General features: G+C 44.1%; 1 protein-coding gene across 3 annotated transcripts; it reads right to left on the reverse strand.

Moving 5' to 3' along the window:
* Positions 1 to 30,842: 30,842 nt before the first annotated feature.
* PIGM (phosphatidylinositol glycan anchor biosynthesis class M) lies at positions 30,843 to 54,802 on the reverse strand. 3 transcript variants are annotated; one of them, XR_010787744.1, is made up of 7 exons: positions 54,760 to 54,802; positions 48,930 to 49,298; positions 45,111 to 45,670; positions 43,286 to 43,544; positions 37,046 to 37,147; positions 34,980 to 35,360; positions 30,843 to 31,955 (listed from the first exon to the last, which is right to left on the reverse strand). XR_010787744.1 is itself a non-coding variant. In XM_066588280.1 (7 exons), the coding sequence occupies exons 2-7, from the start codon at positions 49,116 to 49,118 to the stop codon at positions 31,887 to 31,889; spliced, it is 1,311 nt and encodes a 436-aa protein (XP_066444377.1). In that variant the 5' UTR covers positions 49,119 to 49,298; positions 54,760 to 54,802; the 3' UTR covers positions 30,843 to 31,886. The 3 variants fall into 3 exon arrangements, 2 of the variants coding, with proteins under 2 accessions (XP_066444377.1, XP_066444378.1); XM_066588280.1 differs by having other exon boundaries at positions 35,229 to 35,360; XM_066588281.1 differs by lacking the exon at positions 54,760 to 54,802 and adding an exon at positions 53,538 to 53,942 and having other exon boundaries at positions 35,229 to 35,360.
* Between the last annotated feature and the right edge of the window lie 11,136 nt (positions 54,803 to 65,938).

Raw genomic sequence — 65,938 nt, forward strand, 5'->3', positions numbered from 1 at the left:
ATGTAAAACAATAAAAGGCATGTTACCACTCACTGACAGCAAGAAGAGATCTTGATAATGGAAGGGATTAAAGGGATTTTCTGGATCTCCAAGATCATCAATTTCTGATTGGTGGAGGTCTGCCACTTACGACCTCTGATGATCAGCTGTTTGTAGAGGCTGTGGCGTTGAGGTGCGTGCCGTGTGCTCTTCAGTGCTGACTGAGCACAGAGCTGTACATTTCATAGTGGCGGTGCCTGGTATAGCAGGTCAATCCCATTCACTTGAATGGAGCACAGCTGTTCATAGGCCATGTGATGAATGAACGTGACGTCACAGGCCTGCGAAGAGGCTGCAAGGTTTACCTCTTCAATCAACTGATCAGCAGGTTCTAGAGCGGCACATCCCACTGATCATCAGTCTTGAGGATGTGGGAGAATGGGGATAAGCACTTGGGATGGGAGTATTCTGGTGGAGATCCCAGTGTAAGCCATATTTGGGGACAACAAAAGAGAGGTTGGTGCAAAGTACCTCAAGGCCGACCCTGGATCCATGAGCTGGACAATCCACCCATCAGCTGATAAAAGTGACAGCAGCCTCCACACAGGCCCGGTCTCCCTGATTGTAGTTGGAGTTTCCCTTTAAGCCATAACATTAGATAATGGAGTAACTCTTTAATAAACCGCAATGTTTACTAATGGGAAAGAAAATCCTGATTAGACTTAGTAATTTTCCTTCTTCAGTCTCCCACGGGTGCAGCGTGCTGCCAACCTTAACAAGCTGCCAACTGGGCACAAACCAAGAATTCCACACAGAGAACTGGGCAAAATATGTATACTCTTAAGTAAAAAGTGGAAGATTGATATAACGTCCCTTAGTCTTCATTCACACCACAGTGTTAGGATCAGTACATGAGCCATATACACTACTTGGCCAAAAGTATGTGCCCCCCTCCTAATTATAGAGTTCAGGTACATGCAGTGCAAAGAGATGCACAAAACCCCAGCACACAGCTATGCGACCTCCACGGACAGATGTGGGTAGTATACGGGCCGTACTGAAGAGCTCTGTGACTTTATATGTGTCGCTGTCACAGGATGCCACCTTTACCATAAGTCAGGTTGTGAAATTGCTGACCTGCCCCTGTAATGGGTGCCGGCCATCAGCTTGTGGGGGGCACAAATGGGGGGAGGTTGGCTGGGGGGGCAGTCATTCACCTTAGGTCCATAGCTTAGTTATGCTATTGTATTTATGTACAGAGCTTGGTTCTGGTGTTGTATACATGTTATGAGCTTGGCTCTGTTGCTGTATTTATTGACTGAGATTGGTACTGCTGCTGTATGTATGTGCAGAGCTTGGTTCTGGGGCTGTATTTGTGTTATGAGTTTGTTTCTTGGGCTGTATTTATGCTTTGAGCTTGGCTCTGGTGTTGTATTTATGTACTAAACTTGGTTTCGGGGGAGTATTTATGTTATAAGATTGGTTTTTATGCTAGATTTGTGTATTGTCCTTGGTTCTGGTGATGCACTTCTACTATGAGGTGTATTTATGCTATGAGTTTGGTTTTGGTGCTGTACTTATGACTGGGCTTTGTTCTGTTGCTGTATTTATGTTATCAGCTTGGTTCTGATGCTGTATTTATTTTATGAACTTGGTTCTCGTACAGTATTTAGTCACTGAGGCATTCTGGTGTGGGTATGCTACTATTGCTACTTGCTACGGCCTATCAGTGCAATAGATATTGTTTACTTTTCTTATGATTGCAGGGCTGAGGGGCATCAAAAAGAATTCTGCAGCGGGTGCCATCTAATCCAAGGCAGGCACTGGGCCTGGAAACTTGAATTTGTGGGACCGAAGTGAAGATATTAACAGCCCTGGTATATTATGTGCTTGAAATTTGCTGGGAGTTTTACTTTAAGCTAGAATGTTCTCTAGCACTAGACTTTTCCTTTAAGTTTTTTTTTTTATATCTCTCTTACTTCTATTAGTTTTTGAGAAGATAAACTTTTGCAGAAACTTCAAAAGGTCCAACAAGTCTTTAATCTCCTGTCCTCGATTGATAATCCTCTCCAAACCAGCGGACCCGTTCCTGGAAACTGAAATCAAACCTTCTCTTATCTGTTACATCTGCAGCCGATTCACCAGGAGATTTTATGAAACACCATCCAGGAAGACCGGCGGCTCGGAGGTGGCGGCACTTTGATGTCCAGGCGTGCTGTTTTCTACAGAACCTCCTTCCAAAGTAGGATTGAAGAGCTGGGTCACTCATGTGGCATTCAAGGGGTTTTACGGGACTTCAGATACATTTTAGTGGCTCAGAAATGTATAAAGCAGAACATACACATACTCACCTGCTGCAGCAGTGCCCTATCCAACGCTGGAGCCCCGGCGCCGTCCGTTAAGACCCAGTGGGAAGTCATGCGATGCTCACTGTGCACGTGACCGCTCAGTCGATTGCAGGCTTCAGTGGCGATTCTTCCATGGCCACTGAAGCCTATGATTGGCCAAGCGGTCACATGACCACCCGCCGGCTTCCTCCAGTTCCTGAGCAGCGGAGTTGGGTGCCGCTGGAGCAAATGAGTACACATGTTTTCTTTATTGTACATATTTTTGAGCCACGGAAAATATGTTTTATGTCTTGGGAAAAAAAAAACGTTCACACAGGATTGGGCTGAAAATTTTTGTCTAAAATCTATCTTTTGTATATGTCTCGGCCCAGGTTGTGAAATTTATCATTTCTAGTCCCTTCCTATTAATTTAGTTAAGCAACAATGATGGCGTTATCGGACTGGACTCTCACAAATCTGGTCAATGGTACAGTATCATATGACAATAGTGGTGTGGTTTGGGTCCCACCAGCAGCACCCTAGCATTGGAGGACAGAGCATTATCCATAGGAGTCCAATGACCCAGTGGTGATGCCAATGGAAGGCCAAACCAGTGAGTGACCGCAGCAGCAAATGTATCTTCTAAGTCCAAAACCAGCCAGAGATTGTAGCAGCCAGTGTTCTTTTGAAGACCAGCAGGGACTGTTCAGTTAAAGGGGTTCTGGCACGAATAATGTTTTTTTATGCTTTAATGGCAGATTAAAGCAGATGTTGTCTCTGATAACAGGAACGGCATGCCGTGTTCTCCTCGAGTGGCGCTGATAGCATTGTATGCAGCCAGTAGCCCGTGGCAGAATAAAGCAGATGTATTTAGAGAACAGACCATCCACTGTTCTCTAAATACATGCAAATGAAGATAGTTAGCTACTAATGGGCTGATAAGCCCATTAGTAGCTAATGCAAAATGATTGCTTAAAACTGTCAGCTTCTGATGAACTTTGAGCGATCATCTTTGCGTGTAAAATGGGGCTTTACGTTCGCTCTATTGAAAGACTATTCGGATGATAGTTGTCCTGTGTAAAGCTACCTTACCTTCTGCCTGTGCTATCTCTCGAAGATCTATATCTTAGGATGAAGTCACACGAACGTATATCGGCTCGGTTTTCACGCCGAGCCGATATACGTTGTCCTCGTGTGCAGGGGGGGGGGAGGATGGAAGAGCCAAGTGCAGGAACTAAGCTCCCGCCCCCCTCTCTGCCTCCTCTCCGCCCCTCTGCACTATTTGCAATGGGGAGAGACGGGGCGGGGGCGGGGCTAATTCTCGGAACTTGTACTTGGTTCAAGCAATCAACACATTGGCAGATAATATGAGGCCCAAGACTTGCATGGCTTGGCAGAAGGAAGCCCCGACACTGTCTGTTGGGTCGAACTGAACATCACCTTCTCAGAATCCACCAAGGATTCCAGGACCTAGCAACTCTAGGCAGAGAATGACTGAATTTCTCAATTTTCAGAACTCAATGTAAAGAAGAAGTAATTGTGATTACCCAATTTATCTGAGTACAACTGAGGTGGAAATTGCCTTGATCAACCAAATGTCTACATACAAAACTATTTTTAGTCCCTCAAGGTCATCTAAGCTAGTCATGACTAGCTTAGTAAATATCCTGTAGGCTGTGGATATTATGTAGTGAAGAACATAAACCAGACTTTGGTGGTTCCAAGCCCTTAGCTTGATCGCAATTCTCTAGAACATCCTGAGGACTTGGAGGTACAGTAGATGGCCTTGAGGTCGAGGGTCACCACATCGTCTTCTGTATCTATAGCAGAAACCTTATATACTGTATGTTACATGAGGTTGATTATCCCCTTGAACCTACCATCTGGTTTGAATAGCAATGTGCCAGGAAATTCCCAGAAGCCATTGATTCATAGGTACTTCTTCTATGATGTTCTTGAGTAGCTATCTATTGCCTGTACCATGTCAATTCTTCATGTTGGTATGATAAGTAAGATGGCGGAGACAAACCTGTATCTTGGGGGGTATCTATAGTGCTACCATGTTCCAAATTACCTGTGGCCCATGGATGCTGAACAAATTCGCATTAAGGATCAAGAAAGGTCAACCTGCCACTGACTAGGATGTCTGTGATGACAGAAGTCAGGACACCTCCATCCTTATAAGGGGGATAGTTTTCTGGTGATTCTGATGCATGTAAACCCATTCTTCAAGAAAGCAGCTCCGGAGTACAGAAGAGAGGCAGCAGATAGCAGTGAACATTATAACATCTGGACCTCTAGGACAAACCAGTAGTGACTCCCCTTCCTAGATTGTTGGATACTCTATGGAGTAGAATTAATTATTCAAGGTACTGTCTTCTACATATCTACCCTGGGGCAAATGAGCCTTGAATACATCAATGGATGCTATCCAAAAAAACCCTGGCCTGGACTTCACAATCCACCTTGTGTTCCATATGGTCCCCTAACTGGTGCTGCATTTTGAGGGAACCTACATACCATTTGGCAATGTGCCCTCTCAGCCAGTTGGTCTTCATTCTCTAATCACTGTTTGAGTGAGCCTGTGTGATAGTCGTTTGCCTCTCCAGAGCCTTCCATTCTATAACCATGGCCTTCTTTAAGACATCCCCTAGCTTGAACCCTTTAGGCACTCTCTCCCTACCCTGTGTGACAAGCCTGGAGGCATGATGATAGAGGCAAGATATGTTTTCCCTCACTGCCTATCCTACATGGAGTAAAAGGGAAAGTATCACCTGCTGGCTTAAAGGGGTTGTCCCGCGCCAAAACGGGTTTTTTTTTTTCAATAGCCCCCCCGTTCGGTGCGAGACAAACCGGATGCAGGGGTTAAAAAAGAAAACGGGATAGTGCTTACCTGAATCCCCGCACTCCGGTGACTTCTTACTTACCTGGTGAAGATGGCCACCGGGATCTTCTCCCTCGGTGGACCGCAGGTCTTCTGTGCGGTCTATTGCCGATTCCAGCCTCCTGATTGGCTGGAATCGGCACGTGACGGGGCGGAGCTACAAGGAGCCGCTCTCCGGCACGAGCGGCCCCATTCAGAAAAGAAGACAGGACTGCGCAAGCGCGTCTAATCCGGCGATTAGACGCTGAAAATTAGACGGCACCATGGAGACGAGGACGCTAGCAACGGAACAGGTAAGTGAATAACTTCTGATAACTTCTGTATGGCTCATAATTAAAGGGGTTGTCCCGCGCCGAAACGGGTTTTTGTTTTTTTTAAACCCCCCCCCCCGTTCGGCGCGAGACAACCCCGATGCAGGGGTTAAAAAAACCACCCGCACAGCGCTTACCTGAATCCCGGCGGTCCGGCGTCTTCATACTCACCTGCTGAAGATGGCCGCCGGGATCCTCTGTCTTCATGGACCGCAGGGCTTCTGTGCGGTCCATTGCCGATTCCAGCCTCCTGATTGGCTGGAATCGGCACGTGACGGGGCGGAGCTACACGGAGCCGGCATCCTGCACGAGCGATCCCATTCATAAAAGAAGAAGACCCGGACTGCGCAAGCGCGGCTAATTTGACCATCGGAGGGCGAAAATTAGTCGGCACCATGGAGACGAGGACGCCAGCAACGGAGCAGGTAAGTATAAAACTTTTTATAACTTCTGTATGGCTCATAATTAATGCACATTGTACATTACAAAGTGCATTATTATGGCCATGCAGAAGTGCATAGACCCACTTGCTGCCTCGGGACAACCCCTTTAATGCACGATGTACATTACAAAGTGCATTAATATGGCCATACAGAAGTGTATAGACCCACTTGCTTTCGCGGGACAACCCCTTTAATAAGTAAGTAAGCCAGTGGGTGGAGATAAAAGGCACAGCCAGCTGATCAGTGTGCTGCTCTAGCTGAGGAACACAGTAAGCTGGTCTGTGTGAGCTAAAAATGTGATCTGTGAGGACAGTTGCTCAAATCTTTTGTTTTATAAGCTTGCAGGGAGAAGCTCTCCAGCTATAAGAAAGGGTTCCTCTGTGTATTAGTGAGGCAAGGGATTTCTTTTTTGCTCCTGCTATATTTTGTTTAATTTTATTTGCAACTGTGCAGAATAAAGCTGCTCTTGTATCAGTTTACTGACTTCTGGCTGCTGACTTTGTGTTTTAGAAAACAGTGGTGTCCTTTGACCCCAGCAAAGGTGATCCCAAGCTAATCACCTCACACCGACTTAATGCTTTTTGATGCCTTGTGCTAAGATGTTGCCCTGAGATGGTGGGAAGCCGAAGTTCACACAGAACAATGGCCAAAAATATTCAATAATAATCTGCAAATTCTGTTATTTTCCTCTTCTTTTAAGTTTTCCTCATTTATATTACTAGCAGAGTCTCTTTCCAGTCTGCTTAAAGGGCCGGCGCATTGGATTTCACATAGTGTCTTAATAGAGTTTGTCAATAAGGACATTCAAGGCCTTCCTCCTACAATATTACACATGGCAGAAGACAGGGGCACAGATTCTGGGCACTGTGCCCACCTTACCGTAGGAAAATAATGAATTACAAATCTATAAAGTCCTCAAGTAATCAGTGAAGTGTCTAAAGAATTAACCTCTAATAAATCAGCCGAATCTCATTGCAGAATCTGTATGACCGGCGGCAGAGTAAGGTGTGTAGATCAGCTGCTAAAAGGGTTTCCTGGCTGTGGGCTATATGACGGGTGCCTAATAGGCAATGAGGGATTAAAGGGACACTCCGGAATAAAATGATATACTGTGTTAAACCGAGTGCAGGGACTGAGAGGACGGGGAATTACACAGGGGTCATCTCTTACTGGCCACCCATGTAATATAAGGATGGCTCAAGTCCACCAGAGGGGGAGCTGTTCATATAAAGCAACTACCTGTCCTGAGCTGGTGACGCCCGCTATGATGACTATATGCACCAATGGATTATATGGACAGGGGTGGTCTTCATGAAACAACCCTTAGGGCTTATTCACACATCCTTATTTTTTGTCCGTGTTTTCAATGGGCTGCAAATGGGAAGATGGAACAATACCTCTGCAGCGCCACCTATTGGAAGGCAGATTTACTGCAAGTCAATGTTAGACTCTTTAAACAAGTCTTGTAACAATTAGCGGGAATTGTAAGCCAAACCATCCACAGACAGCTGTTTCGGGGTGATTGCCCCTCATCAGTGTGCAGTAAATATCTGGCTTGGCTACGGAGAGGCCTATAGACATGAGTTTGGAAAGGTATCGTTTCTACTTAGGGAGAGACCTATACAGCCAACCATACTCCTCTGGGAAATATGCAAATGGGAAGATGGAACAATGCCTCTACAGGTATCGCTCGCTGTTAAAATCTCTATATACTTCAAGAGAAAACTGATTGCATGTGTGCTTGGCCCCGCATCAACTGAAGGCAGCAATGGGTAGACTCCCATTCACCTAATATGTGCAGATCTTGTGCTCGAGGTCTGAGGCTGTGGACCACCCTGACTCAGGACCCCGTACAAAGCAGCATGTGTGCCGTAAACGAATAAGGCCGGCTTCACATCTGCGTTGGCCCTTACGGACGGAGCTTCTGTCACAGATGTGGCTGAAAATACCGGAAAAAAAGGTGCTGCATGCAGAGCTTTTACTACTGTACAAAGGCCGTCCAGCTGGAAGGAAAGCGGACGGACCCCATTATAGTCAATGGGGTCTGCCCTGCGCTGTTCGGTCCCATCCAGAGACTCAACAGTTTGGTCGCGGGGATTCCCCGTACCCTGAACAGAGCAGGAAAGCAGAATCCCCAACGCCGGTGTGAAACCAATCAGTGTCTATAAAAGATATACAAAAACTAAAGACAACACTTTAAATAATGAATAACTATCCAAAGGATGAAGTGCGAATACCAACAGAACATGAAGACCACAGCAAATAATAATAAAACATGACACCCAATATCAGGAAAAGTAGCATTATAAACCTCAGCCAAACCCCATAATAAGGGCCAGGGAGAGAATACAGAAGAAAATAGACAGATAGCACAGGGAAAAAATCCCCACAGGTATCGCTATACTCAGATAGCTTCTACATAGTATACATACACTGCAATATATACTGCGTCTAATGAGGTTAAGGCCCCCTGCATACGGGCGGAAACTACATGAAAAACTAAAAAGGAGTCTTGGAAAATAAATATCACGGAAGATTTCCGGTCAGAGGTTTAATAACATAAACAAGCGCAAAAACGATAGAAAGTGCAAATGAGCACATGCGCAAATGTTAGTATAGTATAACTGACCTCAAGAGCACACCTTCTGTCCAAAGACAAATCTAATCAATTGATTGCATAAAACAAAGAAAATGTTAAATATAAAGGTAAAATATTGTGACATAAATCCTAGAATGGTAGAGTTGGGAGGGACCTCCAGGGTCATCAGGTCCAACAGGGTCATCAGGTCCAACAGGGTCATCTGGGTTATCAGGTCCTCCAGGGTCATCAGGTCCAACAGGGTCATCCGGGTTATCGGGTCCTCCAGGGTCATCAGGTCCAATACCCTGCTCAGTGCAGGATTCACTAAATCATCCCAGACAGATGTCTGTCCAGCCTTTGTTTGAACACTTCCATTGAAGGAGAACTCACCACCTCCTGTGGTAACCTGTTCCACTCATTGATCCCCCTCACTGTCTAATATCTAATCTGTGTCTCCTCCCTTTCAGTTTCATCCCATTGCTTCTAGTCTTTCCTTGTACAGATGAGAATAGGGCTGATCCCTCTGCACTGTGACAGTCCTTCAGATATTTGTAGACAACTATTAAGTCTCCTCTCAGCCTTCTCTTCTACAAGCTAAACATTCCCAGATCCTTTAACTATTCCTCATAGGACATGATTTGCAGACTGCTCACCATCTTGGTAACTCTTCTCTGAACTTGCTCTTGTCTGTCTATGTCTTTTTTAAAGTGGGGTGCCCAGAACTGGACCCAGTATTCCAGATGAGGTCTGACTAAGGAAGAGTAGAGGGGGATAATGACCTCACGTGATCTAGACTCTATGCTTCTCTTAATACATCCCAGAATTGTGTTTGCCTTTTTGGCTGCTGCATCACATTGTTGATTCATGTTCAGTCTATGATCTATTAGTATACCCAAGTCTTTGTCACATGTACTGCTGCTTAGCCCAATTCCTCCCATTCTGTATGTGCTTTCTTCATTTTTCTTGCCCAGATGTCGGACTTTGCATCCCTCCTTGTTAAATACCATTCTGTTAGTCGCCGCCCACTGTGCAAGTTTTTCGAGATCTTTTTGAATCCTCTCTCTCTCTTCCCTAGTGTTAGCTATCCCTCCTAGCTTTGTGTCGTTGGCAAATTTGATCAGTTTCCCATCAATTCCCTCCTCCAGATCATTTATAAGGCTGTTGACCAACACTGGGCCTAGGACAGAGCCTTGTGGTCCCCACTTGATACATTCTTCCACTTGGATGTGCAGCCATTTATGACCACTCTTTGATCACTCAGCCAGTTGTGAATCCACCTAACAGTTGCCTTGTCAATCCCACATCTGTGGCACTTAGACTGGGGCAAACTTTACTTAAGGCACATTTACGTGCAAAGATAATATGTCAAATGACTGAAAGATTGAAAGATTTTGCAATCTACTTGCATAAAGTATAAATGGACACTAATTTCCATTAACACTTTATCATCTTCATTTGCATGGAAAAGGACCTCCAGGAGCTGTTTGCAGATCCCAGCTTGTGATTAATCACACACCCAGCTGTGCACACAGCTGCATTGTTCTGCTGGAGGCTGTCAGCAGATTACAATGTTATCTGCTGACTCCAGTGGAGATAACAGCATATGGTCTACTGAGAGATAAAGGTGTTCTCTTCCTGAAGGATGGATTTTAAGTTCCCCTTAAAATAATTGCTCAAACAAAAATTGCCCGATGCCCGCGTTTACATGTAACGATTGTCGCTCATTTTCAGTAGTTTGAATGAATTGAGAGTGATAATCCTTACGTGTAAATGGGCCTTTAAGTGGCATATAAACGCTGGACAAGTATATATGCTCCAGTAATGTCACAGTACACAGGCAATATAGTTACGTTGCAAAAAAGTAAGTGAACCCCTTGAAATTCCCTGCATATCTGCACTGATATTAATACAATGTTTCTAATAGATTGTATCAATCAGAAGTAAGTCACAATTATAAACAAACAATGTAACTAGTAACACAATGCGGCCCCCTGCACCCGGGAGGAAATATCCCGCAGAATTTCCGCCCGTGGAAGCTGCCATAGGATTGCGCAATCCTAGGCAGACGGCCGCGATTTGTCCGTGCGAAATCACACGAGGAAAACAAATCGCGGCATGCTCTATTACTGCGAGCCCCGCACAGAAATGTCACTCCCCGGCACATCAAAGAGCCAGAGCCGCGGGAGAGGTGAGTGCCGCGATGGTCCCTGCAGGGGCTTGGGTCGGATCCCGCCGCGAGAATTCTCGCAGCGGGATCCGACCCGGCCGTCTGCAGGGACCAGACTGTTGTACCGTTCATGTCTTTTATTGCGTAACATCCAAAGGGCAGGGAGATAAAGTAAGTGAACCTGTGAATTTAATGACCTGTAGTTCCCCCATTAGCAGCAATCACCTCCACCATCGGGGAGGAACAACTATATAATTTGTTGTAATCACTCTGACGCAGCACAGAATAAAGTAGGCGTTATTTCTACCACACCGCGAGCAATGTAAAGACAAAGCTCAAAAAACAATGGCGCAAGTACGTTTTTTTTCCCACTTAAAAGTATTTAACAGTTTTTTAATACATTCTAAGGTACATTAAAATATAGAACTTGCCGCACCAATAAACGAGCCTCATGTTGTTAAGTGGACAGAGAAATGTGAAATAAAGTTATAACTCTTTAAGAACGGGGACAAAAATATTGAAAACACGAAAAATGGCTTGTAGTTTACTGGTTAATCTCTCCAGCATGGGAGGACTTAGATACCTGTAAGGGTGCGTTCACACATTGCGGAAACGCAGCCAACCCGCAGGTTAGCGTTACCGTACGGTCACAGCAGAGCGTCTGCAGCGGCTTTATCTCTACGTGTGAACGGGATTCGCTTTATTCCCAGCAGCGTTCCTGCATTGTGTGAGCGGGCGCGAAAGAAGGAATCCCTTCACAGGAGAACCCAACAAACCGTAAAGATCCAATAATCCGCTATCCAATCTACTAAAAATGGCGCTGGATCTCTGCGCACCCGCAGACAACAATGGGAGAGGTGGACATAGGAGTCATTGACTCTTATCCTCAAAGGAGACCCCCGCAGAGACATCATATCCCCCCAGGATCCTGCAGCTCTGGAGCCGCCTGCAGCTCATATACCTTCAGCATGCGGATACGCTGGTTGTTGTATAGCTGTGCTGCCCTCTAGTGGTACCAGCAGCACTCTACCTCAGGCCAGTGTTATACAGCTGGATTCTCGGGCCGCGTGCTGTCCATGTAATTCCACAGTCACACAGGTGTAAGCGGGTATTTGCTGTCGAAATGTGTTGACACCCGCGAATTTCGCTTGGACGTATTTTTGCATGACTACTAAGTATTTGTGGCGCGTTTGTGCAAGCCGATGGATTTCGGTGGGCTCATACACCGCGCATGAGAAGAAAATAGAGCATGTTGCGTATTTTATGGCGTGACCGAAAAACACGCACAAAATATCGTGTTGTGAAGGAACCCATTGAAATCAATGCGCTGCGCGAATAAGGCTGTGTGAATCCTGCCTGAGTCTGTGCGGATTGTCAGCTTTTCGATGCAAGCAAAAACGTCACATTCATTGTTCCCATCTGCAGACAGCAAGCAGAGGTGTTGAAATGGTGAGGAGCTGACACACAGCACATTAATATAATGATTATGGTTTAGTTACAAAGACACAGACATCTTTCAGGTGGTCGAAATACTGAAGAAGGAGGTTATAAACCGTTAGTGCATCCCCATGTATCTGATAATGAGCCCCGCCGCAGGTGGATGCTTGTGAAGAGGCAGAAGTAGCAGCGATCCCCACCTTAGACCTAGAAGTGTAGGATGGAGGAAACGTTCTCTGTGATTGTAAGGATGATATAAGTGAGTGATTACAATATCAGAGCAAAAGCATCATTTATTGTGGAGAACCGACCCCTTGTAGGGAGGCTCTAGTACCCTGTTGTACCGCCACTAGCTTGGATACAAGATGTGATACGGGCAGGCATGGAGGCTCTAGTACCCTGTTGTACCGCCTCTAGCTTGGATACAAGATGTGATACGGGCAGGCATGTAGGCTCTAGTACCCTGTTGTACCGCCTCTAGCTTGGATACAAGATGTGATACGGGGGGCATGGAGGCTCTATTACCCTGTTGTACCGCCTCTAGCTTAGATACAAGATGTGATACGGGCAGGCATGGAGGCTCTAGTACCCTGTTGTACCGCCACTAGCTTGGATACAAGATGTGATACGGGCAGGCATGGAGGCTCTAGTACCCTGTTGTACCGCCTCTAGCTTGGATACAAGATGTGATACGGGCAGGCATGTAGGCTCTAGTACCCTGTTGTACCGCCTCTAGCTTGGATACAAGATGTGATACGGGGGGCATGGAGGCTCTATTACCCTGTTGTACCGCCTCTAGCTTAGATACAAGATGTGATACGGGCAGGCATGGAGGCTCTAGTACCCTGTTGTACCGCCACTAGCTTGGATACAAGATGTGATACGGGCAGGCATGGAGGCTCTAGTACCCTGTTGTACCGCCTCTAGCTTGGATACAAGATGTGATACGGGCAGGCATGTAGGCTCTAGTACCCTGTTGTACCGCCTCTAGCTTGGATACAAGATGTGATACGGGGGGCATGGAGGCTCTATTACCCTGTTGTACCGCCTCTAGCTTAGATACAAGATGTGATACGGGCAGGCATGGAGGCTCTAGTACCCTGTTGTACCGCCACTAGCTTGGATACAAGATGTGATACGGGCAGGCATGGAGGCTCTAGTACCCTGTTGTACCGCCTCTAGCTTGGATACAAGATGTGATACGGGCAGGCATGTAGGCTCTAGTACCCTGTTGTACCGCCTCTAGCTTGGATACAAGATGTGATACGGGGGGCATGGAGGCTCTATTACCCTGTTGTACCGCCTCTAGCTTAGATACAAGATGTGATACGGGCAGGCATGGAGGCTCTAGTACCCTGTTGTACCGCCACTAGCTTGGATACAAGATGTGATACGGGCAGGCATGGAGGCTCTAGTACCCTGTTGTACCGCCTCTAGCTTGGATACAAGATGTGATACAGGCAGGCATGTAGGCTCTAGTACCCTGTTGTACCGCCTCTAGCTTGGATACAAGATGTGATACGGGGGGCATGGAGGCTCTATTACCCTGTTGTACCGCCTCTAGCTTAGATACAAGATGTGATACGGGCGGGCATGGAGGCTCTAGTACCCTGTTGTACCACCTCTAGCTTGGATACAAGATGTGATACGGGGGGCATGGAGGCTCTATTACCCTGTTGTACTGCCTCTAGCTTAGATACAAGATGCGATACGGGCGGGCATGGAGGCTCTAGTACCCTGTTGTACCACCTCTAGCTTAGATACAAGATGTGATACGGGCAGGCATGGAGGCTCTAGTACCCTGTTGTACTGACTCTAGCTTGGATACAAGATGTGATACGGGCAGTCATGGAGGCTCTAGTACCCTGTTGTACTGACTCTAGCTTGGATACAAGATGTGATACGGGCGGACATGGAGGCTCTAGTACCCTGTTGTACTGACTCTAGCTTGGATACAAGATGTGATACGGGCGGGCATGGAGGCTCTAGTAGCCTGTTGTACCACCTCTAGCTTGGATACAAGATGTGATACGGATGGGCATGGAGGCTCTAGTACCCTGCTGTACCGCCTCTAGCTTGGATACAAGATGTGATACAGGCAGGTATGGAGGCTCTAGTACCCTGTTGTACCACCTCTAGCTTGGATACAAGATGTGATACGGATGGGCATGGAGGCTCTAGTACCCTGTTGTACCGCCTCTAGCTTGGATACAAGATGTGATACGGGGGGCATGGAGGCTCTATTACCCTGTTGTACCGCCTCTAGCTTAGATACAAGATGTGATACGGGCGGGCATGGAGGCTCTAGTACCCTGTTGTACCAACTCTAGCTTGGATACAAGATGTGATACGGGGGGCATGGAGGCTCTATTACCCTGTTGTACTGCCTCTAGCTTAGATACAAGATGCGATACGGGCGGGCATGGAGGCTCTAGTACCCTGTTGTACCACCTCTAGCTTAGATACAAGATGTGATACGGGCAGGCATGGAGGCTCTAGTACCCTGTTGTACCACCTCTAGCTTAGATACAAGATGTGATACGGGCGGGCATGGAGGCTCTAGTACCCTGTTGTACTGACTCTAGCTTGGATACAAGATGTGACACGGGCGGGCATGGAGGCTCTAGTACCCTGTTGTACTGCCTCTAGCTTGGATACAAGATGTGATACGGGCAGTCATGGAGGCTCTAGTACCCTGTTGTACTGACTCTAGCTTGGATACAAGATGTGATACGGGCGGACATGGAGGCTCTAGTACCCTGTTGTACTGACTCTAGCTTGGATACAAGATGTGATACGGGCGGGCATGGAGGCTCTAGTACCCTGTTGTACTGCCTCTAGCTTGGATGCAAGTTGGGATACGGGTGGGCATGGAGGCTCTAGTAGCCTGTTGTACCACCTCTAACTTGGATACAAGATGTGATACGGATGGGCATGGAGGCTCTAGTACCCTGCTGTACCGCCTCTAGCTTGGATACAAGATGTGATACAGGCAGGTATGGAGGCTCTAGTACCCTGTTGTACCACCTCTAGCTTGGATACAAGATGTGATACGGATGGGCATGGAGGCTCTAGTACCCTGTTGTACCGCCTCTAGCTTGGATACAAGATGTGATACGGGGGGCATGGAGGCTCTATTACCCTGTTGTACCGCCTCTAGCTTAGATACAAGATGTGATACGGGCGGGCATGGAGGCTCTAGTACCCTGTTGTACCAACTCTAGCTTGGATACAAGATGTGATACGGGGGGCATGGAGGCTCTATTACCCTGTTGTACTGCCTCTAGCTTAGATACAAGATGTGATACGGGCGGGCATGGAGGCTCTAGTACCCTGTTGTACCACCTCTAGCTTAGATACAAGATGTGATACGGGCAGGCATGGAGGCTCTAGTACCCTGTTGTACCACCTCTAGCTTAGATACAAGATGTGATACGGGCGGGCATGGAGGCTCTAGTACCCTGTTGTACTGACTCTAGCTTGGATACAAGATGTGACACGGGCAGTCATGGAGGCTCTAGTACCCTGTTGTACTGACTCTAGCTTGGATACAAGATGTGATACGGGCGGACATGGAGGCTCTAGTACCCTGTTGTACTGACTCTAGCTTGGATACAAGATGTGATACGGGGGGCATGGAGGCTCTAGTACCCTGTTGTACTGACTCTAGCTTGGATACAAGATGTGATACGGGCGGGCATGGAGGCTCTAGTACCCTGTTGTACTGCCTCTAGCTTGGATGCAAGTTGGGATACGGGTGGGCATGGAGGCTCTAGTAGCCTGCTGTACCGCCTCTAGCTTGGATACAAGATGTGATACAGGCAGGTATGGAGGCTCTAGTACCCTGTTGTACCACCTCTAGCTTGGATACAAGATGTGATACGGATGGGCATGGAGGCTCTAGTACCCTGTTGTACCGCCTCTAGCTTTGATACAAGATGTGATACGGGGGGCATGGAGGCTCTATTACCCTGTTGTACCGCCTCTAGCTTAGATACAAGATGTGATACGGGCGGGCATGGAGGCTCTAGTACCCTGTTGTACCGCCTCTAGCTTGGATACAAGATGTGATACGGGGGGCATGGAGGCTCTATTACCCTGTTGTACCGCCTCTAGCTTAGATACAAGATGTGATACGGGCGGGCATGGAGGCTCTAGTACCCTGTTGTACCACCTCTAGCTTAGATACAAGATGTGATACGGGCGGGCATGGAGGCTCTAGTACCCTGTTGTACTGACTCTAGCTTGGATACAAGATGTGATACGGGCGGACATGGAGGCTCTAGTACCCTGTTGTACTGACTCTAGCTTGGATACAAGATGTGATACGGGGGGCATGGAGGCTCTAGTACCCTGTTGTACTGACTCTAGCTTGGATACAAGATGTGATACGGGCGGGCATGGAGGCTCTAGTACCCTGTTGTACTGCCTCTAGCTTGGATGCAAGTTGGGATACGGGTGGGCATGGAGGCTCTAGTAGCCTGCTGTACCGCCTCTAGCTTGGATACAAGATGTGATACAGGCAGGTATGGAGGCTCTAGTACCCTGTTGTACCACCTCTAGCTTGGATACAAGATGTGATACGGATGGGCATGGAGGCTCTAGTACCCTGTTGTACCGCCTCTAGCTTGGATACAAGATGTGATACGGGGGGCATGGAGGCTCTATTACCCTGTTGTACCGCCTCTAGCTTAGATACAAGATGTGATACGGGCGGGCATGGAGGCTCTAGTACCCTGTTGTACCGCCTCTAGCTTGGATACAAGATGTGATACGGGGGGCATGGAGGCTCTATTACCCTGTTGTACCGCCTCTAGCTTAGATACAAGATGTGATACGGGCGGGCATGGAGGCTCTAGTACCCTGTTGTACCACCTCTAGCTTAGATACAAGATGTGATACGGGCGGGCATGGAGGCTCTAGTACCCTGTTGTACTGCCTCTAGCTTGGATACAAGATGTGATACAGGGGGCATGGAGGCTCTAGTACCCTGTTGTACTGACTCTAGCTTGGATACAAGATGTGATACAGGTGGGCATGGAGGCTCTAGTACCCTGTTGTACTGCCTCTAGCTTGGATACAAGTTGGGATACGGGTGGGCATGGAGGCTCTAGTAGCCTGCTGTACCGCCTCTAGCTTGGATACAAGATGTGATACAGCCAGGTATGGAGGCTCTAGTACCCTGTTGTACCACCTCTAGCTTGGATACAAGATGTGATACAGGCGGGCATGGAGGCTCTAGTACCCTGTTGTACCACCTCTAGCTTGGATACAAGATGTGATACAGGCAGGCATGGAGGCTCTAGTACCCTGTTGTACTGACTCTAGCTTGGATACAAGATGTGATATGAGCGGGCATGGAGGCTCTAGTACCCTGTTGTACTGCCTCTAGCTTGGATACAAGATGTGATACGGGCAGGCATGGAGGCTCTAGTAGCCTGCTGTACCGCCTCTAGCTTAGATATATGGTGCGATACAAGTGTGCATGGAGGCTCCAGAGTTTGTTTCAGGGAGCTCTGGAACTGGTATGAAGCTAGTATTACTGGGTAACACTGGGATATTTATGGAAGCATTTTTGAACTGTTATAAGGGGTCACTATGGAGGGGGCATTCTGACAAGGGGGTGTGGTCAATAACTGGGACTAATTACTCTATAATTTCCTAGCACGTAAGCAATAATGCCTTTAATGTTAAACATCATTCATTGTACGGGCAAGTCCTTCAGATGCCAGTCTTCACGTCCGCCCATTTATCCAACCATTTACTCTGCTCTGCCCCCTACTGTAGGTGGACAAAAAGGTCACAGTGATATAAACAGCTACAATACATATAAAAGGGCAAGTAGAGTTCAGTGTAGAAGACATGATGGGAGTGATTACTTTATTAGTCACGTAGTAGCGGGATCATAGGTCCCCGGAGGGTTTGGGTGCAGATCTGGTCCTGGTTATATGATGTGTTTATAGTCACTCCCATCAACAAGGATCAGAAAATGAAGAAAACACAAAACCACGAGGCTGAAAATGGGAACCAGATCTGGCCAAATCCAAGAGCGATGATCTCACCGGACGGAACATCTGCTGCTCGGGTCACAGGACTACGCCCGGATCACCGCGTATTATGAGCTGACTGCTGCCCTGAAGACTTGTTACCAAGTACTGCAGAGGAAATCATGTGCATGACCACGAACCGCTATATATGTGCAACATCTGATAATAGAACGAAGATCTTATAGTGTTGTAGGAACACTGCAAAGTAACCTGATTATATAGAACATTCACACATCACAATACAACCATGTTCTATAGGGGCGGTATTATAGTAGTTATATTCTTGTACATAGGGGGCAGTATTATAGTAGTTATATTCTTGTACATAGGGGGCAGTATTATAGTAGCTATATTCTTGTACATAGTAGGCATTATTATAGTAGTTATATTCTTGTACATAGGGGGCAGTATTATAGTAGCTATATTCTTGTACATAGTAGGCATTATTATAGTAGTTATATTCTTGTACATAGGGGGCAGTATTATAGTAGTTATATTCTTGTACATAGGGGGCAGTATTATAGTAGCTATATTCTTGTACATAGGGGAGCAGTATTATAGTAGTTATATTCTTGTACATAGGAGGCAGTATTATAGTAGTTATATTCTTGTACATAGGAGGCAGTATTATAGTAGTTATATTCTTGTACATAGGGGGCAGTATTATAGTAGTTATACTCTTGTACATAGGGGGCAGTATTATAGTAGTTATATTCTTGTACATAGGGGGCAGTATTATAGTAGTTATATTCTTATACATAGGGGGCAGTATTATAGTAGTTACATTCTTGTACATAGGAGCAGTATTATAGTAGTTATATTCTTGTACATAGGGGGCAGTATTATAGTAGTTATATTCTTGTACATAGGGGTCAGTATTATAGTAGTTATATTCTTGTACATAGGAGGCAGTATTATAGTAGTTATATTCTTGTACATAGGGGGCAGTATTATAGTAGTTATACTCTTGTACATAGGGGGCAGTATTATAGTAGTTATATTCTTGTACATAGGGGGCAGTATTATAGTAGTTATATTCTTATACATAGGGGGCAGTATTATAGTAGTTACATTCTTGTACATAGGGGGCAGTATTATAGTAGTTATATTCTTGTACATAGGAGCAGTATTATAGTAGTTATATTCTTGTACATAGGGGGCAGTATTATAATAGTTATATTCTTGTACATAGGGGTCAGTATTATAGTAGTTATATTCTTGTACATAGGAGGCAGTATTATAGTAGTTATATTCTTGTACATAGGAGGTAGTATTATAGTAGTTATATTCTTGTACATAGGGGGCAGTATTATAGTAGTTATATTCTTGTACATAGGAGGCAGTATTATAGTAGTTATATTCTTGTACATAGGGGGCAGTATTACAGTAGTTATATTCTTGTACATAGGGGGCAGTATTACAGTAGTTATATTCTTGTACATAGGGGGCAGTATTATAGTAGTTATATTCTTGTACATAGGGGGCAGTATTATAGTAGTTATATTCTTGTACATAGGAGGCAGTATTATAGTAGTTATATTCTTGTACATAGGGGGCAGTATTATAGTAGTTATATTCTTGTACATAGGGGGCAGTATTATAGTAGTTATATTCTTGTACATAGGGGGCAGTATTATAGTAGTTATATTCTTGTACATAGGGGGCAGTATTATAGTAGTTATATTCTTGTACATAGGGGGCAGTATTATAGTAGTTATATTCTTATACATAGGGGGCAGTATTATAGTAGTTATATTCTTGTACATACGAGGCAGTATTATAGTAGTTATATTCTTGTACATAGGGGCAGTATTATAGTAGTTATATTCTTGTACAGAGGAGGCAGTATTATAGTAGTTATATTCTTGTACATAGGAGGCCGTATTATAGTAGTTATATTCTTGTACATAGGGGGCAGTATTATAGTAGTTATATTCTTGTACATAGGGGGCAGTATTATAGTAGTTATATTCTTGTACATAGTAGGCAGTATTATAGTATATTCTTGTACATAGGAGCAGTATTATAGTAGTTATATTCTTGTATATAGGGGGCAGTATTATAGCAGTTATATTCTTGTACATAGGGGCAGTATTATAGTAGTTATAGTCTTGTACATAGGAGCTGTATTATAGTAGTTATATCCTTGTACATAGGGGGCAGTATTATAGTAGTTATATTCTTGTACATAGGGGGCAGTATTATAGTAGTTATATTCTTGTACATAGGAGCAGTATTATAGTAGTTATATTCTTGTACATAGGGGGCAGTATTATAATAGTTATATTCTTGTACATAGGGGTCAGTATTATAGTAGTTATATTCTTGTACATAGGAGGCAGTATTATAGTAGTTATATTCTTGTACATAGGGGGCAGTATTATAGTAGTTATATTCTTGTACACAGGGGGCAGTATTATAGTAGTTATATTCTTGTACATAGGAGGCAGTATTATAGTAGTTATATTCTTGTACATAGGGGGCAGTATTACAGTAGTTATATTCTTGTACATAGGGGGCAGTATTACAGTAGTTATATTCTTGTACATAGGGGGCAGTATTACAGTAGTTATATTCTTGTACATAGGAGGCAGTATTATAGTAGTTATATTCTTGTACATAGGGGGCAGTATTATAGTAGTTATATTCTTGTACATAGGGGCAGTATTATAGGAGTTATATTCTTGTACATAGGGGGCAGTATTATAGTAGTTATATTCTTGTACATAGGAGCAGAATTATAGTAGTTATATTCTTGTACATAGGGAGCAGTATTATAGTAGTTATATTCTTGTACATAGGGGCAGTATTATAGTAGTTATATTCTTGTACATAGGGGCAGTATTATAGTAGTTATATTCTTGTACATAGGGGGCAGTATTATAGTAGTTATATTCTTGTACATAGGAGGCAGTATTATAGTAGTTATATTCTTGTACATAGGGTGCAGTATTATAGTAGTTATATTCTTGTACATAGGGGGCAGTATTATAGTAGTTATATTCTTGTACATAGGGGGCAGTATTATAGTAGTTATATTCTTGTACATAGGGGGCAGTATTATAGTAGTTATATTCTTGTACATAGGGAGCAGTATTATAGTAGTTATATTCTTGTACATAGGAGGCAGTATTATAGTAGTTATATTCTTGTACATAGGGGGCAGTATTATAGTAGTTATATTCTTGTACATAGGGGGCAGTATTATAGTAGCTATATTCTTGTACATAGGAGGCAGTATTATAGTAGTTATATTCTTGTACATAGGGGGCAGTATTATAGTAGTTATATTCTTGTACATAGGGGGCAGTATTATAGTAGTTATATTCTTGTACATAGGGGGCAGTATTATAGTAGTTATATTCTTGTACATAGGGGGCAGTATTATAGTAGTTATATTCTTGTACATAGGGGGCAGTATTATAGTAGTTATATTCTTATACATAGGGGGCAGTATTATAGTAGTTATATTCTTGTACATAGGAGGCCGTATTATAGTAGTTATATTCTTGTACATAGGGGGCAGTATTATAGTAGTTATATTCTTGTACATAGGGGGCAGTATTATAGTAGTTATATTCTTGTACATAGTAGGCAGTATTATAGTATATTCTTGTACATAGGAGCAGTATTATAGTAGTTATATTCTTGTATATAGGGGGCAGTATTATAGCAGTTATATTCTTGTACATAGGGGCAGTATTATAGTAGTTATAGTCTTGTACATAGGAGCTGTATTATAGTAGTTATATCCTTGTACATAGGGGGCAGTATTATAGTAGTTATATTCTTGTACATAGGGGGCAGTATTATACTAGTTATATTCTTGTACATACGAGGCAGTATTATAGTAGTTATATTCTTGTACATACAGGGCAGTATTATAGTCGTTTGGGCAAGGAATGTTGTGAAGTAAAAAAAATAAGCCATACGCACTTCCATAAATATCTCTCTATTTGCACCCAGGAGCCCCAGTCCCTGTCACTTCAATCCCAGGTAAAGCCGTTGTATACTGTCCATATGACCGGTTTCTTTTTCTTCAGGGATGATTTAGTTATGAATGGCATCTGGCCACTGAAGCCAGTAATTTGCTGACCACTCACTTGTACAATGAATGTAACGTGACTTCTGTAGCTGCTTCCAGGTTCGAATTGGTGTGGACCGGGGCTGCTGCGAAGGATTGGGGGCCATTAAAAGAAGAGATTATGTTTTCCTTTTTTCATTTTACAACATGTCCTGAAAAGCGTCTATAAGTATTTTTTGTACTGTAGCAGTTAAACTTAAAGTAAATAATGTTGGCATCCCTGCAGTGATATCGACTAGTAAAACACACTGACAGGTCATTTATATCGCAAACCGTAAAAAATAAACAACATTCTGGTTGCAAGAAAATGAAACAACGGCTGTTATAACGGCCAGAGCTGACTTCACCGCTCAGGGTTAGAGCATATCTTTTCGTCTCCTGAATGTTTTCTCCTGTTCTCTCCCCTGCACATCCCTGCCTACCACCCCAGTTTACACCGACCAAGTAAACACATCTTATTTCATTTTCTACAAATGAAGTAAAATATTCTTGATTGAACCTAAAAACAATTGCGCTATTTTATTGATCCATTTTTATGAGTAATTATCTTTGAAGTCATTTTTTCAGTTTTCACCCACTAGTAGTTGGGTGAAAACTGACTGATCGGTGGGGGTCCAACCGCTAGGATGCCTACAGATCCCAAGAATGGGGCATCCGTGTCCCCCCTATGTTATACTTCAATATGCAGGCTCCCTTTATTGGAGGGTTGGGGAGCCGCTGGTCACGCATGCATCGCCCCATTCATTTCCATGGGGCAGACAGAGATAGCCAAGGGCAGCACTCCACTATGTGTCTGTGCCATTGCATGCAATGGAGCTGCTGTTGCGCATGCGATGACCAGCAGCTCCGTTCCAACTACTCTATGGAAATGGGAGTCTGCATCTACAACTGTAAAATAAAAGTAGGACACAGATCTCCCATTCTTGGGATCGATGGGGGTCCCAGCAGACGGACCCCCACCAATCTATCAGTTTTCCCCCATCCAGTGCATGGGTGAAAACTTGAAAAAACCGACCTACAGCCAGAATACCCCTTTAATGACTGTTTTATGCTTTTTTATGCACAGCCTCCTACTAAGAACACAGACATCTACTTCAATCTGTGAATCCCTGAAACACAAGAGACAGCGGCTCCTCGGGGAGTTCAATGAAATTCGAATTGTCTTGGCTTTCCTATATTAGTGCTTGGTTTGGGGTTGATGAATGCCATTAATTAACCACAAGATCGTACTGGGTTTTTACATATGGCCAAAAATAAACGTAAAAGCAAGTCCTACCTTAATAAGGAGGAAGCAGAGAACCCGCTGTGATCTGGTGATGGGATTCGGTCTCACTCATTGGATGGCTTCTTCACCTATAAACTATACTGATCAATTTGGGGCAAAAGTTTGTTTCTTCAGGTGAAGCCGGGGCGAGCGGCTCCGGGGGGCACCGCCTGTTGTCTCGCCGCATGAAGCAGAAGATAAGCAATATACTATAGGCAGAAAAAGCTTTGGACATAAACGGGCTAGAATTATTACATGTTCTGAATGTGGGAAAGTTTTTAGGGCGGCTTCACAGTATTTGCACACACAATATGCAGAAAACAGGATCCATGGATTTCATTGGGTTTGTTCTCATTTCCTTTTTTTGGGCACAAAGGATGTGCTCTATTTTTGTACACCAAAGATTATCATAGAATTCTATGGGAAGTGCGTAAATGGGCAATATGCAGCGCAATTCCATGAAGAAAATAACACATCTGGACCTCATTAGGCTAAGTAGCCTCTGAAATCGGGGGGGGGGGGGGGGGGTTGTGGCGTGCACATATGAACAGACCCTGTGTGTGCAAGAAGTAAGGTACACACGCAAATCAACTGCGTTCTTTCCTAGCGCAAATATGTTGCACTGTAACTTGAGCATATGGCAATCAGAGAATTCACACAGGAGATAAGTGATTTCCATGCTTGGACTGTGGGGAATATTTTACCTATAAATCAAATTTTAGGTCGGTGTCATCTTTGCACTGTGTAATTGCATAATGAGCATTGTGTTTTTGCGCACATCAGTGCGTGCTTTGTTCTATTTTTGCGCTCGGAAACTGTGCACATCTGTGAGTACAAATAAGCATGCAAATAACATCCCCTTGATTGCAATGGGAAATTAGTGTAATTAGTTCAAATATGCAGGAAAATGGTGTACAGCGTATTTTTTTGCACACTTGAAATGCGTATGAAAAATACACACATGTGAACAAACCCATTGCAATGAATGGGTCCTATTCACTGCGTATTGCGCATGCAAAGTTTGTGTGCGCAAATACGCATGTGTGACAATGGCCGTACGCAACGTTAGAAAATTCACACAGGGTAGAAGCCATTTTCTTGCTCAGAATGTGAGAAAGGTTTTACCCAGAAATCAATTCTTCTTATACATCAGAGAATTCACACAGGGAAGAAGCCATGTTCATGCCCGGAATGTGGGAAATGTTTCAATTTTAAACAAGGGCTTGAGATAAATCAGAGAATTCACACAGGAGAGAAGATCTTTTTTATGCCTAGAATATGTGGAATTCTTTTAGGGTGACTACCCACTAGCGTTTTTTTACTGCAAAATTCGCAGCGTTTTTTTTTTTCTGCAGGGGTCAGTGGGCTATGGGACTTGTAAAGCTAAAATCGCGATCGCGATTTTAACATTACAAGTGCCATAGACCCCTGCAGAAAAAAAACGCTGCGAATTTCGCAGTGAAACAAAATGCTAGTGGGTAGTCACCCTTACATGTAAACAATCTCTAGACACATCAGTTAAGTCACATGGTGCTGAAGCCTTTTTAATGCCCTGAATGTGAGAAGTGTTTTACCCCAAAATCATATCTTTTCTCCCATCAGAGAATTCACACGGGAGAGAAGCCAATTTAATGGTCAGACTGCAGGAAATGTGGTGAGTGTGGAGCTCCTTTGTAGACCTGTTGTCTTCAGATGGTGTCAGACTACAATACAGAAAACCATCATGGCTTAACACAGAGAGATGTGTGGTCTTATCTCAGTGAAGGGTAACGTGAGTTGATCCATCATCAGTAGCTGTCACTGGAACAGAAAACTCTAGAATAGGAAATATCAGGGGTTTATATGAAACAATATGTACTGTAAAGTTCAGATCACATTTGGAGTCCTCTATCAGGATATAGGTCCACGAGACTCTTGACATATACCTCCAACAGAAGGCTGCAATGTGTTGCACTGCATAGGCACATAGTGGGTTATGTTGCCCATGCAGCCCTCACCTACCAGACTGGTATTGTAGTGATCCAGCACGGTCCCAACATAATATTAATGTAGTTTTGTGAAAGGAGGATCTGTGTTTTGAGAATGTGCATTTATTTATGCCTTATATTATAATGGTTGTATTTTAACATTGCTTAGTGCCTGTAGGTGAGGCTGGTGGTTGGAAGATCATAGATTTTGGTTTAGAGGGAGACAGAGCAGCCCCAGTGACTCAGAATATCTCTTAACTTACTCTCAGTCAATCAGCTCTGTGTGGTTAGGCAAACCCAAAGTTATAAAAGTAGTTGCAAAGTTCTAGAAAGCTCAGAAGAGAATAGAACAGGTGTAGTAACAAGTGAGCAGCAGTCATTTTCCTGGTTCCATCGATTGGAGGATAAAGGGTGCCAAGTACAGGTTGCGAAATTTGTCCCAAGCATTATTGGATTTTAGGCAGCAGTACTTCCAGCCACCACCTCTAGATCAGGATATTGCAAAGTGAGCAGCATTAGATGTTACCTCGCTACCATCTGAATGACTTTTTGGAATCTTCTCCTTGTGGTGAGGGGCCTCTGCACCTCTATATCACACCAGGGGGCAGGAACCAGCTTTTAACATCGATGCCCCAAGATTTTACTGTAGTGTAGTTGGGCAGGAGAGAGACATTTGCCAGCGTGATACTAACCTCTCAGTCTGGTATACTGGAGTATCATCATCTTCACTGTAGCAATCCCTGACAGCCAAAGCGGTATTCACAGCCATCCTGGCCGACTGCAATGCATGCTTGTCTTAAAGGGGTTGTCCCGCGCCGAAACGTTTTTTGTTTTTTTTTAACCCCCCCCCGTTCGGCGCGAGACAACCCCGATGCAGGGGTTAAAAAAGAACACCGGACAGCGCTTACCTGAATCCCCGCGCTCCGGTGACTTCTTACTTACCCGGTGAAGATGGCTGCCGACATCTTCTCCCTCGGTGGACCGCAGGGCTTCTGTGCGGTCCATTGCCGATTCCAGCCTCCTGATTGGCTGGAATCAGCACGTGACGGGGCGGAGCTACACGGAGCCCCATTGAGAAGAGCAGAAGACCCGGACTGCGCAAGCGCGTCTAATTTGGCCACTAGACGGCGAAAATTAGTCGGCTCCATGGAAACGAGGACGCTAGCAACGGAGCAGGTAAGTGAAAAACTTTTGATAACTTCTGTATGGCTCATAATTAATGCACGATGTATATTACAAAGTGCATTAATATGGCCATACAGAAGTGTATAGACCCACTTGCTGCCGCGGGACAACCCCTTTAAGGAGCGGTCCCAAAGTCCACCGCCTCAGGCAGGTAAAACAGATCATAGGAGAGCCTGAAACATGTGGCGATGCACAGAACCTCCTGTGTCTTAACTGTCCACATATGTCTAGTTATACCAATGTAGATCCCAAGGGAAGCACAAGTAGGGCCCACAGGAGCCGCCAGGGCCGAGATGAGGAAAGGAGCCACTGGGGAGGAAAAGATATGAAAAGAACAGTTAGGGAAGATTGATAAAGGAGCCACTAGGGGAAGATATGGCATGAAAGAAACCACCATAGGATATGTAAAAAGAGCCATCGGTGAAGAAAGTTATGAAAGGAGCCGTTAGAGAAAGATGAAAGAAGTTGCTAGGGGGAGACAAAGAAAGGAGCCATCGATGGGAGTATATAATAAAATGAGCCATCGGGGAGACGAGGAAAGAAGCTGCTGTGAAAGATAAGGAAGGAAGCCGCAGAAGGGAAAATAAGGTAAAGAGCCGCCAGGGAAGGTGGAGGGGGGTTGAAGATATGAAAGAGCTGCTAAGGAGAAATGAGAAGAACGTCAGGGGGAGATTATGTCTGAATGGAGCCGATGGAGGAGAGATGAGGAAAGAAGTGCGAGAGGGAAGATGATGAAAGCAGCTATGGAGGGCGATACAAGTGCCACTCCTTGCGCTATCTCTATAATGGAGGCCATCGGCAGGTGCTATACAGTGACATCTATCATCTATATACTATTATTGCCTCCACCTAACGGATGATTGTTTATTACAGAACATAAGGGAATCAAACAGAATAGATTAGCCTCCTATGGTGTTCCATCCTCTTTTGTGGCATACTGACATACACCAGCCAGACCAAGGCCATAAGGACACTCTTTGGTCTGTCTCTGACTAATGCAGCCCTATGGGCACATTTAGTGTGTGGTGGAGAGTATCTTGTGAGCATTCACAAAGTACACCCTAAACATGGGGCAAAACCATGATCCGAGCAGGATGTAAACCGTTCCCAGTGACAGATCCCTGCCGTTATTAGGGAAACTTACTGCTCTTGTACCTTCACACAGAAGCAATAGTCGTTCACTGAATGGAGTGGAGCGTGCCAGAGATCTCTTCCCGCTGCCACCTCCATTCACTGTGAAGAGGCAATTGTTCAACCATATAAATGGCCCGACTGGACGACGAACGAGAATTCATTCGCTTCTTGTTCGTTGATCAGTTTCTGCATGCAAAAATCTGAACGACTGATCGTTCCGTGAAAACAGGCATGCGCTCCCTTATGAACGACGACCTACTTACTGTGAAAGGAAGCGGGTGGGTGGGTACGATCCCCGGCCCGATCCACATTCATTCAGCCAGCGAAGCTCATTCCTGTGTAAAAGCCCAGGACTGATTATCGCTGGGATGAGCTGTCCAACAGATCGTCTCATGTAAAAGTATTCTTAGACTATATAGTGGTCAGCGCCTCACCACATAGGATTACACGGTAGTGAAGTAGTCTGGTGCCTGTATGACACGCCGGGTGTCAGGAGGGCGGAGCCGGACTCAGAGCCCCATCACCGAGCCTCCACCTCATTCACCGATACATGAGCAGAAGGTCCTAGAACTTACCAACAGGATGGCCGAGCTGCTGACCGCAGAGGTGAGCGCTGCTGGAAATGTGGACCATTATACAATAACGAAGCAGGTGGGGGGCAGCAGTAAGCGCCTGTAATTCACTTAGGCCTTCCGAAGTTACGCCTAAGACTGGCCTCTCTTCCAGTTACTGGACCTCTTCTGCAACGTGGGGGCCACGTCCTTCACACCAGGAGGCAACCTTTGTCATGCATCATTAATTAACAATTCCTATACTCTATCCATACATTACTGGCTATAAAGACTTATAGATCACTCTCAAATAATACTGGCTCTTACCTCAGTTCAAATCATTCATTAGTTCCATATGACAAAAGGTCTCTAAGTATCACAGGTCCATTCCTCCGGTAATGATCCCTATCCTAGGCCTGTGAACAGCTATCATAGTCCCATTTGGTGTGCACACCTAAGACTGGGGCCCAGTTTACATACTGTTTTGGCGGAAGATATAATCTCAACCACTTGTGATGTTCTAGCTTACAGCCCCAGTCCATCTGGCTGCATACTGTCATTCTTCTGACTCCAGTCATCATAGTCCTTTTGATCCTTCATTTTTGGCCCATGGTCATCAGGGCCCTTTTTGGTCCTACTGTCTAGCCCTCTGTTTTCATCCCAAATTCTCAGGTTCCTTTGGATCCAGGCAGAGAAATCCACCAATGAGATGGCCCAGTTCTCCATATGCCAAAGATTGTCCAGAGGAAAACCAAAAATGTCCCACCGGATCATCAGGTAGATGAAGCTGAGATTTCTGGAGATCCTCAATAGTTGGATGTAAAGAAGCTTTCTACTAAAGGTGCTAATAAGCTATCAATAATTGTTGCCTGAATGTTTATGTGTTTTGGGAGGTAAGCCGCAGCCAGTGAACTCTGGTTTCTCTCCTGTAGAAAGGATTGGCCTTTCCCCCCAAAAAGCATTTGTCAGGGAAAAGTTGAACTGCCACCATACACATTAGACAGTTGCCCAGCCTCGCCATTATTGACAGGTTTGGGCAACTAGTCTAGTGTGTAGGGCCCTTAAACCTCTCAGCAGCTGTGGAGTATGCACTCTATATGATATGGTTAGCTGTGGTAGGTGGCAGCAACAAATGGTTTTTGGTTTAATAAATGTATCAGGATCAGCAGATATGGATCGGCTGTACCACACACTAGCTTGGACCAAACCCAGAGGCGATACGTGAGGCATGCTGGTCTTCACCCGTTAACCCCACCAAATCGGGATGTGGGCTTAGCTGCCGGGTCTCCGGGCCATTACTCTGGGAGTGATCCCAGTAGTGTGGTAGCTGACGCTATGGTAGACCAAGACACGGTACCTGAGGGTTTGAACAGGTGGGACAGACAGTCCGGTGTGGAGCGGGCAGCACAGCTTCAGTACAAGGAACACGCCCGGGGTTAGATCATGGAGAGCAGGTTCAAAACAGTAAAGCAGTTCAGAGGTCAGAGCAGGCAAAAGCATAGTCCATATACGGTGAAAATGTAATATGCTATTTGACCATACAATTGATAGTGTTAGCTTTGATTCAGCCCTGAGGCCACCTGCACACGAACGAGTCGGATTCCGCATGCGGAAGGCCGCAGCAAAATCTGACCCTGTGCCCGGCCAGCGTCTGCACGTAGCGGTCATTTGTCTTCATAACCTGTACTGCTGATGATTCGCCCGGCTTGCTGTCGGACTTTCGCAGTACAGATTTTTTTTACTTTTAAACTCCTGATTTTCCCGCGTCAATTGTGGTAGGGCCTCGGGTCAGATGGCTTCCACTGACATCAATCCGCGTGTAATCTGCCCAAAAATGGAGCATGCTGTAATTTTGTTTCCACGCGCAGGAGACGATCGCAGATTTCGCAATTCATTCCTGGTCGTGTGCAGGGGGCCTGAATGTTGTAAAACCAACCGACAGCTGAGGACCTGTCAAAGCAGGGCTACACATAAAAGCTCCTCCCTGAAGACCTTAAGCAATAAAGGGCAACTCGAACAGAGGAATTTGTAAAGAACAAAGGGGCTCCACAGTCAGCCATGGGTACCTGCACACCCATGGGCATGGAGAATGGAGGAGATAAGAAGACTGACGCCATTGTAAAGGTTGGAAGTTGCTAAACATTCATTAGTAGAACTTGAAAATCAAACCATAAGATGTCAAAAGGTATATTCAAACATCCGAACTTGGATGTTGATTTTATATATCCTGATCACATTATGGAATTCTTGTATAATTCTTTTGAGTTGATGGCTACAAATAGCCAAGGGTGGATTGTGGTAAAATGTAATTGGCTATTTGTAAAGGCTCATTTACATGCAAAGACAATCTTTCAAACGATTGACAGTTTTAGCAATGATTTTGCATAAAGCACTAGTGGGTAGTAATGCCCATTAGCACTTTATCAGCTTCATTTACATGAAAATGAGCCTCCTGGAGCTGTGTGCTGAACTCAGCAGGTGGTCTAAGTTTTGTTCTTTCAGGGGCTGTCATGGGCTGACAGCATGAATACAATGTAATCAGCTGCTCCCGTGGAGAACACAGCATGCGGTCTGTGTTATCTACTCTCTGGCTGAACTATGGCTTTTAAGCTCAGTTTATGGGAACATTTACACGCAACAACTACACTGGTAAACACAATTTTTGTCACAAGAAACATTCATGGTGCTTCTAATGTAACTTTTCATGCTGAATTCAAAAATGTAATCAGACATTTTCTATCACCCATGGTTTTTGCTTGACAGCATTTTGGTTAAATTATATTTTTTGTGTATACATATTGGGATATACAGTAATCTCTATCGGGTCGTGGGCACAAGACGGTGTCACTATGCCAAGGTGTTGGGTAAGTATTCCAGATTCCTTCTGTTACATCTGTGGGGAATTAACTCTAAAATGTTGTTGTTTTCTGTGTGAGTGGGATAGCAGAGACAAGGAAAGGCATCAAGAAGAACTGGCCAAACCATGAAACCCTTACTCCAGGACTTACAAATATTGCACATCCTCTACTGGTCGAGTCTGCAAATATTTACTTAGCACCATTACATATTAAACTGGGATTAATGAAGAACTTTTCCAAGGCAGTGGATGGAAATGCTGCTGGATTTGCCTATTTAGAGCAAAACTTTCCTAGCACAAGTGATGCGAAAATTAAAGAAGCCATTTTCGTTGGACCCCAGATTCGAGAATTGCTGCAGGGTGGAAATTATGAAGATCCCTTAAATGAAGTTAAAGCAGCAGCATGGAATTCCTTTAGAAACGTTTGTAAGAACTTCTTGGGAAATGTCAAGGCCGAAAACCACAGTGACTTAGTTAGTGAACTCTTGCTTTCCTACAAAACACTGGGATGTAACGTCTCTCAAGATCCATTTCCTCCATTCACATCTGGATTTGTTTCCGGACAATCTTGGTGCAGTTAGCGATGAGCATGGTGAGAGGTTTCATCAAGATATCTCAAGCATGGAGAAGCGGTACCAAGGCAAATGGAGTCCCAGAATGCTTGCTGATTACTGCTGGACACTCAAGAGGGACGGACCACAAGCAAAATATAGCAGAAAATCCTCTGTCACTACATTCTGAGAAAAGAAATATATTTGTTTCATGTTGGCCTATGCATTAAAATAAACCTTTTCCTAAAATTTCAGGTGGGTGTAAAAAGTTACATTTAGACAATATATTGCTTCATTTGTGACAAAGAAATCATATTATTTCGTCGACCAGTGTTATCGCTCATATGCCATCGTTTTAATGAATTTTGAGCGATAATCATGGCGTGTAAATGGGCCTTAACCCTTCCTCTTGTATCCGAACAGCCAAGAATGTTCAGTGTATTAATTATGAGGATTGTATAACTGAGTCTTATAGACCTGCTGGAACGACGTTCATTTCTGGACATAGTGTCACCATCGTCTATAGAATTAGTCTTGTGATTCTATTGTCTAATTGGTCTTCATATCTATCCTCATTGTCTTCAGACTGAACGGGGGGCGGGGGGGGGGGCCTTACAGTCAGAGCTTAGTTGTCATTGTTTTAGGAATCAGTTTGGTTTGTCTAATCTAGCCCCTTTGAGGAATGGCCACCTGGGATTGTGACCTTTTCAGACAAACAATGCTATGCATTGTTAATTGCAATGCTAATATTCAAGCAATAGATCATACTAAGTATAAAAGACAGGGGAGGGGTTTGGAGAGTTAAGCCCCATTTACACGCAAAGATGATCGTTCAAAATTCGTTAAAAAGATAGGGAGAATGATAGTTTGAGCGATCAGTTTGCATAAGTTGCTATTGGGCACGAATGCTTATTAGCAGCTTATTAGCTTTATTTGCATGTAAATGAGCCTCCCTGAGCTGTATGCAGAGAACAGCAAGTCGTCTGTAATCTGCATATAGATCCTCTTCTTCTGCCGCAGGGCTGCAGCAGAATACAATGTAATCAGCGCTCCCATGGAGAACACAGCGTGTGGTTCCTACTATCAGCTCTCCGTCCGAATGATGGATTTTAAACTCAACTAAAAATCATAGTTCGGACGAAAAGCAAACTATGGTAGTTTTTACACGCAACAATTATGGCTCAAAAGACATTGTTTGAGTGGATTTTGGGCTATAATCTTTGCGTGTAAATGGGGCTTTAGAAGCATTTTGTACCTGTGATGGGGAATGCCCTCTCACAGTGTGATTCCTAAGAGGTTACTTGTTCTCTGACTTTTCACCGCTGCTTCTCCGGTTGATGTGCAAAGCAGATGAAGTATACATACGGCTCTTGGTGATGTGACTATTGATGTAACCCTTGTTCAAGAATTAAAAAGTATAGACAACATCACCTATTTTATGTAACTGTGTTTTATCTTTATCATTTACTCATTTGTATTGATAAATTGTGTTGCATCAACCCCCTTGTCCTTCTTTAAAGCCGTATCCAAACTTTTTGTGGCAAAACCCCACATAACAAGCCAAAGTCAGGAGAGGAGACCGGACTCAGTCAGAAACCAGGCCAGCAAGAGCACCGTGAGAGAGACGAAATGATCACAATACACAGGCACCTCCACAGGGAGAGGATGCATAATACAGCGAGGGCCCCCACAATTGCCAGGGGAACATTTAGGCCCTTTTAGAACACAGCCTGGAGTGCGCTCACCCTCTGGGTCGCTGACTGAGCCAGAGCAGATGCTGGAGCCGGGAACTGGAGGAGGAGAAGAGAAGGGTGCGTGGCACAGCCGCCAGGAGAGGTGGGTACGTAACCACATTGTGTCACAAAAAGTTTGTGGTTTTATGAAGGGTTTTTTTGGAAGTTTTTCATAGTTTTTCCAGATTGCAAACATATGGGAAGTCTAACAAAGATTTCCCACTTCTTGCTGGAGCTGCTTTTGGCTTCGAAAGCTTGTGAAACCACTCTTAGCGACTTGAAATTACAGCAAGTTTTGGCCTTCTGGACAGAGCCCGCTTTTTCATTTAAGATGTGTCACTTTATGAGGCAACTTTGTAAGGATGCAAGTAATTCCGAGATTATTTTTCAGGTAAATTTTGGTCAATATGTTTTGTGTTCATTTATTAAAAATAAAATCCAAATTTACAAAAACATTAAAAAAAATAGCAATTTTAAACTAAGATTTGTTCAGTTTTTAAGACAAAATACCCTAACCACACAAAATAGTAAATAACATTAACATCTGTTCAATTTATGTTGTCATCATTTGTCAAAGGAACAGAACTACATATTTATTACCCCAAATCTGCTGGCCTTAGTCCGCACCACGACCCAAACACAGACCTCAGCAATGAAGGAGCGCCTCGTGGATTTTGGTGCCAATCGTTTCATGGGACAATTTCCAGGCACCCATTCAGGTTTGTAGAGACCTTGAGGTGCCAAGACATAAGAAACACCCCGCAAAACCCCCATTTTGACCCAACAGGCGTTTCAAAATTGATTTTGAAATCTGAATAATTACAATTTTTCCCAAAACACATTAGTTTGGCCCCAAAATTTTCCAATGAAGGGCAAGAGAAAAAAAAACACACCAGAATTTGCTAGCCTATTTCTTTCAAGTATTCTCATACCCCACATGTGGGTTTAATCTTTTTGGGGGGTACATGGGAGGGCTCGGAAAACAAATTGGCTTTTGGAATGCAGATATTGCTGAAATCAGTTTTTGGAGGCCATATTGAATTTGCAAATCCATAAAGTACCCAAAACAGTGGACCATCCCAAAAGCAACTGCTATTTTGGAAACTAAGGCCCTCAAAAAAATCAACAAGGAGTGTAGTGAATGTTTTTACCCTTCCGGTATTTGGTAGCAGTTGTTAACACTGGACCATGAAAATGAAAAATTTCAACTTTTTGGGGAAAACACAGATTTAGCCCCAAACTTTTTATTTTCATGAGGGGTCATATGAAAAAAAACCTTGCAAAATTTGCAACCCAATTTCTCCTGAGTACAAAAATGTCTGATATGTTGAAGTAAAGTGCTGTTCGGATGCCCGATGCGGCTCAGAAGGAATAATTTTACCCGCTGTGACAGGCAGTGCGATAATTTCATCTAAGGCTGATGAAGTTGCGAAGCAGAACATGAACAAGAACCTCCATCGAGGAAGCTTCTACTGACCTTGACCCATCCATTCCCCCAACATACGGCACCAGGTTTTTAGTCCCCACCGCATCTGGAATCCATGAAGTGAGGCTGTTTGAAGGCCCGTCCTGGTTTTCTTCCTAGTGAGAGGTCAGCCATATTGTCGGTACGGTCAAAGTGCATGCCCCAATGAAGGAGCGTCAACAGCAGGAGGAGGATGTGCGGCCTCGACGGGAGGCACAATGGTTACCGCTGTTTAAGTTTTGTAACTTTTCTTCTACGGACCTTGTAGCTGACGATGATTTGGGCGAGAACATAACTGTTCACAATGAAGAACGCCAGCCCAGCCAGCCAAACAAGCAGGAAGGTGTTCATCCCTTCAAACTCCAGAAAGTAGGCTGGGGCGAGCCATAGTGCCTGCAACACAACGAAGGTCAGTACGTTAGGCATCACTGGACACATTGTATGTTATAAGCCAACTGAGCTTCAAAGGTGTGACTGCAAGAAGTTAGTAAAATGTGACAAAACGCATCTGGCTGTAGTTGTATGTACAAGAGTTTGGGGGGGACGGCGTGTTTAAAGGGATATTCCCGTAATTTAGTGTTCTATCAGTAGTATATATAAGACCACTGACCAGCGGTGTCCGACCTCATGGACCACCACCGACTGGGAGAACAGAGGCACCTCCGGCGTTTCTTCTGCAGGGACAATGAGCATTTAGGCCTCATTCACACGGGCGTATTTACGCAGCCTACTATGAAGTCAATAAAAGGCACTGACTTCTATGGGTTTATTCATCTGTATTTATGTCGCGTATTTCTGTTGCATAAAACCCCCACAAAAAGCAGCATGGCCTAGTATAGTGCATATTATACACCAAAATAGCCCATATTAAAGTCAATTGTCCATTGAAATCAATGGGGGCACTACGCAGGAAATAGTCAGTCCTCTATGGCAGCAGCCCGCAGCAGTGACAGGCAGGCTGATCACAGCGATACGTCTGCTATATGTATTGTTGTAATTTGGGAGCAACTTGTATTTTATAGTAATAGCCAGACACAGAGGACTACAGGAAGTAGTCCTTGATATTCATGAGCTGCAGGTTTGCCCCGCACTTGACTGCTGCCTGCCTATAACTGTGCATAGTCAGAGAGAGAGATGTCAGTCAGTGACTGGAGAGCAGGGCTGGGGGGGGGCTAGCTGCAGCTCCTGATTATCGAGGACTACTTCCTGTAGTCCTTTGTGTCTGGCTGCTGCTAAGAAATAAGAAAGTCTCTCCCAAACTACTGCACAGACAAATACAGCAGATATATCACTAATCAGCATGTCTGTCACTACCTCGTTCTAAGAGTCAGTGGTGACAGATACCCTTTAAAGGGGTTGCCCGGTCAAGTAAATATATTTAGCAATATTTTGGTGATCACTTTGACTACAATTCTGACCTCAGTTGTCCCCAGCATCACATGACCCGAAGAGTGTGGCAGCGATTCTTGTGGCAGGACGAGTCATTCTCATCTGGCCCCACCCCTTTGGCGGAACATGACAGCTGCCAGGTACACCGTATGCGTCTGTTGTAGACAGCCATCATGTTTCCTTTAAGGCGCACAGAGACAAGTGGAGATCACAGGATCGGTAAACAGGATAGCCGCCACACGTTTTGGGTCATGTGACCCCAAAAACCAGAACTTTAAAGTATAAGGTTTTAACGGTTCGGCCAGACAAGCGTGGTTTACACACTGCTGTCATCCTGAAAAAGATCGCGTGACCGGGCTGCTTCAAGCTCCGTAGAGCAGCCTGGTCACACATCCGTGGTGCGGCCTGCGTGCTTCCACGGCTCCCATAGGAGCCCATGGAAAGCACCCTGCACCGCTGCACACCACGGAGCTGACCGGCGAGTCAGCACTCGCCGCCCATTATTTTTTAGAAGCACAAATTCTGCGCTTTTAAAAAGGGTCCATGTGAGCGCTTCCATAGCAAACTATTGGTTCCTATAGCAGCGTGGTTTACATGCTGCTGCAGCAGCGTGCAAACCACGATCGTTTGACCGAGCCCTAATGGTGGAAAACTCACTCACTCATGCACACTTATGTTAAAGTTGTTACCTGTCCACCAAACCATAAAAGAAGAAGAAATGTCCCCCGACGCCACGATATCTTCAGGCCGGGCATAACCAGCGGCAAAAGGCAAAGGAACCACAAGAAATACTAAAGAGAAAAAACCAAGAACATTAATAATGACGTCGTCCGTCTCCTGAAGCTTTCTACACAATCTGCTGTCTTCATGCAGGTTTATGAACAGCGCAAAACTTGTCTGGGACGGTGGGGACACAATATCATCCGACAGATCAGATGCAGTCGATGTCATTCAAAGCTGGAGAACACCGGCACTGTAAGAGGGCATCGCATACATTCTTAACCCCTTAATGACGGCCTATTTGGGTCCTAAGGACACAACGGTTTTTAAGGGATTTTCATTTCCACTTTTCAAAAACGTAATAACTTTTTGGTTTTCCATGAATACGGCCGAATGAGGGATGTTTTTTGCGTGGCGAGTTGTAGTTTCTATTGGTGCCATTTTTTGGGTACATATAATGTATTGCAGGACTTTTGTTAAAGGGGTTCTGACATGAAAAAAAAAAATTAAAATTTTACTCACCTTGCCTGGCCAGGACCAATCATCAGGCATGTCCCCTCCATCCGGTATCTTCTTCTGTGGCTTCTAGAAGCAGAGCAGGAGCGGTCAAAATGACTGCGGGTCGGGACAATTATGATGATAGCAAATATAGTATTTTTTTTTCACTTTTTAAGTATAAATCCCCCCTTTTTTTTCTTGCATCGCTGCATTCAAAGTCCCGTAACTTTCTTATTTTCCCGTAGACTGAGCTCGGTGAGGGTTTTTTTTGTTTTTGTGTGTGAAGAACTGTAATTTTATTGGTACCATATTGGGGTAGACTCGGATTTGTTGATCACTTCTTGCTTTTTTGTTTGGGAGATGAAATTAACAAAATAAGCTTTTGGGTTCAGTTTTTTAGGTTTAATATATATTTTTTTAACAAGTTTCACCGTGTGGGATAAATAGTGTGTTCAGTTTATTGAACAGGTCATTATGGATGCGATGATACCAAATTTTTATTTATTTACTTTTTGTATGTCTTTGTAAGGAACTCACACCAGAAAAGCTATGATCGCTCTAATAATGCACTGCAGTACTTATACACTGCAACACATTATCGGTCACAATAACAATCAGACGCCATGGCAACCCATCAGCCCTCCACGATTACACAATGGAGGGCCGATGACATCACAGAGGTAGCGTGCTCTCCCTTTGTGAACCCTGATCTCTGCTGTTGCAGTAGGAAGTCGGCTGTCGGTCACAGCCAGCTCCTGCTGCGGGAAAGTGCAGGCTCAGCTTCTAAGCCCATGCCATCAATAGGACGTAAGTCTATGTCCTGTAGCATTAAGTAACAGCCAACCAGGATGTAAACTTATGTCCTGTGGCATTAAGGGCTTGAAATAGCTGCTGCCTATTAACCCCTTAACGTCACAGGGCATAAGTGTACGTCCTGGCTGTGGGGTACTTAATGCAACAGGGAGAACACTTACGTCCTGTGGATAGCGCGAGATCAGAAGAGATCCCTCACTATCCAGCAGTGGGAGCCGGCTGTCACCGATAGCCGACCTCCACCTGCAACAGCAGGGGTGCATCGGGACAGAGACCCCGCTGTTAACCCCTTCCCTGACGCGATCTATGTAGATCGCAGTATGCAAAGGATTCACAAAAGGAAGCGCACTTCCTCTGTGTCATCATCGGACTCTCACGATGCAATCGTAGAGAGCTGACAGGTTGCCATGGCAACAGGACGCCACATACAGACATCCTGCTTTGCCATTGCCTATGATCGCTATTAGAAGCGATAAAGCATTGCAGGACTTCTGTCCTGCAATGCTTTATCATAGCGATCATAGATGTTATGCTACAAGTGCCCTACAGGGACAAAAACATTAATAAAAAGGTTTACAATATAGTTTATGTACTCAAAAATGGCACCAATAAAAACTACAGCTCGACACACAAAAAACAAGCCCTTATACGGCCGTGTCGACGGAAAAATAAAAAAGTTATGGCTTTTGAAATGTGGAGATGAAAATCCCCCAAAAATCGTTGCCTGCTTAAGCCCAATAAAGGCCGTGTCCTTGAGGGGTTAAAGGGGTTTTCTGAGTTGATTTACTTTACTTTAACCCCTTGAGTGGCATGCCCGGAAATTTTCCGGGACGAGCTCCACTGCTCATAGCAACATAGCCCGGAAGATTTCCGGGCTATGTATCACTATGGGAGCTGCAGAGCACAATGCCACAAGCTGTGACAGTGTGCTCTGCCTGCACAGACCCACAAAGAACAAAGCAAGGGCTTTGAAAAACCAGCAGAAAATATTACCGATATGCCAGCAATCTCCTGCTTCTAAGTCTCCTGCACTGGTTTGTTTACAGGTTGCCATAGAGACCATCGGCTTGTAAGAAGCAAGCCGATGGTCTCTGTGGCAGGGAGAGCTTGGTGCTTGGCTGTCAGAGGACAGCTAGGTACCAGCTCTTACAGCAGAGATCAGAGAAAACCTCCGATCTCTGCTGTGTTAACCCTTTACATGCTGCAGTCTATGTGACTGCAGCATGTAAAGGGCTGTCACTGCAGCATGTAAAGGGCTGTCACCATCGGACCCCCGGAATGTGATCAGGGGTCCTGATGGGTCCCTGTGGAAGTCCCCTAAAGGGACAAAAAAAAAAAAGTTAAAAAGTTCTAAAAAAAATAATAAAAACACTTGTCTCTCTTTACTTTGTAAAAAAATCTAAAATATAATCACACATGTGGTATCCATGCGTCGTAATGACCCAGAGAAGGAAGTTAATACATAATAATAATAATCTTTATTTGTATAGCGCCAACATATTCCGCAGCGCTTACATAGACAGGGGGATACAGAAAGACAAAAGTACAAACATTACAGAACCGCGGTTACATAGTAATCAGTTGATGGAAACAGTAGGGGTGCGGGTCCTGCTCCAACGAGCTTACATACTACAAGTAATGGGGGGATACAAAAGGTAAAGGGCTGGAGATGTGTACGGTATGGCGGGGTGGAGAGTGAGGGGTTCTATACACAAACAATGGTCAGACATTTAGCCATGTGACGGCAGAATCGGTATGACTGCAGGAGCGGTTTATGATGGCTAGCAGGGATTGCAGTCAGTAGGTCAGGGAGCATGTTATCAGGTGGCATACAGAGGAGTCGGTTTAGGGAATTCGGTATGCCTCCCTGAAGAGGTGCGTTTTTAGAGCACGCCTGAAGTTCTGCGAGTCCTGGATTGCTCGGGTAGCCTTTGGTAGTGTGTTCCAGAGGGCTGGTGCTGCTCTGGAGAAATCTTGGAGGCGGGAATGAGAAGTTCGAATTAGAGGGGTGTGCAGTCTAGTTTCGTTTGCCGAGTGGAGAGCCCGGGCTGGGTGATGGATTGAGATGAGGGAGGCAATATAGGGGGGCGCTGTGCTGTGGAGGGCTTTGTGGATTAGGGTAGTAAGTTTAAATTGAATTCTGTATTTAACGGGCAGCCAGTGCAGTGACCGGCACAGGGCAGAGGCGTCCGAGTAGCGGCTGGACAGGAAGATGAGCCTGGCTGCCGCATTCAGGATGGATTGGAGAGGGTAGAGTCTGGTGCAGGGGAGGCCGATCAGCAACGAGTTGTAATAATCGAGCCGGGAGTGGATGAGGGCAACAGTAAGCGTTTTTAACGTGTCCACGGTGAGAAAAGAGCGGATTCTTGCGATGTTCTTGAGGTGCAGCTGACATGTTCGGGCCAGAGATTGGATGTATGGGGTAAATGAGAGATCGGAGTCGAATATGACCCCAAGGCAGCGGGCATGTTGTCTAGGAGTTATGGTGGTGCCACACACTGAGATGGAGATGTCCGGAGGAGGGCGGTTAGTGGAGGGTGGAGATACCAGTAAGTCAGTTTTAGAGAGGTTTAGTTTTAGGTAGAGAGGACATGGTGTTAGAGACAGCAGACAGACAGTTGGTGATGTTTTGGAGTAACGGTGCAGAGATGTCACGGGCAGAGGTGTATAACTGGGTGTCATCAGCATAGAGGTGGTATTGGAGGCCAAAGCTCCTGATGGTTTGTCTAACAGGGGCTGTGTAAATAGAGAAAAGGAGGGGGCCGAGGACTGAGCCCTGGGGGACCCCAACAGCAAGGGGAAGAGGAGGGGAGGTAGAGCCAGCAAAGGAGACACTGAAAGAGCAGTCAGATAAGTAGGAGGAGAACCAGGAGAGAGCAGTGTACTTTAGGCCGATGGAGCGTAGCATACTGAGGAGGAGTTTGTGGTCAACAGTGTCAAATGCTGCGGAGAGTTCGAGGAGGATCAGTAGGGAATAGTCGCCCCTCGATTTGGCTGTCAGTAGGTCGTTTGATACCCTTGTAAGGGCAGTTTCTGTCGAGTGTTGGGGTCGGAAGCCAGACTGTAGGGGGTCGAGGAGAGAGTTCTCTGATAGATAGCTTACAAGGCGGGAGTAAACCAGCCGTTCAAGTACAAATACATTATTTAACTCCTTAATGACATGGCCCCTTTTTTTCTTTTTTCCCCATTTCTTTTTTTCCTCCCCCCTGTTTAAAAAATCACAACTTGTCCCGCAAAAAGCAAGCCCTTATATGGCCATGTCAATGGAAAAATGAAAAAGTTATGGCTCTTGAGACGCAACTGCAAAATTAGTTGAAATGCAATGATTAGACCATTTTAAAAAACCTGCCCTGGTGGGCACGATAGGGTGGTAGGAAACCCGCCACTCAAGGGGTTAAACAGGCCATCGTGAAAAACAATAAAAGACCATAAACTGGTCGACTCCAGACCTCCACCGCTCTCCTGCAGTTGGTGACCTTCTACATACACATTGACCGCCGCAGCCAATCACAGGCCTCAGTTGTGCACTGATTGTTGTAAGGAGCCACATCCAATAATGATCACTTGCCATCAGAATTATGTAGAACAGAACAAAGGAAAATCCCCTCCCCGCCCCCCTTCCCCAACTTGTGGGAGTCATAGCCCCCGAAAACAAGAATCACAGGGCAAAGCTCCAGGACAGGAGTATCAATCCCTGAGAGGTAGAGAAGGAGAAGGTAACAATAATCCTATCTACAATACAAAGTAACAAAATGTATCCGTATTCCGGGGCGGTCCCGGAGTATAACGGGTAAGAGAGAAAACTATACAAGAGTCATGCATCAATCTACATTGTTACAGTTTAAGTCATTCCCTCTCCGGATATAGGGGGCGCGTTCCTCCTCCCCTTCCCCCCCACCCGCCTTCCAGCAAATCTCCATGTAACAAGTGTACTCCACAATAGTCCAGTCAAGAAGCAGGAATAGGGAGGATCAATTCCTCATATGAAAGTTACTAATGTCTGAGGATAACGCATTTCGGAGAGAACTGCTTCCAATCACAGACATGTCTATCGCACTCCCCTTGCCATTGGGGAGCACATTTGTTACCGTGTTTTCCTGAAAATAGGACCCCGACTTATATTTATTTTTGCCGCAAAAGAGGGGTCTTATTTTTAGGGGGTGTCTTATACTCCCCTAGCAGGCACCGTTCGGATCCCTCCCGCTGGGCTGTGGCGCTCCAGCAGGCTTCTGTGTAGTCCCCAAAGCTGACGGAGCATCTCTTACTCGTAATGGGGCTTGAATATCCCGCCTCCAGCAAGTGATTGCTCTGATTGGTTCATGAGTGCTGCCTCAGCCAATGAACCAATCACAGCCATTCATAGAATGACATCATTGAACTTTAACCCTGCGCTGTATATTTACTATCGGACAGGATTAAAGCCCGGGACCAAGCTTCATATATTTACGATGCTTGGCTCTTAATAGGTTAATAGTCTCTTTATGACGGAGGGCAAAGCCCAGACAGCTACGTGGTGCTCCCAGTATATTGCAATCTCTAGGTGGAGACTGTCAGCTCACCTCTGGCTTGGGATAACCCAACAGGAGCCCAAAGTCGCTGCCAGCCCTCCCCACACAGTGAGGTACGAGGGGTCCGGAATGTTTGCTCCCTGGATTCCCGGCTCGGTGGTCCAGCGCCAACCAGCCGCTACAACTCAGCATAAATGAAGGACCGCCTGCTCACTCGGCCGATCTGTCACTCAGTTTTATGCATGCAGAAACTGAACGGACAAATTCTCGTTTGCGGTTTACACTAAACGATAATCGTTTGGATTCTTGCAGGATGTGGGAATCTCAATGCTTTATCTGCCCGCGTAAAAGGACCCCCAACCTCTGCAATCATGATGTTCCTCGGCTCACCTGGGATGTGCAGACTTTATTAAAGCTCACAAAGATGGCGGTGTGCAGGAAGCAGCAGAAGGCCAGGTCTTCATAATAGGTTGCGGATACAACAGCCAGCAGCAGTACTTGAGGTAGGAAGGCAACAAGACCGAAGACGCCGCTCCAGCCGCTCTCTGCCGTTAGGTAAAGCATGTAGAAGTACGGCGAGAAGTTGTGGCGGATATCCCTCCTGGTCAGGTGATACAGGTAGGTGTGCTCCAGGAAATCCCAGCCGTAGCTGCAGAGAGAAAGCAGGAAGAGAAAGGTAAGTATAACAATGGAATAGATACAGTGCCTTGCGATAGTATTCACCCCCCTGTGGGGTATTTTTTTTACTGTTTTGTTGCATTGCAGCGATTTTCTTGGAGGGTTCTGAAATTTAATTTCACAGTATGTTACCACCTTGAAGATGCTAAATGTTTCTTCGTGTGACGTGCATGCACCAGAATTAAGGCAAATGGAGTTTTTGGCAAATATATAAATAGTTTGCGCCAAAATGATTCAACAAGCTCATCTCTCCACCCCCAGCTGGGCGTGGCCAACTTTTATACCTTTTCGGCACATTTATGAAGCATTACTGCAAAAAAGGCTTGTCAAAAAGTGGCTAATAAAGCCAAATTAACAGTTGGTGTAACGCTTACTACATAGAGAATTGTTTTTTCCCCATTTTTTGTTTTATCATCATAATTCTGACTGTCAGCTAAGTATTTTATATACGTAGCTGATGCAGAATAAAAGTTTTGGAGCAAAACATATTTCTGAATGTAAACTGGCGCAATTCTGGAGCATGTAGTAGTGTTATGTTATGTGGAAATTGGTGCATTTTGTGACACAAAAACTACATGGATAGGATAGGTTTTCCATGATTGGGGATCCACTGGACCAACCAACCAAACCTAGACAGGTCCTGGGGTGGTTGGCAGCTGAATCCTCAGATAGAGGGACTGTTGCCAGGAAAGGAGTGACTGACCCTTGGCTACAGAGGGAATGGAAACCCCCTACCTACCAGCAAGGTGATCGTCCTGATAAGGGTGGCCCTGCGCTGGAACCACGGGTGTGACTATCCGATGGGGTAGCAAGCATAGGAACTGGCAGCAGACAGAGGAGTCCACACATGCAGGACCGAGCAAAGGCAAACCATAAACAGGAATGGGAACTGACAGAAAACAAATGTACAGACAGATGCAGAACTCAGACAGCATAAACAGAAGTCAGAGAGCGGGGCAGAACTGCGACAGCACAGACCGTACTAAAACAGAAGGAGGTGACCAAAGAAAAGCAGAGTGTCAGAACCTAACGCACACCAATTTTAAGGGCAAGGGGAAGTGCCACAGCTCAGCTTAAATATTGGAGTAAGACGTGCCGGGGCATAATAACATGACTTCATCTGCCGGTGCTTCCATCACACAAGAACTTCAGAGAGACAAATGAGTCTGAGACCGTCCGATTGGCGGGCCGCTTGGCTCAGACGCCTCCCCTGCTCCTCTTCATCTTCCTAAGCCCCTCCCCTTGGTTAATGATTGCAGGAAGGAGCTGTCAATCATAAAAGCAAGGGGAGGGGCTGAGGAAGACTCAGGTTCATTTGTCAGTGCAGGGGGCAGAAGAATGAAGATTCCAGTGTGATGGAAGCGCCGGCAGATGAGGTCATGTTAGGATGCCCCGCCCCGTCTGAGCGCTCATCTGACAGCGCTAACGGTTAGGTGGCCCAATTCCACCTCTCAGGATTTCTTTAATCACTTTTACCAGAACTAAATAAAAAATATTTTAACCTAAAAAAGTAGAAAAAAAAATCCCCCAAACTGACCTCCAGTAGAAGACAAAACTTAGTATGAATAAGGTAAAGCTGGACACAACTCCAAACGTTAGCGTGTCCCTATTGAGGAGCGCGAGCAAGAGCTCCCAGCAAGTCTTAGAGAGTTTTAGAACAGCTCCCCCCGCTGGTTTTGTCTTGTTTCCATCCGTTCTTGGTGTTTGTAGTGACAGTATGATGGGCAACAGGTAAGTCACAGGATAGATCTTCATGTGCACCGAGAGGCCATAGAGGAGCGCAGCCTTCACAAGGTGACGCTTCTTCACGTAATACAGAGTGGATAAGACAAGAACAGCCAAGACCGATTCGGCATTCCCCCTGCTGGACACCGCCATAGGCAATGGGTTAAAGAGCCAGAAAGCGCTGTACTTGTTAGCAGTGGGGCTGTCCAAGCCCTGGAGGGTGAGGATCCGGTGGATTAGGAAGGCTGCAATTACATCACAGCACACAAAGAGTAACTTCCCATAGACTTCTGTGAGGTAGATGTTGGGCGTTAACATCCAGGCGAGTAACGGGGTGTAACGGTAGGTCGCTCTCTCATAAGGAGAAGATCCCTGAAATAAGAAAGAGCCACCTGTTACTCAGTACTAATGACAATACATTGTATCCCTTTTTACCAGATGGAAGGGAAGTGGTCACATGTCACATGCTGTCCAATCCGTGTGTTAGTGTGATAGACATGATGATTAGTCAGTATAAAATGTCTATTGATTTGTATAAACCAAATGTATTATGCTATTGTAATGACTTTTAGCTCTGTGGAGTTTAATGGCCACACAATCTCCTCATGGTATTTGCTAGACAATGGCATGTGTGGTGTAATGTTAGCTGAGTACATAAGTTACACAAAACAGCCTCTAAGAGTTAAAGGTCATAGGATTATATGTAATACCTGCATTGAATACTGAGTGTCTTCCTAGCCCTCTCCACCCCTCCCATCCTGAAGCTAGTTAAATAATGGGTTGACATCACTACACAGAAATGACTTCAGCTAGGACAAAGTCCGCGCCACATCAACACTTGGAGAAGGGTGGGCAGAGAGGCGGGAGATTCTATATGATCCGACAAATGAGAATCTTATATGTTACTGATGTAATCTGTTGCACGCCCATTAAAGGGCGGTTATCATGTGTTATAATAAAAAGCCTGAGCCTCTACACATTGTAGAGACTCTCCCAGTTTTAGACCAGCACTTGTATCTGATCTGGTCGATGATGTGTGCACACTATACGATTTGGAAGCTACAAAATACCCCGAAACCTGCTGGAGGAAAATATGATCCAGTTCAATAGAGCGAGATGTAGACTTGTGGGAAAGGAATCAGGATAACTTAGGATTCATTAAGAGTTCAGTAGGCGGTCTCATATCACGCACACTTGTACAGGGAAGGTTGTCAGCGAGACTGCCCATGGGACTCAAGGTCAAAATGAACAGGGGCTTATCTCAATAAAATACCGGCTATCCTGAGTCCTTTTTCCACAAGCCTATATATCAATCTCCAGGGCTTCTCCTGCTCTAGGACATGCTGTCTGCATATAGGGCAGCATATATATATGACAGGGTCCCTTTAAGGCATCATCTTTTTACAGTAATTTGTACTTTGAAGACTTGTAGGAGAACTCACCTCCTCCCGTGGCAACCTGTTCCACTCATTGATCCCCCTCACTGTCTAATATCTAATCTGTGTCTCCTCCCTTTCAGTTTCATCCCATTGCTTCTAGTCTTTCCTTGTGCAGATGAGAATAGGGCTGATCCCTTCAGATATTTGTAGACCGCTATTAAGTCTCCTCTCAGCCTCTTCTGCAAGCTAAACATTCCCAGATCCTTTAACCGTTCCTCATAGGACATGATTTGCAGACCGCTCACCATCTTGGTAACTCTTCTCTGAACTTGCTGCAGTTTGTCTATGTCTTTATTAAAGTGGGGTGCCCAGAACTGGACACAGTATTCCAGATGAGGTCTGACTAAGGAAGAGTAGAGGGGGATAATGACCTCACATGATCTTGTGATAGACATGATGATTAGTTAGTATAAAATGTCTATCGATTTGTACTAAATTAGACGTATTATGTGTGTTTTCTGACTTCAGCCTAATGTGGAACTCTGCTGCATAAGGAAAGAGTTAAATCACAGTGTTATGTTATTGCTCGTGTCCATCTTGAGTGTTTTCCCAGTCCTCCCCATCCCCCACACAGAATCTTCTTCAACAAAGAGATATCTACTTTCAGTTTCAGATTTGAGCACGTTTGTAAGACAAAGACTTGCTTATACATTGGAGTTGAGAGAAGGTGGGCAGGGGGGAGGTGGGGAATTCTATATAACCCAGCGAATAAGAATATATATATGTTACTGATGTAATCTGTTAAACGCCCATAAAGGGCAGGTGTTATGCTTTTTAATAAAAGGGCCTGTCTGGATGTTTCTCCCAGGAGAGCCATTTTGGATAGGAGGCTGATAGCTTGTGTCTGATCTGGTTCGATGATGTGTGCACACTATACAATTTGGAAGCTACAAAATACCCCGAAACCTGCTGGAGAAAACCATAATCCAGATCAATCTAGACTCTATGCTTCTCTTAATACGCTCCAGAATTGGGTTTTGCCTTTTTGGCTGCTGCATCACATTGTTGACTCATGTTCAGTCTATGATCTATTAGTATACCCAAGTCCTTTCCACATGTGCTGCTGCTTAGCCCAATTCCTCCCATTCTGTATGTGCTTTCTTCATTTTTCCTGCCCAGATGTAGGACTTCACACTTCTCCTTGTTAAATACCATTCTGTTAGTCGCCGCCCACTGTGCAAGCTTTCCTAGCTCTTTTTGAATCCTCTCCCTCTCTTCCCTAGTGTTAGCTATCCCTCCTAGCTTTGTGTCGTCGGCAAATTTGATCAGTTTCCCATCAATTCCCTCCTCCAGATCATTTATAACAATGTTGACCAACACTGGGCCTAGGACGGAGCCTTGTGGTCCCCCACTTGATACATTCTTCCACTTGGATGTGCAGCCATTTATGACCACTCTTTGAGTACGATCACTCAGCCAGTTGTGAATCCACCTAACAGTTGCCTTGTCAATCCTAGATTTGGTCATTTTTTCAATAAGGATGGTATGAGATAATTGCAGCCTTTTCCCCCCATGCACCTTTGTTGTTATAGGTGTAGTAACCATCTGTCTGCTTCAGAGCCCAATACGCAGTAGGATTTATTGAAATGTTGTGTTAGACATGTCTGGTAGGCCCCCGCCTCCTTGCCTGGTGGGCTGCCCCACTGTAGCGCATCGGTCAGGCCTTGCATACCTTTGTAGCCGACAATCACCTCTCACATCAATGGAACGTGGTGCTCGCAGTTTCAACGTTGGTTATTTCTAATGGCGCCATTGGTCCGCTCACGATACTTTCCCCAAAAAAGAACGCGAACAGTTCACAAACCGCTACTCTGGCCCGAAAGATAACAATCATCCCTTTTTACAACTGTGGCAAACCTTTCACAGATGACAACGAGTGATATGTGAGCAGATGGCCTATTGCACCCCTTATATACCCACTAAGCCAACTCACGGCACGTAACTTTCTTCATGAGCTACACACTGCCGACGACGAAAGTAGGAGGCGATCATAATAATGTGACTCGACTGCATATAACCCAAAACATGGGGTAGTTATACTTAACTAGATGGTGACCACTGCCCTCATCACACACCAGGACGCTCTTGCTGAGCCCTCACAGGATTCTACGTCGTGCGGGACATTTTCTATGACTTTTCATTAGGAGTATAAATGATTTAGAGTCCGGCAGTTCAGTGAAGGCAATTATTACCTGAGTGATATATCGCGCCGCATCCGTGAAGACGTGGTAATCGATATCTGTGTATTTCACCATCATTGTGCGATCTTGGTAAACTCCATATATTAAAAGGACAATTCTTGCAAGAAACGCGATGATAAATAATTGAAGCGTTGATAGACGAGTCTGAAGCATTTTCTGGAGCGCCGCTTTCCTTTCCATTGCAAGATCTTTATTTGCCGCGTCCGAACAGGAATCCACAAGAAGAGGAAACGAAGGAGTCTACGAAGCTTAAGGTGGAAATTACGTGTGGCGAGTCTTCCCAGCGATCCTCCTGCATGATGAGGTCACCGGCGGACCGCTCCTACAGGGGGCGCTACTGGAAATCTAAAAGTCCCGAATCTATTGGAAAACAAAATAAAGAAGATTGTTTTATGAACTGGATGTAATAAGTCTCTAATAAATGCAGTACGGTTATGATTAACATCAGGCTGGGTGAACACGGGACCGAAATACCACAGAAATCGTGCGGAATGACCACACGGAAAAAACGCGAGATTCCTGTGGGATAAGCGCAGCTTCAAAGCCCGTGGATTTTGGAGCAGCTCCGCCATCGACATTTCGCTGCGGCTATCTCTCCCCATAGAGAGGAGAGAGGCAGCTGCGGAAACTGAGTAAGAATTGACATGCGGCATCTTTGATTTCCGCGCGGCTTGGCCGCAGTGTGTGGACGAGGGTTTTACAAATCTTGTCCACTTTGCTGGCTAATCCTGGGATTAAAAACGCAGGTGGATCTTCCATGCAGAAAGTCTCCATGGACATTCCGCCCCGTGTGAACGCAGCCTTACGGACAGCCTCGATTGTTGAGTTTAGCAGATATGTACCGTATATACTGGAGTATAAGCTGAGTTTTCAGCACATTGTTTTCTGCTGAAAAAGCCCCCCTCGGCTTATACTCGAGTGAGGTAAAAAAAAAAAACCTGCAATACTCCCCCCTCTGCCGGCGCGATGGTCTCCTCAGCGATGCGGCAAGCTGCTTCAGACTTCTCCCCGCTGTCATCTCCCTGCTCGGCTTTGAATTTCCCCGCCGTCAGCGCTGTGTAAGTAAGCGCTGTGATTGGATCGATCACCAGCCAATCATAGCCGGCGCTCGATCATTCACAGCCAGTGAATGACATCACTGAATGGCTCTGATTGGTTTATCGAGCGCCGGCAGTGATTGGCTGGCGCTCTATCCAATCACAGCACTTACTTACACAGCGCTGACGGCGGGGAAATTCAAAGCCGAGCAGGGGGATAACAGCGGGGAGAATTCTCAAGCAGCTTGCCATACCGCCGGGGAGACCATTGCGCTGCGGACACAGACGCCACCTGGGAGGTGAGTATTGTGTGTTTTTTTTTTTTACCTAGTATATACTCGAGTCAATACGTTTTACCAGTTTTTTGTAGTAAAACTTATTGACTCGGCTTATTCTCGGGTCGGCTAATACTAGAGTGTATACGGTAGTTTAATAGCATAACAAATATACTCAACGAAAAAAAGTGTACCTCCCAACAAACGTGTAGTAATTTATAAAACAAACATAGTATACGAGACGGACAGGATTGTGTGGGTTTTCCTGGACATTACCCTGTTAATGACATGCGAAGTCCGACCGGCGCGGAAATGAGGCCTTAAAATACAAAACTGAAGAATGATGTGCCTAAAAAACGCACATTGCAGAAAAATACAGCATTCCGCGATTTTTTGTTTTCCCATCAGTGAAAATCATTGATTTCATAAATCTGCTTTTTTACTCACTCTCGCCTCACGCGATTTTATCACCTGCGTGGAACCACCCTCACATAGTCATCGCCCTGAACTGGGCGATCCTGTGACGGGGCCGGACCCTAAATGACAGAATTTAGGCTGGATGCACCAAAATGCACGTAAATGTGACTAAATGGGAATATTTCACTTTGTTTAAAATTTACCTCCAAGGTGTAATCGCATTTCTGCCGCACGAACACACCGCATATACAAAAGGCAGAACCGCGCTTACACCGATGTACTTCACCCTCACCGGCATGATTGCGTTTGAATATGCGGGTGTTCGGCGTACGGCGCACGCACTTATCCAATTCTAATGGACTCCTGAGCTGCGCAAATGCGTTCAAGATAGAGCGTGTCGCGTATTTTCACGCGATCGCGCATCATGTGAAATAAATACTCATGTGACGGAATCCACTGAAATCAATGGGCTCTGATGCGCATAACGTGGAAATTGTGTGAACGCGATGCGCAGCGCGAATACGGCCTGACGGGGGTCATCCCACTGAAAGAATAAAAGGTTTGAAGAACCTCTAAAAGCAAGGGCGCCAAAATGACGAAAAAGAGACGGCGAAAAAGACTGATTAATTGCGCCGAGATTAAAAATCGCTCAAAATTTACCTCAGAGGCTGAAAGATCGTGCAATAAAATTGTGACAAATACATAGCGAGCGCCGGAAAATGCGCCAACCCGTTACCTACACCATCTTTTATGTTGTCTATTCCTTTTTGCGCCATTTTATGCCATTCAGCTTCATAAACGCGCAGGAATAATAATAATCTTCATTCGTACAGCGCAACTTATTCCGCAGCACTTCGGAAACATCGGACACAGAGGCCACGCCCACGCTCGGAAGGAGAAAAAAAATGGCAGAGCCGGCCGTAATTTCGTGTTCTTGATTTTCACGTCCACCAGGCTGTTGTTAGCGTGCAGCATCATTTCCAAACAGTTTGGTGAAGCTCCGCCCAGCGGCGCACAATACGCAAGCGGTGCTCCGATTGTAAAGAAAAAGGTTGTAAGCGACAACCATCTGTGCGTCCGCCAGGAAGCGTGGAAACAGCGGAGCGTCCGTGGAAGCTTCACACACAGTCCGCAGAAATCCACTGTCAGAGCGAGCGGAGAATTACATAGTAACATAGTTCGTAAGGCCGAATGAAGACAATGTCCATCTAGTCCAGCCTGTCTAGCCTCCTGTGCTGTTGATCCAGAGGAAGGCAAAAAACCCCAAGAGGCAAAGCCAATTAGCCCTTTTGGGGAAAATTTCTTTCCGACTCCCTAATGGCAATCAGACTGTTCCCTGGATCAACCCCTAATAGTTCCTACCTGCCTGTATACCCGGATTAACAATTAACCTAAGATTTATATCCTGTAATATCCTTCTTCTCCAGAAAGACATCAAGTCCCCTTTTAAACTCCTCTATGGATTTTGCCATCACCACATCCTCAGGCAGAGAGTTCCACAGTCTCACTGCTCTTACAGTAAGGCCGCCTGCAGACGAGTGGGTCGGATCCGGCGGCGACCCGAGCCGGACCCGACCCGAGCGCCTGCAGGGACGAGCGCGTACTCACCCGCGCCCAGCGGCCCCGGCTCTTTCCTGTGCCGGCTGCCGGCGCATGCGCAGACCGGAGCCGCCGGCTGCGTGAGTGACGTTTCTGTGCGAGGCTCTGCGAGCCCCGCACAAAAATAGGACATGCCGCGGTTTGTTTGCCGCGTGAGATTTCGCGCGGCCAAACCGCGGCCGTCTGCAAAGGATTGCATTTGTTAACGCAATCCTATGCAGACTTTGAGCGGGGGAAATCCCGCCGCGGGATTTCCGCCCATGTGCAGGCGGGCTAAAGAACCCTTTTCTATGTTGGTGATGAAACCTGCTTTCTTCTAGACGTAGCGGATGTCCTCTTGTTACCGTCGTGGTCCTGGGTGTAAACAGATCTTGGGAAAGATCCTTGTATTGTCCCCTCATGTACTTATACATAGTTATTTGGTCGCCCTTAGCCGTCTTTTTTTCCAGGGTGAATAATCCCAGTTTTGGTGCCTCTCTGGGTATTCCAGTCCCGTCATTCCATGTATTAGCTTAGTTGCCCTTCTTTGAACCCCCTCCAGCACTGTAACATCTTTCCTGAGCGCCGGTGACCAGAACTGTGCGCAGTATTCCATGTGGGGCCTGACAAGTGCCTTATATAGTGGGAGGATAATGTTTTCGTCCTTCGCCCCTATACCTCTTTTATTGCACCCCGAGACTTTATTTGCCTTTGCAGCAGCTGACTGGCATTGGTTACTCCAGTTTAGTCTACAATCCACTAGTACCCCCAGGTCTTTTTCCATCTCACTTTTCCCAGCTGTACCCCATTTAGTGAATATTTGTGACATCCGTTTCTCCTGCCCATGTGCAGAACCTTTCATTTTTCAACATTGAACCTCATTTGCCATTTCTCCCCCCAAGCCCCCGGCTTATCTCGATCTGTTTGTAGCCGTACATTGTCCTCCGTTGCATTAATTATATTGTATAATTTTGTGTCATCTGCAAATATTGATATTTTACTGTGCAGCCCCTCCATCAGGTCATTGATAAATATTTTGAACAGAGTGGGGCCCAATACTGAACCCTGTGTCCCCCGCTAGTGATGGGGGCCCAATCAGAGTATGAGTCATTTAATACCACCCTCTGCTTTCTATCACTGAGCCAATTTTTTACCCACTTACACACGTTTTCGCCCAGTCCGAGCTGCCTCATTTTGTATATTAGCCTATTATGCGGCACGGTGTCAAATGCTTTAGAGAAGTCCAGATATACAAGAACAATAGACTCTCCCAGGTCCAGCCTAGAGCTTACTTCATCGTAGAAGCTGATCAGATTGGTCTGACATGAGCGACTATTCATGAATCCATGCTGGTGAGGAGTTATTCCCTTATTCTCCTTGAGGTGCTCATCGATGGCGTCTCTCAGAAAACCCTCGAAAATTTTTCCCGTTACTGAGGTGAGACTTACTGGCCTGTAGTTACCAGGCTCACTTTTGGTCCCCTTTTTATAAATTGGAACCACGTTGGCAATGCGCCAGTCCAATGGTACAACCCCGGTCTTGATAGTGTCCATAAATATTAAATATAGTGGCCTAGCTATCACTTCACTTAGTTCCTTTTGTACCCTTGGGTGTATTCCATCTGGGCCTGGCGATTTGTCGATTTTTAATCTTCTTTAACCTGTTCCGCACTTCCTCCTGCGTTAGGTTTGACATATTTTGCGAGGGGTTTATTTTATTCCTCTGCATCTCGTGTGACATTTCCTTTTCGTTTGTGAATACGCTTGAAAAGAAACTATTTAATAGATTTGCCTTCCCTCCATCCTCTTCAATGATTTCCCCTGCATTATCTGTTAAAGGGCCAGCGCTCTCCCTGCAAATCCTTTTGCTGTTAATATAGTTGAAAAATAGTTTTGGGTTGTTTTTGCTCTCTTTGGCGATCAGTCTTTCCGCCTCCTCCTTGGCAATTTTGATCGTATGTTTGAATTGAATGTCTCGCCGACGACGACCGTGTGGAAGATTCTGCGCAAATGTTTACACTGTTATCACAGCCCATTGCAATAGTTACCGGCCCAAAAAACAGATGGCGAAGTGCGGCGACGTTCTTTCTGCAAAAGTATTCGAACGCTGCTGGAAAGCGATGAGGTCATGGAGTCTTTAGTAATGAAGCCGCCTTCTAACATTCAGGCATCAAACGCAATGTGGAAAGTAGGAGAGGGGAACCCAACGGGCTACATGGAGCATCCGCGCAACTCCCAGAAGATAAATGTGTTTAGCGCTACACGGGCGCATTCACACACGATTTTATGGGGGGGTTTTTGCACAAAAACCCGTAGGACGGCGATACGGACGAAACTCGCGCATGAAAATAACACACTTGAGTTCAACATATTCACGTGACCCAGTTTTCTTGCGCTGCGATAATGAAGAGGAAAAAAAACACTAAAACTACTGGAAGCGCATGCAATTTTCGAGAAGAGTAGAAAAAACTGCAGAGACGGCGGCGCCTCCCGCATGCGCTCAGCACCAGCTCACCTCCGCTGCCAGCATCCATTCTACGGATCTCTTACGTCATCCATTCCGAACACGCTCCTCTACTTCCAGGTTGGGACAGGACGATAAACCCTTCTGACTGGACAAGAGCCCTGTCAATCAAAAGGGCAGCCCAGTGTTTCCGGGACCACAGTCTTCTGTGTGTGAGTTACCATGGTTGCAGCTAGAGTGGAGTGGCTCCTGGTAGGTTCTCCCTTTAGTAGCTCCACTCTAGACGGCTCACTTCTGAACTGACTAGAATGAAGTGGCTGCTGGGAGATCCTACCACCAGCCACTACATTCTAGTCAGCTCATCGGTGAAGTGGCTAGAGTGGAGTTGCTAAAGAGAGGGGAAAGATGGTGGACGGGTTGCTGAGTCCCAGTGATCTCCAAAGTGCTGAGATATAAATGGACATATGAATGGACATAAGATGGATTATAAATAGTATAGTGATAATACTAATGAATAGGATTAGTTAATGAGGAGTCAGTGGAAACTACATATAGAAGGAACAGAGCGGCTGCTGAGAAAACACCGAAGATTGGAAATACACCTAAAATTCACACCGTTCCTAAAAAATAAAATGACTGCAGAATCTGAGGGTCCTTCACCGCGGCGGGTGCGGCTCCATAATTCACAGAGGCCGTGAAAATTAATTTGGGTATTTAAACAAATCACTGAAAAAGAATTAAAAACTAACTTTATTGATACACTTATAAAAAATGTAAGTGGCGAACAAACTAATACATGACGAGCGGCTCACTTAGACATGCGAGGCCTATAGATGTGTAATAACTGATTTATCTGATCCTAGGGTGCACAGTGACACCTAGTGTCCGTATGTCCAACTCCCTCAAATAGGAGATCTCTCAGATCAGAGGGATCTTCATGCCCAACCAGGGAGCGGCTCAGCGGTGCGGACCTATAGACGCAGACAGGACAGATATTTAGCCCCCAGGATCAGGTTATTGCGCGATATGTGATATGGTCCACAGAAAGGCGCTTCAGTGCTCAGGACTAAAGATCGGGTCTCAGAGATATTCCCAAGAACTCCTATTTATTACTATAGGCACCACTGTGTACCCCGAGGTGCAATACAATAAACATTCTAGTAGGATAGCAAACGCACTACATAATAGGAGTAAAAGCTACTCTAGATCCATGCGCTCGCTGTCTGTAATAGAAGGCACAACGTGCCTAATACACAGTCTAACTGTTAAGTTCGTCCTGGACTGCCAGCAGGAACCTGGGACAAGGGCAGCCAGAAAGGACGCGAAAACTAGAAATACGGGTAGTTAGACGCAGGCAGAACAGAAGAGAGATGTTATGGGCAGAGCGGACACTCAGAACCCCTCAGACTGAACCCATCTCACAGCGGAGCACTCGTCTCGAAAGGGATGACCCCACTTTTTTCCACGAGGGCGGGGGTCCGAAAGGAACCAGAGTGCTGGCAACAAAGAACAAATAGACAGACAATAACAAAAAGATGAGAACAATAGAAAGCCAGACAAACGACATGTACAAGAATATAACTACTATAATACTGCCCCCCTATGTACAAGAATATAACTACTATAATACTGCCCCTATGTACAAGAATATAACTACTATAATACAGCCCCCTATGTACAAGAATATAACTACTATAATACTGCCCCCTATGTACAAGAATATAACTACTATAATACTGCCCCCTATGTACAAGAATATAACTACTATAATACTGCTCCCATGTACAAGAATATAACTACTATAATACTGTCCCCTATGTACAAGAATATAACTACTATAATACTGCCCCCTATGTACAAGAATATAACTACTATAATACTGCCCCCTGTGTACAAGAATATAACTACTATAATACTGCCTCCTATGTACAAGAATATAACTACTATAATACTGCCTCCTATGTACAAGAATATAACTACTATAATACTGCCCCTATGTACAAGAATATAACTACTATAATACAGCCCCCTATGTACAAGAATATAACTACTATAATACTGCCCCCTATGTACAAGAATATAACTACTATAATACTGCCCCCTATGTACAAGAATATAACTACTATAATACTGCTCCCATGTACAAGAATATAACTACTATAATACTGTCCCCTATGTACAAGAATATAACTACTATAATACTGCCCCCTATGTACAAGAATATAACTACTATAATACTGCCCCCTGTGTACAAGAATATAACTACTATAATACTGCCTCCTATGTACAAGAATATAACTACTATAATACTGCCTCCTATGTACAAGAATATAACTACTATAATACTGCCCCCTATGTACAAGAATATAGCTACTATAATACTGCCTCCTTTGTACAAGAATATAACTACTATAATACTGCCCCCTATGTACAAGAATATAACTACTATAATACTGCCCCCTGTGTACAAGAATATAACTACTATAATACTGCCCCCTGTGTACAAGAATATAACTACTATAATACTGCCCCCTGTGTACAAGAATATAACTACTATAATACTGCCCCCTGTGTACAAGAATATAACTACTATAATACTGCCCCCTGTGTACAAGAATATAGCTACTATAATACTGCCCCCTGTGTACAAGAATATAGCTACTATAATACTGCCCCCTATGTACAAGAATATAGCTACTATAATACTGCCCCCTATGTACAGGAATATAACTACTATAATACTGCCTCCTATGTACAAGAATATAACTACTATAATACTGCCCCCTATGTACAAGAATATAGCTACTATAATACTGCCTCCTTTGTACAAGAATATAACTACTATAATACTGCCCCCTATGTACAAGAATATAACTACTATAATACTGCCCCCTGTGTACAAGAATATAACTACTATAATACTGCCCCCTGTGTACAAGAATATAACTACTATAATACTGCCCCCTGTGTACAAGAATATAACTACTATAATACTGCCCCCTGTGTACAAGAATATAACTACTATAATACTGCCCCCTGTGTACAAGAATATAGCTACTATAATACTGCCCCCTGTGTACAAGAATATAGCTACTATAATACTGCCCCCTATGTACAAGAATATAGCTACTATAATACTGCCCCCTATGTACAGGAATATAACTACTATAATACTGCCTCCTATGTACAAGAATATACCTACTATAATACTGCCCCCTATGTACAGGAATATAACTACTATAATACTGCCTCCTATGTACAAGAATATAACTACTATAATACTGCCCCTATGTACAAGAATATAACTACTGTAATACTGCCCCCCATGTACAAGAATATAACTACTATAAAACTGCCCCTATGTACAAGATGATAACTACTGTAATACTGCCCCCTATGTACAAGAATATAACTACTATAAAACTGCCCCTATGTACAAGATGATAACTACTTTAATACTGCCCCCCATGTACAAGAATATAACTACTATAAAACTGCCCCTATGTACAAGATGATAACTACTGTAATACTGCCCCCTATGTACAAGAATATAACTACTATAATACTGTCTCCTATGTACAAGAAGATAACTACTGTAATACTGCCCATTATGTACAAGAATATAACTACTATAATGCTGCCCCCCATGTACAAGAATATAACTACTATAAAACTGCCCCTATGTACAAGAATATAACTACTATAAAACTGCCCCTATGTACAAGAATATAACTACTATAAAACTGCCCCTATGTACAAGAATATAACTACTATAAAACTGCCCCCTATCTACAAGAATATAACTACTATAATACTGTCTCCTATGTACAAGAATATTACTACTATAATACTGCCCCCTATGTGCAAGAATATTACTACTATAATACTGCCCCCTATGTGCAAGAATATAACTACTCTAATACCGCCTCCTATGTACAAGAATATAACTACTCTAATACCGCCTCCTATGTACAAGAATATAACTACTCTAATACCGCCTCCTATGTACAAGAATATAACTACTATAATACTGCCCCCTATGTACAAGAATATTACTACTATAATACTGCCCCCTATGTGCAAGAATATAACTACTATAATACCGCCCCCTTTGTGCAAGACTATAACTACTATAATACCGCCCCCTATGTGCAAGAATATAACTACTATAATACCGCCCCCTATGTACAGCAATATAACTACTATAATACCGCCCCCTATGTGCAAGAATATAACTACTCTAATACCGCCTCCTATGTACAAGACTATAACTACTCTAATACCGCCTCCTATGTACAAGAATATAACTACTATAATACTGCCCCCTATGTACAAGAATATTACTACTATAATACTGCCCCCTATGTACAAGAATATAACTACTATAATACTACCCCCTATGAACAAGAATATAACTACTATAATACTGCCCCCTATGTACAAGAACATTACTACTATAATACTGCCCCCTATGTACAAGAATATAACTACTATAATACTACCCCCTATGTACAAGAATATAACTACTATAATACTGCCTCCTATGTACAAGAATATAACTACTATAATATTGTCCCCTATGTACAAGAATATAACTACTACAATACTGCCTCCTATGTACAAGAATATTACTACTATAATACTGCCCCCTATGTACAAGAATAAAACTACTATAATACTGCCCCCTATGTACAGGAATATAACTACTATAATACTGCCCCCTATGTACAGGAATATAACTACAATAATACTGCCCCCTATGTACAGGAATATAACTACTATAATACTGCCCCCTACGTACAAGAATATAACTACTATAATACTGCCCCCTATGTACAGGAATATAACTACTATAATATTGTCCCCTATGTACAAGAATATAACTACTACAATACTGCCTCCTATGTACAAGAATATTACTACTATAATACTGCCCCCTATGTACAAGAATATAACTACTATAATACTGTCCCCTATGTACAGGAATATAACTACTATAATACTGCTCCCCTATGTACAAGAATATAACTACTATAATACTGCTCCCCTATGTACAAGAATATAACTACTATAATACTGCTCCCCTATGTACAAGAATATAACTACTATAATACTGCCTCCTATGTACAAGAATATAACTACTATAATACTGCCCCCTATGTACAAGAATATTACTACTATAATACTGCCCCCTATGTACAAGAATATAACTACTATAATACTACCCCCTATGAACAAGAATATAACTACTATAATACTGCCCCCTATGTACAAGAACATTACTACTATAATACTGCCCCCTATGTACAAGAATATAACTACTATAATACTACCCCCTATGTACAAGAATATAACTACTATAATACTGCCTCCTATGTACAAGAATATAACTACTATAATATTGTCCCCTATGTACAAGAATATAACTACTACAATACTGCCTCCTATGTACAAGAATATTACTACTATAATACTGCCCCCTATGTACAAGAATATAACTACTATAATACTGCCCCCTATGTACAGGAATATAACTACTATAATACTGCCCCCTATGTACAGGAATATAACTACAATAATACTGCCCCCTATGTACAGGAATATAACTACTATAATACTGCCCCCTATGTACAGGAATATAACTACTAAAATACTGCCTCCTATGTACAAGAATATAACTACTATAATATTGTCCCCTGTGTACAAGAATATAACTACTACAATACTGCCTCCTATGTACAAGAATATTACTACTATAATACTGCCCCCTATGTACAAGAATATAACTACTATAATACTGCCCCCTATGTACAGGAATATAACTACTATAATACTGCTCCTATGTACAGGAATATAACTACTATAATACTGCCCCTATGTACAAGAATATAACTACTATAATACTGCTCCCTCTGTACAAGAATGTAGCTACTATAGTACTGCCTCCTATGTACAAGAATATAACTACTATAATACTGCCTCCTATGTACAAGAATATAACTACTATAATACTGCCTCCTATGTACAAGAATATAACTACTATAATACTGCCCCCTATGTACAGGAATATAACTACTATAATACTGCTCCTATGTACAAGAATATAACTACTATAATACTGCTCCTATGTACAAGAATATAACTACTATAATACTGCCCCCTATGTACAAGAATATAACTACTATAACACTGCCTCCTATGTACAAGAATATAACTACTATAATACAGCCCCTCATGTACAAGAATATAACTACTATAATACAGCCCCCCTATGTACAAGAATATAACTACTATAATACTGCTCCTATGTACAAGAATATAACTACTATAATACTGCCCCTATGTACAAGAATATAACTACTATAATACTGCTCCTATGTGCAAGAATATAACTACTATAATACTGCCCGCTATGTACAAGAATATAACTACTATAATACTGCCCCCTATGTACAAGAATATAACTACTATAATACTGCCCCCTATGTACAAGAATATAACTACTATAATACTGCCCCCTGTGTACAAGAATATAGCTACTATAATACTGCCCCCTGTGTACAAGAATATAGCTACTATAATACTGCCCCCTGTGTACAAGAATATAACTACTATAATACTGCCCCCTGTGTACAAGAATATAACTACTATAATACTGCCCCCTACGTACAAGAATATAACTACTATAATACTGCCCCCTACGTACAAGAATATAACTACTATAATACTGCCCCCTGTGTACAAGAATATAGCTGCTATAATACTGCCCCCTGTGTACAAGAATATAACTACTATAATACTGCCCCCTGTGTACAAGAATATAAGTACTATAATACTGCCCCCTATGTACAAGAATATAACTACTATAATACTGCCCCCAATGTACAGGAATATAACTACTATACTACTGCCCCCTATGTACAGGAATATAACTACTATAATACTGCCTCCTATGTACAAGAATATAACTACTATAATACTGCCCCCTATGTACAGGAATATAACTACTATAATACTGCCTCCTATGTACAAGAATATAACTACTATAATACTGCCCCTATGTACAAGAATATAACTACTGTAATACTGCCCCCCATGTACAAGAATATAACTACTATAAAACTGCCCCTATGTACAAGATGATAACTACTGTAATACTGCCCCCTATGTACAAGAATATAACTACTATAAAACTGCCCCTATGTACAAGATGATAACTACTGTAATACTGCCCCCCATGTACAAGAATATAACTACTATAAAACTGCCCCTATGTACAAGATGATAACTACTGTAATACTGCCCCCTATGTACAAGAATATAACTACTATAATACTGTCTCCTATGTACAAGAAGATAACTACTGTAATACTGCCCACTATGTACAAGAATATAACTACTATAATACTGCCCCCCATGTACAAGAATATAACTACTATAAAACTGCCCCTATGTACAAGAATATAACTACTATAAAACTGCCCCCTATCTACAAGAATATAACTACTATAATACTGTCTCCTATGTACAAGAATATTACTACTATAATACTGCCCCCTATGTACAAGAATATAACTACTGTACCGCCCCCTATGTGCAAGACTATAACTACTCTAATACCGCCTCCTATGTACAAGAATATAACTACTCTAATACCGCCTCCTATGTACAAGAATATAACTACTCTAATACCGCCTCCTATGTACAAGAATATAACTACTATAATACTGCCCCCTATGTACAAGAATATTACTACTATAATACTGCCCCCTATGTGCAAGAATATAACTACTATAATACCGCCCCCTTTGTGCAAGACTAGAACTACTATAATACCGCCCCCTATGTGCAAGAATATAACTACTATAATACTGCTCCCTGCGTACAAGAATATAACTACTATAATACTGCCCCCTGTGTACAAGAATATAACTACTATAATACTGCCCCCTATGTACAAGAATATAACTACTATAATACTACCCCCTATGTACAAGAATATAACTACTATAATACTGCCTCCTATGTACAAGAATATAACTACTATAATATTGTCCCCTATGTACAAGAATATAACTACTACAATACTGCCTCCTATGTACAAGAATATTACTACTATAATACTGCCCCCTATGTACAAGAATATAACTACTATAATACTGCCCCCTATGTACTGGAATATAACTACTATAATACTGCCCCCTATGTACAGGAATATAACTACTATAATACTGCCCCCTATGTACAGGAATATAACTACTATAATACTGCCCCCTATGTACAGGAATATAACTACTATAATATTGCCCCCTATGTACAAGAATATAACTACTATAATATTGCCCCCTATGTACAAGAATATAACTACTATAATACTGCCCCCTATGTACAGGAATATAACTACTATAATACTGCCTCCTATGTACAAGAATATAACTACTATAATACTGCTCCTATGTACAGGAATATAACTACTATAATACTGCCCCTATGTACAAGAATATAACTACTATAATACTGCTCCCCTATGTACAAGAATATAACTACTATAATACTGCTCCCCTATGTACAAGAATATAACTACTATAATACTGCCTCCTATGTACAAGAACATAACTACTATAATACTGCCTCCTATGTACAAGAATATAACTACTATAATACTGCCCCCTATGTACAGGAATATAACTACTATAATACTGCTCCTATGTATAAGAATATAACTACTATAATACTGCTCCTATGTACAAGAATATAACTACTATAATACTGCCCCCTATGTACAAGAATATAACTACTATAATACTGCCCCCTATGTACAGGAATATAACTACTATAATACTGCTCCCTCTGTACAAGAATGTAGCTACTATAATACTGCCTCCTATGTACAAGAATATAACTACTATAATACTGCCTCCTATGTACAAGAATATAACTACTATAATACTGCCTCCTATGTACAAGAATATAACTACTATAATACTGCCCCCTATGTACAGGAATATAACTACTATAATACTGCTCCTATGTACAAGAATATAACTACTATAATACTGCCCCCTATGTACAAGAATATAACTACTATAACACTGCCTCCTATGTACAAGAATATAACTACTATAATACAGCCCCCCATGTAAAAGAATATAACTACTATAATACTGCCCCCTATGTACAAGAATATAACTACTATAATACTGCCCCCTATGTACAAGAATATAACTACTATAATACTGCCCCCTATGTACAAGAATATAACTACTATAATACTGCCCCCTATGTACAAGAAAATAACTACTATAATACTGCCTCTGATGTACAAGAATAAAACTACTATAATACTGCCTCCTACCTACAAGAATATCATTAGTGTTGCTCCTCTTGATCAGCCGGGTGATAAATTCATCCTGATTTTCAGCAAATTGGATTGAGCCTTTTTTCTTTTTTTTGTTAAAATAATGAGAAAGCCGTATTTCCCATAATGCCTGCTGCAGAGGTCAGCATGCAGGGAGGGCGCGCTGATAATGTCACCAAATGTATTCTCTGTTTTGCATAAGACCTGGTCATATATAACATAGGCATAATGTAACTAGCGGCTATTTCACAGTTGAGCAGAGGACAGAAGCTGCATCACATGGTCTGTTGTAACTAGCGATGGATATGCTACAGCAGATATATTGATGCTGGTATGAAAGCTTATATAGCAGCAGAGAACTTAAACGGGCATCTATAGGAGGGAGCAGAGAAAGAAGCCGCATCACGTTTATATGGCTATACGACACATGGTCTGTACATTGGGAGAGGGGATATTTCTGCTGCTGTCAATGTATATAGCAGCAAGGCTGACAGACAAACTACGCTTTGGTGTGGGGAATATTGCAGTTCTCGGTTTGTGGCCTCAGATGTTCAAAGTTGCCAGTCCGGCCATTGTGAATTATTTGCAGGGGACAGGGCTGCTGAAATTGGAGTTGTATCATGGTGCAATTGTCCTCACAAGTTGAGATGACCCCTGTGGAAACTTTGTAGGGAGAAGCAGGAGATGGCGCGTAATAAAATGTTTATCGCTCATGGTGGATGTTTGAACAACTGAAGGATGTTTATTAGAGATGAGCGAGCATACTCATCCGAGCTTGATACTCGTTCGAGTATTAGGGTGTTCGAGATGCTCGTTACTCGTAACGAGTACCACGCGATGTTCGGGTTACTTTCATTTTCTTCCCTGAGAAATTTGCGCGCTTTTCTGGCCAATAGAATGACAGGGAAGGCATTACAACTTTCCCCTGCAACGTTCAAGCCCTATACCACCCCACCCCACCCCCCCGCAGTGAGTGGCTGGCGAGATTAGGTGTCACCCGAGTATTAAAATCTGCCCCTCCCGCGGCTCGCCACAGATGCATTCTGACATAGTTCAGGGAAAGTGCTGCTGGTGCCGGAGCTGCTATAGGGAGAGAGATAGGAGTATTTTAGGTTTCAAGAACCCCAACGGTCCTTCTTAGGCCATAGAAATCGCAGATCGCACCTAATGGTGACCCCCCCCCCCCCCCCAACGTACAGTGAGCCCCCCTGTAGTCACAGTTACAGGCCAGTATCTATATTGTAGCGGCTGTACACCCCCTGTAGTCACAGTTACAGGCCGGTATCTACACCCCCTGTAGTCACAGTTACAGGCCGGTATCTACACCCCCTGTAGTCACTGTTACAGGCCGGTATCTACACCCCCTGTAGTCACTGTTACAGGCCGGTATCTACACCCCCTGTAGTCACTGTTACAGGCCGGTATCTACACCCCCTGTAGTCACTGTTACAGGCCAGTATCTACATTGTAGCGGCTCTACACCCCCTGTAGTCACTGTTACAGGCCGTTATCTACATGGTGGCGGCTCTACACCCCCTGTAGTCACAGTTACAGGCCGTTATCTACATTGTAGCGGCTCTACACCCCCTGTAGTCACAGTTATAGGCCGGTATCTACATTGTAGCGGCTCTACACCCCCTGTAGTCACAGTTACAGGCCGGTATCTACACCCCCTGTAGTCACTGTTACAGGCCGGTATCTACACCCCCTGTAGTCACTGTTACAGGCCGGTATCTACACCCCCTGTAGTCACTGTTACAGGCCGGTATCTACATTGTAGCGGCTCTACACCCCCTGTAGTCACTGTTACAGGCCGTTATCTACATTGTGGCGGCTCTACACCCCCTGTAGTCACAGTTACAGGCCGTTATC

Source organism: Eleutherodactylus coqui, chromosome 1 (genome assembly GCF_035609145.1).
Source record: "Eleutherodactylus coqui strain aEleCoq1 chromosome 1, aEleCoq1.hap1, whole genome shotgun sequence".
Classification (NCBI taxonomy): Eukaryota; Metazoa; Chordata; class Amphibia; order Anura; family Eleutherodactylidae; genus Eleutherodactylus; species Eleutherodactylus coqui.

Bases quoted from the DNA above. Each gene is read 5' to 3' on its own strand.
- PIGM (XM_066588280.1), bottom strand. From the start codon at position 49,118: ATGGAAAGGAAAGCGGCGCTCCAGAAAATGCTTCAGACTCGTCTATCA. The intron at 43,545-45,110 runs GTCAGTTTGGGG...TTCTCTCTGCAG, and splicing joins AGTTTTGTCTTCTACTGGAG to CTACGGCTGGGATTTCCTGG. The intron at 31,956-35,228 runs GTCCGTAGAAGA...TTCTTTTCTCAG, and splicing joins AAATCATCGTCAGCTACAAG to AATGTAGTGACAGAGGATTT.